Source organism: Eupeodes corollae, chromosome 1, assembly GCF_945859685.1.
Source record: "Eupeodes corollae chromosome 1, idEupCoro1.1, whole genome shotgun sequence".
In the NCBI taxonomy this organism is placed as follows: Eukaryota; Metazoa; Arthropoda; class Insecta; order Diptera; family Syrphidae; genus Eupeodes; species Eupeodes corollae.
In genome coordinates this window covers 6,727,029-6,796,557 of record NC_079147.1, presented here as the reverse complement: position 1 = coordinate 6,796,557, position 69,529 = coordinate 6,727,029, and the positions used below count along the sequence as shown (strand labels likewise).

At 33.0% G+C, this 69,529-nt stretch overlaps 2 protein-coding genes across 2 annotated transcripts; both read right to left on the bottom strand.

Moving 5' to 3' along the window:
- Window positions 1-1,797: 1,797 nt before the first annotated feature.
- On the bottom strand, window positions 1,798-11,187 carry LOC129939614 (ecdysteroid-regulated 16 kDa protein). Its single transcript, XM_056047688.1, has 3 exons — window positions 11,027-11,187; window positions 10,373-10,462; window positions 1,798-2,898 (listed from the first exon to the last, which is right to left on the bottom strand). Exons 2-3 carry the CDS (start codon window positions 10,452-10,454, stop codon window positions 2,507-2,509), a joined length of 474 nt encoding a protein of 157 aa, XP_055903663.1. The 5' UTR covers window positions 10,455-10,462; window positions 11,027-11,187; the 3' UTR covers window positions 1,798-2,506.
- Window positions 11,188-30,302: 19,115 nt separating this feature from the next.
- LOC129940555 (neuropeptide CCHamide-1) lies at window positions 30,303-66,830 on the bottom strand. The gene is made up of 4 exons (XM_056048933.1): window positions 66,581-66,830; window positions 40,845-40,880; window positions 40,617-40,759; window positions 30,303-30,937 (listed from the first exon to the last, which is right to left on the bottom strand). The coding sequence occupies exons 1-4, from the start codon at window positions 66,642-66,644 to the stop codon at window positions 30,620-30,622; spliced, it is 561 nt and encodes a 186-aa protein (XP_055904908.1). The 5' UTR covers window positions 66,645-66,830; the 3' UTR covers window positions 30,303-30,619.
- Between the last annotated feature and the right edge of the window lie 2,699 nt (window positions 66,831-69,529).

Sequence of the window (69,529 nt, the reverse complement as noted above, 5' to 3'; positions counted from 1 at the left end):
GTCATTAAATATTTTTGAGAAATAAATACATACTTTTTTATATATAAAGGGTGATTTTTTTGAGGTTAGGATTTTCATGCATTAGTATTTGACAGATCACGTGGGATTTCAGACATGGTGTCAAAAAGAAAGAAGCTCAGTATGCTTTGACATTTCATCATGAATAGACTTACTAACGAGCAACGCTTGCAAATCATTGAATTTTATTACCAAAATCAGTGTTCGGTTCGAAATGTGCTTCGCGCTTTTTTATCGACAAATTTTGTTCAGCGATGAGGCTCATTTCTGGTTGAATGGCTACGTTAATAAGCAAAATTGCCGCATTTGGACTGAAGAGCAACCAGAAGCCGTTCAAGAACTGCCCATGCATCCCGAAAAATGCACTGTTTGGTGTGGTTTGTACGCTGGTGGAATCATTGGACCGTATTTTTTCAAAGATGCTGTTGGACGCAACGTTACGGTGAATGGCGATCGCTATCGTTCAATGCTAACAAACTTTTTGTTGCCAAAAATGGAAGAACTGAACTTGGTTGACATGTAGTTTTAACAAGATGGCGCTACATGCCACACAGCTCGCGATTCTATGGCCATTTTGAGGGAAAACTTCGGAGAACAATTCATCTCAAGGAATGGACCGGTAAGTTGGCCACCAAGATCATGCGATTTGACGCCTTTAGACTATTTTTTGTGAGGCTACGTCAAGTCTAAAGTCTACAAAAATAAGCCAGCAACTATTCCAGCTTTGGAAGACAACATTTCCGAAGAAATTCGGGCTATTCCGGCCGAAATGCTCGAAAAAGTTACCCAAAATTGGACTTTGCGAATGGACCACCTAAGACGCAGCCGCGGTCAACATTTAAATGAAATTATCTTCAAAAAGTAAATGTCATGGACCAATCTGACGTTTCAAATAAAGAATCGATGAGATTTTGCAAATTTTATGCGTTTTTTTTAAAAAAAGTTCTCAAGCTCTTAAAAAATCACCGTCGGAATGTCGGAATCGCAACTTTGAAGGCACATATTTTTCGGAATATGGTACCTTGTTATCTCCTAAAATCCCGACATAAGTTTCCCAGGTTATTATTCCATCAATTAGAAACACTGGACCTATTCTACACCAAGAAAAACAACCTTATTCATCAGACTTCCACCCTCATGTTTCAAAGTCGGCTTGGTGTATCGTGGATTGTACGCTTCAACTTATGGGCGACGAGCAAAATGTTTTCCATCCATTCCAAAAAGATTGATTTTTGTTTCGTCACTCCACAACACATTTCGTCATTTTTTTCCTCTTCAAATGGATCATAGGGCATGAAACATTTCGACAATAGTCAATTCTTTTTTCATATGACCTGGTTTTGATAAGGGAACCTTTCTTGGCGATCGAGCTGGTAATTTTCTTACCAAGATCATTTTGTCTTTTTTTGACAGTTTTGATGGGCCACCCCTAGTTTCAAAAATTTTTTTTTGGTCCTAACGCTTGAAAAACTATTGTAGAGGAGCATTTGACTATTCTGGCAATGCTCCGAATTAACTCACCCAGCTCACTCAACACCGAAAGCGCTTGACGCTGAGACTCCAAGCAATGCTTATTTTTTCCTATAAAGTTCTTCAATGAAATAAAATTATGTTGATTTTAAGTGGTCAAATAATAGAACTTTATTATTGACCTATTTTCCTCCTGTGAAATCTTAATCGAAAAAATTTAAACATTTTCTTGGCTGTTCTTATTTTTTGCCAATTAATTCATCGCTTTCCAAAAAGTCTAATATTTCGAAATTCAAAAAATCCAAGAAATTATTGGACACATTTGTCATGCGGTTTTATTAAAACTTTTTTTTTCCTCTAAATCTTTCATTAACCATTAAAAACAGTATTTATTTGTTTAATAGGTACATAAATATTATTATAACAACAATTATAACTAACTTGATCAAGTTCGTGTGATCAAGTCGTGCATTTAATTATATTATTCTGTTTTTTTTTTTTGTTATTTTGTTCAACAAAAAGTTGAATTCTATTATAGGAAGTTGATAGTTGAGTTGACAAGGTGATTGAATGCATTGCTAAAACTTAACACGAAATAATTTGCTTATTCAACCGTATTTAAAATAAAATATACGAGTATCTTGTAAATTTCCGATCACCAATTAATTTTTGAAACAATTCAAAATAATCCTCGAATTGATCACATGAAAAAGAAATACATAATACTTTTTTTTTTAAAATTATATAACTCAAGAACATGGTCTTCATAACCGATTAAGATTATTTGCATAATAATTCAATTTCTAAACAATCCACGACTCATTTTGGACAAGTGGAATTGTTTGTTGTATAGATTCTTAAAAATATTTATAGTATAAATAACGTGATCCCAAAATAAGAAGGAGGTAACTTTTTTTTTCAAATTTAACTGACAAAAATTATTATCACAATATCTACGTACTTTGTATACTTAAACTTACAATAGAAACACAATCTTTTTGTGAGTAGGTTTGTTTGTTTACTTAATTCTAGCTGGAATCTGGAAACATGCGGCATCACCCTTGGTGTCTCCCAATCCACAATGAATCTCCAATGTTACAGTGGGATAAATTGGTAAAATATCGAAGCTGTTTTTGTAGGTGTATGTTTCGCCAGCTTTGAGCGGGCAACCGACAGCTTTTTTACCTTCTGCATCGTAAATATTAGGGCAAGCACTTGTACCATAGATGCCAGGGAAAGGAAGTGGCACATTTTGGAGAATTCCTGAAATGTCGTTGTTTAGTTCATTAAAATCTCTGGTGGGGACCACCTTCATTTCAATGTCCACTTTAGTGTTTCTTTTCAAGATGCACTTATTCTTTGGACAATTTGATATGGTAACTTCGGTTGGTTCCAATAGCCTTGCTGAACCTGGGAATAGAAAGAGAACATTTTTAGAGTTAATAGAATATAATTTTTGTTTTCCTTGAGCTTAACTGACAATTGGTTGTCACACCTTACAATATTTTTAGAACTATGAGTAAAAACATTTTCTGAAATGTTTTACAATATTGTAAACCTCAAATGGGTTTCAATTGTGTCAATGTTTTCAGAAACGCCATTGGCAGCCATTGGGCAGGTTCAAGGAACATAAAAGACTTAATTTGCAGTAAATTGCGTTCTTTGATAATTAAAGCATAATTTTTGTTTGTTCAAAAGTATTTCGCTATTGGTAGCTATTATTCAAGCACGGACATCATGTGGATTTAGCTAAACAATATGTGAGTCGCAATTGGAGTCGAGTGATTTTTTGACACTTGTAATATAAGAGAAATGACAAAATGATAATTACTTCGTTTTGTAAACTACTCATCGGATTCTTAAAAATATCAGTGTGATATTTTTTTAACATATGTTTTTTCGATAGCTTAAACAAATTAAATTCTTAAAAAAATGACTTAGCTACACTTCTAGTTTTTTTTTAATCTCATGCAGGATTTATATCAAACAAACCATTACATTAAAATAAGTGAAGTTTTGAAATAAATTTTCTATTAGAACCAATTGAAATTTTTGAAATTTTTCTATGTCACGATATTTTCACTGTCTTCCTCGGGAAGTTACTGTAATTTTTCACGATCAAAACAGATAAGTATTTCTCATAAGTAAGAAACTAGAAACTTATCGTAAATACGTATTTTGCAAGACATTCAAAACTACAACTTAAGTTCAACTTGAGAGAATCAGTTATTTTAATTCCTTATTTGGCTAAGGTGATAAGTGATGAAGGGCTGATCCAGATTTGTTATCAGAATGTGTATCTTAACCTAACATTTACACATTTCAAGGACTGAAGTTACAATTTTAGTTAATAGATTATTAACAATTTAGTTTGGACGACTCACTGAGTCCAACAGTTTTCTATATATGCCATATTTAAGAGTTAAAATAAAATTGTTTAGAGGGTTTTTGGTGCATTCCACCCAGAAATGTTAGAAATTGTGTTGAAACGTAGCTTTTTTCGTATGTTATTGTTGAACGCCACAAAGATAAAAAATGCAATACCCAGAAAATAAGAAATTTTTTCACAAAAATTTTAACTTTTTTTCTTAGAAAATAGAACAAAATGACGCGTATTCATAGAGAATTACTAAAGTCGTGATATCTTGATCTATAGTTTCAGGCTTGTTGATTGTTGATGTGTTTAGTTAAACCGCAGTTTAAGGTTGTATTTTACTACAATTATACTTCAAATGACAGGTCAAAGCAAAAAAATACTGTTGAATTTTCAAACTCGTTATTTTGTGCTGTCATTCCTCAAATTGGATGTCGAAAAAAGTAAGTAGGTAAAAAAAAACTATTCAATAGAAAATCAAAAAAAAAATATAAAACGCGAACGGCGGGAGAACTTATCGCAGTCAGGCAAAGAGCTACACCAGCAAGTTTACGTAGAATTTATTTTATATGATTGAACTTTTCAGCTTTCGGCTGTAATAATAATACTTAAACACAGCATTTCCTATGTTTGCCTAAGCTCTGGAAGCCTGGACTTGCTTAGTAACAACTTAGCAAGAGTTTAGCAAACATCTATGAATGTGTTATAAAGAATTTTCTGCCTTTCTTTCGACGTATTTTTTTCGGCCTCAATTTTCGGGATTCTATTATTATTATCATTATTAGTCTGGAGTTGATGCTAAAAAATAACTACTTTGCGTGAATCTTTTGAAAATATTTTGATTTTAAAGAAGTCAACAAAGCAAACACATTTTAGTGTGGCACTCACAAACTTCACGTTGCAAAATTTCTTTTCATTTCAGTTCAGAAGAGATTTAAAGCATTTATATTCAATTAATAGATATGAATAGTCCATAATATTTTTCAATCAGCCATTAGTTTAACAAAAAAAGTAAAAAAAACAATTGAAGACCAGTTTTAAGAATTTAAAGGCAACTTAATATCAAATTGGAAATCTCTTATTAAATGTTTCTTCTTAAGAACCTTAATACTGCTCTTTCTCTCAAAAAAGATCTAACGAAAATCATTTACAGCATTACCTAAGTTTATATTTTTTTTTGTTTCATACATAAAAAAAAATAATTAAAAATATATGGACCTTAAGGTTACAGAAACTAAAACAGGGTCTATGGACTTTATGCCTTTATTCGCACGTGCATGTTTGAGATTTGAAGTTATTTCTTGAAAAATAGTCCAAATTGTTGTTCTTTTGTTTTATTTTTTGTGTTTTAGTTGAAAAGGTTAACATTAAAGCCTATGTACGTATATTTATTTATACATACACATATTTTATTTTTATTTTTGTACACTAAAAGTTGGTGACTTCAAATTTAATAAAACAATATTACCTGATCATAGAATCGTACAAAGAATCAAAAAACATTGCTAAACTGAGTTCTAATATCCTAGACCCTAAAGTTTAAGAGTGTTATAAATTGAAGTTTTATCTAAGACTGACATCTAAATCAGAGTTCTAACGCTCAAAAAATTGTGAAGAAACCGGGTAAGAACTCAATCGATTTCCTATTTTTCAATAAACCGAGTATTAGACGCTAGAATTTTGTCAAGGCATTGGCCGTTACTACGTTTATTTTTGAATTTTAAATAAAATATAATAGTTTTCAGCTTACTATAGTTTAAAGATTACTTTAATATAAAATTGTAAACTTTGGAACTGAGAACTACAAATGTACTATGAAATTTGCACCTGTCTTGTTATGTAAACAACATTAATATAGAAATCGCATATTATTAAATCTTGTTGTAGTTGACAGACCTAAGCCCTATTGACAGATCTTATTCAATGGTTTGAAAAAGAAAACTAAATATGCAAAACAGAACTATTAAAAACATGGTCTAATAGTATGCCATCCGAGCTCAGCGTTGCCAATGTAAACAAAATAATTCAATATATTATTTGTACCGATTGCAGAATCTGACATTTAGGAGAGTAAGGAATGCAAGTCAATTGTTGATATTTGTAACGCAATTAAAATAGAAAATTACTTTGATTCACTTTTTTTTGCTCAAGTTTAATTTCTCAAAAATATCTAAGATTTTATTTCTAAGATTTTAGACATTTCTAATGTATACTCAAAAATGTAAACACAATTTCTCATACACATTTCTTAGTTTTTGTGTCATAAATCTGAGAATAAAATGTTTGTGATTGGGGTTTTTAATGTGAAACTTGGTCAAAGAAATAGATTTTAAAGACTCAATAAAGAATTTAATTCAATTCCATTACTCAAACATTCTCTATCACACAATTGAGAAGAGAGGAAATACAAAGCTAGGTAAGAAAAAACAATGAATTCTATTATACATATTCCATTCGGGTGCTTCAAATTAATCGGATTGTGAAAATTCTCAGAGATCTTTTAACTGGAAAAATGTTATTGTGATAGAAATAGTTCAAATTTAAAAAAAAAAAATTCTTGAAGATTAGAATTATCTTATGACATTTTGGACTGTTTTTTAAAAGGCATTATTTTTTGTAAATGATTTGAATCATTGCTTTGAAAAATTGAAAAAAGAGGCTTTAACACAATATTCAACACAGTATTTTTTTTAGATAAATAGTTCAAGGCCAATATCTTCCTTTGTTCGCCTAGTACTTGAGTCAAAAACTTTTTGTAAGTTTTCGTGTTTTTTTTATAAGTTGTCAAAGATTATCTAAATATTACCAGCAATATTTTGCATAATAATGAAATAGTTTGATTTCAAAATCTATTTTTGTTAACGAGATCTTTAGTCAAAACCCAATTTTTATCAATTTTAGTACCATTTCTTAAAAATTTGTATTTCTCCTGTAGACAAACATAGATTGTATTTTTTTGAGGCCATTACATTACGTTAGCAATAAAATTTGGCTCAGAATGAAATCATTTATTTACGAGATATTGAGAACCAATTTAGCGTAAGTATTTTTTGTAGATTTTATAAGATGACAATAGTTTGTATCCAATATTTTAAATTTTTAAAAAGATGTATAAGTCGGTAATAACAATTACGTTTAGTTTGTTTTTTTATTTTGCTTTTATTTTTTGTAAATAACTGTCAATTATTTTTTTCCTGTTTTTTGCTTAGTAAAAAAAACGTTAAGTATTTTCTTTTTCAAAATCATATCAGTTTGGTATAACGTCACAATATATCGTATACAATTTAATTGAAGTCGCTAGCTGTATCGGTTCGTGAGATGTTTTAGGTAAAAGATTTTTCAGCATTATATGCTGTATAAACAAAAAAATTGTTAGAAGTCGATATGTATACCGGTTCTTGAGATAGGGACTACAGCTTCCCGAACTTATGGACGTACGGACATTTGAACGTACGCACGCACAGACATCCCTCTAAAAATCTTTTATTAAGATTCTAGGGACTTTCAAACGTCGGGAAATGTCAAATTTTCAATTCGACAAATTAAACCGATTACAATAACTTCCTCAGGGAAGTTTATAAACCAGTTTTTAGTTTTATATAGTTTATAGATTGCTAAAATATAAACTTGTAAGCGTTGGAAAGGAGATCTACAAATTTAGTATGATTAATGTTCCTCTGTCTTGTGAACTGAACTGCTTACAAAAACTATTATAAACTTAAATCAGTCTACTAGGAACCACAAAGAAGTCTGGAGCCACAGCACACACTTTACGGCGTTCACTAACCATTTTGAGAGAGATGTTTCCACGGCATCTTCTTTCTTTACGAGGAGACATTACCTGGCCACCAAGGTCCCCTGATTTATCACCTTGTGATTTTTTTCTTTGGGGACATTTAAAGGCCCAAGCCTACACTCATCGCCCATTTCATTCATTGGAAGCACTTAAGGAGGCAATCACTCAGGAAGTGGCAGCCATTACACCACAAAGGACTCGACGAGCAATAGAAAACTTCCGGGAAAGGACAATATTTAACGGATATAATGTTTAAAACTAAGTAATTATTTTATTTAATGTAAAATGGCATAGTATTTAATTTAAAAAAATTCAATAAAATTTGTCTGGTAAATTGTTTATTTATTTGTCATTATTGTCATTTTAAAATATGGGAGATCTTTTTGCCGGACCATGTATTGCTTTTGAGTTCAGCGTTGCCAATGTAAACAAAATTGTTTAACATGTTATTTGTATCGATTGCAGAATCCGATATTAAGAGAGATAGGAAATAAGTTAAATGTTTGACATTTATACAAAATCAAACTAAATTGCTCTTATTTAAGTTCTTTAGCTTGAGTAATTGGAAAGCTTACATATCTTAGATCTCAGATCAAATTTTTGTATTCTTAGAAATTAAGACGTAAATGCTGAAACCTGGAAATCAAATTTGTATGATTAATTATATACACAGAATACAAAGCTGGGTGAGGATTAAATTCTTATTATATTTCATTCTCCAGCTTTAAGTCAATCCGACTGAAAAAGTCCTCAGAAACTTTGAAAATATAAACAGACCAAATGTAACTGTGTTAGAAATAGTTTCAATTGTAACAATATTTGAATATGGAAAACAATATTTTCTGTGAAATAAAATAAGTTTGAAGCCAATATTTTTAATTTTTGAAAAGCTAATTGAGCCGAAAATCAATTTTTACCAACTTTTATACATTTTTTTTTAGGTTTTTATTTTTTGTAAAAAAACTGTCAATTCGATTTTTCTCAAATTTTGTCCTTATGTTGAAAACAATATTTTTTTATAAGAAAAAATTAGTAAGAACCTATTATCTCAAAGTTTTTAAAAGATATTTGAGTCAAAAATCATTTTTTACGAACTTTTGTTAATATTTTTTCGGTTTTAAATTTTTATACAAAAACTGTCACTTCGATTTTTTTCGAACTTTAACTGAATGTTGAAAACAAGATTTTTTGAAAGATTAAAGTAAATTAAAGCCAAAATCTCAAAGTTTTGAAAAGATATTCGAGTCGAAAATCAATTTTTACCAACTTTTATACATTTTTTTTTAGGTTTTTATTTTTTTGTAATAAAAACTGTCAATTCCATTTTTCTCAAAATTTTATCAGATGTCAAAAACATTATTTTTCGTTGCACACAATTGATTTAGAGATGAAATCATATTTCAGTCGTAAAATTTTGGAGGTGACAAATTTTTTTTTTCAGTTTTATTGATTTATAAAAAAAACCGTTATATTGATTTTTTCAAAAAATATACCTGTTTGGTATCACGTTTGGTTCGTAAGATATTTAGGGTTAACCAAAATTTTCACCTTTTTTTCAAACTACTATGGTGAAAAAACCACCCACTCAATTTTCTTGAGAGCCCTATCTGCATCTTTCTGCCTTATTATCTGTATAATAAAATTTATTTGATTAGGGACCTTGAAACGTCGAGAAATGTCAAAATGTTCAATTTGACAAATCGAACCCATTACAATAACTTCCTATAAGAAGTTAAAAATTTGAGATTATGGCTTCCGACTAATTTCCACTTATAAAAAATATTGTTTTCAACATTCAGACACAATTTGAGAAAAATCAAATTGACAGTTTTTTTTACAAAAAATAGAACCTAACAAAAAAACAATACTAAAACTCTTGGTAAAAATTTACTTTAGACTCAAATAGCTTTTCAAAATTAAAAATATTGTTTACGAACTTTTATATTTCGCAGAAAATATTGTTTTCGGTATTCAGTACTTTTTTTTTTAATAAAAATTCAACAGTCCGTTATTTCATAAGAAAATAAAATCTACAAGAAATGGTACGCACATTTAGTAAAAATTGATGTTAGGTTTTTGATATCTCTCAAATTAATTTCATTCATCCAATTTGTAAAAATTTGAGAAATGCTACTAAAATTGGTAAAAATTTACTTTGAACTAAAAATGTATTTAACAGAACTCAATTTTCAAACTAAACTATGTCCTTATATGAAAAATAATGTTGGTAATTTTAAAATTTTTAATAATAATTCAAGCAACAACTTGTGGGTCGCATCCCAGCCTCTGTTTTGTACAAACTTTGAATCATTCATGAAAATAAATTGAAAAATGTAATTTTTTAAAAAGTTTCTCTAAAAATGTTTTGTATTTTTGGTTTGACGGCAACGCTGATTCAATGGCCTTGAGATTAATAAACAAAACTTTATTATATTTTTAAAATGTATATTACGTGTGAGTAAGTTGGTCTTCCTTAAAAAATAGACAACATTTTTAATATTCTAAGCAATAATTTTGAAACACATAATTATAACATTCAAATAGATTATTAGCTATGCCACTGTTTTGATTATAAGGTATTAATATACCTACATTATTTTTATTTGACCTTTATGTTGTTTCTAACAAGGAAATAAATAAAACAACATTTAATAAAATAAAACTATTTAATTGAATTAACGTGACAAACATAAATTAAAGTAAAAAAAACTTACTCTTTGGACATTTTTTTACTTGCGTTGATTGAACAGATGCAATAATTAGAGCTAAAAGACATAAGCTTTTCCAGAAATACATCTTTGATTCTGTAAACAAATAAACAACAAAAACAAAAAACATGAATATGGTTAAATTAGCATTTTTTTTAAATACCGGCGGCTTTTTTTTTAAATAATTCGATAAGGCATTATGTCAAAAAGTTTACTAGTTTAACTGGCTTTTTGAGCTTGCTTAATGACTTTTAAATGCAAAATATTATTTTTTATATGTCAAACACGCAACTTTAAGTTGAATTTGAAACAATCTTATCATTATTTTGTCAGTTACAATAAATTATTCACTCGTAAACAAACTTCTATAAACTACTAATTAGGTTGATGCACTTTAGAGTGTGTCTTGTCGTGGGATGACAGGCCATGTGTCATATGGCAGTAATCATGCAAGTTTACACCTTTAAAAAAAACTATTTGTAACTTCACACAATCTTTAGCAGCTAAACCAGTTTAGCACTGTCCGCATTGGCATTGTGTCAAAATAAGCTTGAAAAATTGAAGTTATGCAAGATATCCACAGAAATCAGTTAAAATTTGTAAGCCCACATTGACAGTTTAAATATTTTATATTTATTTTGTTAATAACTGTACACGTACCGAGGGTCAAATTATATTATGACGAAAATGTAACACAAGACTTCAAACAGAATTTGACTCAGAGTATAGAAAGAGTTGTAAATTAATTGGGTGTGTTCGGCTGGTAGATACTTCACGACTGAGCAACTATATCGAAAGTGGCAAGACGCTTGAATAGTGCCTCAACTTTATATAGGAAAGTACTATAGTTTGAATGTTAATGGTGGGAAAAAGAGTACATTCCAAATCTCTGTAGGGGAGAATGGGTATGATACCGTATGAAGTTTGTGACTATTTTCGATTTTGCTTTGTGTTTTTGTTTAAAATTATTTCTATTGTGTCCAAGAAAATAATACGTTATGTTAGCTTCGCTACCAAAATTGCCGATACGAGTACTTAAAACAATGAAGATGAAATTGAGTAAATTTTAAAGTTTTAGGAAGTAACATAAATGAACTTTCTTAAAATATTCTGATTTTTTAACAAATCGTGCTGACTTAAATATACTTGGCGCACACTAAAAAGAAAATGGCTTCCTTTAAAGCATTCATTAAGAAAATATTTCGCCCAACATTGGTCTTAATGTCTTGAAATTAGAAATGGGGTGAATATTAGGAGGTGGCTAAGCAGTTTTTGACTTGAAAGTAAATCCGAAATTGAACTCAAAACTTATATAATTGACGTTCTTCTAAGTGTGATTAGTTCAATTTTCAAGATTAAGTTCAAGTTCAATTGATTTTTATTTCTTAATTTATAACAACAATACCCGTGATTTGTTGGAAAATCTATCAATAGTATAGTAGGCTTTTACACTAATAACAAAAACAATATCCTTAGTATGGATACTACCGATAGAAGTTCAAGTAGGATCTTACTACGGATGGGTTTTTGAGATTTATACGAGTCTCGAATGGATCTTATGTGATTTCGTTCTCAAATGTTGGTACGATTGATATTGCATTTGTATCTCGACGGCTGTGTTCGATGATAAGTTGTGCATTTGGAATCATGTGTTTTCCATTGGGGGCAAAAATCAATCTATTACTGTTAATACAATTTAGTTTTGTTAATGAAAATGGACAAACTGGGCTTATTTTGCAAGAGAAAACAATGGAAAAGATAGTTAAGTTTTGTTATGTTTCCACCAAAGGTTTATCTCAGTTTAGATTAAATAAAACTTTTTTGTGTTTCCACCACACAAGAAGATTTAAAAATGATTTAGATTGACAGCATTTTCTAAAATGCAAATAAAATATATTTCTTAAAAAGTGCATGTCAGCAAGTTCGATTAATGTTAAACAATAAAGAACTAAATAGTTCAGCACCATATAAGAATGTGCTACCTACTCCATGTGCAGTTTTTTTTAATTTTATTAAAACAAAGCAATATTTTTTTGTGTTCAAACCAAGGGCGGATCCATCATCAGGGGGGGGGGGGGGGGAGGTCACAAACTTAGATGAGTTTTTACTCATGAACAAAATGTTCTTTCATGTTTTGTAAAGGATGATAACAAAATTTAATAATTCCTTAAATGCCAACTTCAGTTATCAAATTATTTAGAACACTGTTGTCCAGCAAGGTATGGTCTTACTATTTAATTTGGATGACTCATATGAAAGCATTCCAAGATTCCAACAGTTTTTAAATATGCCATATTTAAGAGCTAAAATACAATAGCTTAGAGGGTTTTTGGCGGATTTTAGCGCAGAAATGTAGGAAATTGTTTTGAAAAGAAGCTTTTTTCCAAAAAACAAAACACACTTTTCTTGTTTTCATTTCTATTAATGCGAAGAACGCTGCAAAAATTTAAAAATCCAGAAATCGAGAGAGGATCTGATATGTAAAAATGTCGGGCTTTTTTTTATGTAATTTTTTTTAAATCATTTTCCGGGAGTCTCTTATTACTATCGTTATCAATCTGATTGCTCGTATTTTGATCTAATAAAGGTGTCAAAAAAACTTAAAAATTGTAGAAACAAAAAGGTTTGATTGGAAGAAAAGTTTTGTAGTACTCACAAATAACACGTTTCAAAGCTTTTATATCAATAGATATGAAACGTTTATTATGTTTTTCACTTAGCCATTAATTAAACAAAAGTGTCACTTGATTTTTTTGGGACATTTGTATTATTGAAATTCGTGTTTGAATCTCAGTTCTAGAGCATCTAAAGCAAATTCACTTCAAAAGTAGATTTATTTAATTTTTTTAAATCTTTTGAACCAATTTTGAAAGAAATGAAACGCACGAATGGGTCGCTAGAACTTGATAATTTATTGCAAAAAGTCTGTTTAAAAATATTTTCTATATTTAAGATTTAAAAATGTACCTGCAAAATAAGCTTCTCTACTGTCGTAATGTCATATTTGATTAAAAACTCTTTGAAATTGTTTAAAATAATTTAAAGCATGACTAAAGTTTTTTCAAATTCTAAATTGAGCGAAAATCAAAATTTGAATTGTTTTTGACAGCAAATCACTTTTTGGTGAATGGCGTTAAGCTTTTTGGCTCATGTGACCCCCCCCCCCTGAATCGTCAATTGGTCAAAAGTCAATAAATTTGTGTTTTTTTTGGAATAAGGCTAAATATCCGATTCATATTATGTTCTTGCTCCAATGTTCAGTCAAAAGTAGTACTTTTAGTAACAAAGTTTAAGGAAGTAAAATATAAATGTTGTTTTCATATACAAAAAATAAATAATTCAAAATATAATGGGGGTCATATCCATTAACGCAATACGATTAGTTTTGAATTGAAGGGAAAAAGCAAACAAATTATCTCCCAGGGGGGTCATGACCCCTTATGACCCCCCCTCCCTGGATCCGCCATTGGCACATACATGCAAATAAACAGACCATAATTCTTCACAAATTTTGACTCGATTCCGGTCGGGGAATCAAGCTCATTTCAACTCGATTCAGGTATACAAAGAATTGAGGCTAGCTTCAATCTCGCTTCAACACCACATTTTAATGTAGTAGTCTACGAACAAACCCCCTTCTTGATGTTTTTATTTTATGTGAAATTGATTGATTAAAACTCTGAAATCAACTATCACCTTACACAGACGTATTTTCTTGATTTTGATAGTCAATTATTACAAATCAGCTTACCCGATATCAACCCTGGTCTGAATTTTTCTATTTTTTGTTTGATAAATTATTCTGGCAAATTTTCAATTGTATCAACTTTCAAATATAAAAACTGGACTACTGCGGTTCGTATTTTTGGCAATTTCTTACTGTATATGGAATACCAAAAAAACAAGGCTAATGTTTAAAACAAAATTGAATAAGCATGACATTGCCCTCTTCTCGATTGACAATCATTAAAAAAGGTTCAAAATTAGATTTTTAAATTTTGAAAACATACAAAAAAGAAGCACACATATAATAAAATATACTAAAAATCGTGTGTTCAAAAAGTGTTTCCAAAAAGTTTCATTATGTCTTTGGATTGGAGCTATAGCTTTTTTATAAAAAAAGGTATGGATTCATTATGTCTGGGTTGCAGTTAAGAAGCGTGTTTACATCACTATCATGGATCTTATTTCCGCCAAGAAATGTCCTTAATTCTACTAATGTTATACATTTTCCTATGAAATTCTTTATATCTTCTTTTACTGACATATTGCACATAATCGGCAGATCCTCACTATGCGGCATAAAGTTCAATCGGACGAGATGACCTCAGATATTATTTTTTGATTGAAATGAATCTTAAAATAATTTCTCTCTCAAAGATTATGTTTAAAAACTATGAACTGAAGAAGCTGCTTGTACAATACATTCGAGTCTTCATTTTTCATCAGTTTAAGCGATGAGATTATACAGGGAATCTTTGAAATCCTTTCCATTGCAGTCTTGAACGTTAAGAATGAAATCCATTCCACAGTAACCTGCTAATTCCTACATCGCGATCACTTTTGGTAATCTGTAATCACTCTGTAAACTCTTAGAAGAAAATCGATGTGAGGCCCAAGTGTTTTGATAAAAAGTGTTGATAACTCGGTTTCGAGTAGTTTGGTGAATTTTTTGTTAGTTGGAAGCATCCTTTTATTTAGAATCTGAATAGATTCATATTTTCTGTAGCCCCAAGCCTGTGCTACAAACATCGTTGTAGACCCTTCTTCTGTAGTAAACACTTTGTATTTTGCGCTATGTGAAATAGAGCGGTTAGTCGTTAGCTCGATAGGTTAAGAGTTGTAATACCATTTTGTATATTCTAGCTAATCTGCCAGATTCATTTTTAAATAACATTACCTTCAATTTGCTTAAGTTGACCGTTAGATTCCACAACTTGCAAGATACGAGATGGTTGATCATTAGTTGGATCGTTTCTGGAGAGTAAGCAAAAAGAACAACAACGTTTGCAAATAGAAATACTTTGATTGAAACACCAGCAAACACTATTCCTTAAATCATCAATAAACAAAAAAAAAACAAATGAGGACTGAAGGAGCATTCCTGTTTTACACCCATTGTTGTTTAAAAAAAAGTCACGCTTCCAGCATCATGGATGTCCGAACTTTCCGAAGAGCTATCATCGACTCGGACCATTACCTCGTTGTAGCCAAAGTAGCACTTCGGGTTTCCAGACCCAAGGCAAAACAGGGAGATGCTGGGAGAAGATATACAACGACGAACGGCTACAATCGCAAGAGATTGACAAATCCTTCCCTCGCTGCATAAAAGGACGAGAGCTGCTCATGAGCTCTATTAGCGGAAAGGGAGAGGAACACCGACTTCTCAGAAGGAAAAAACATGAGAAGCGTCGAAAATGTTGAGAGGTTTAAAAGCAGGAATGAAGTTCGAAAGTTTTATGAACAGGTAAAACGAAATTCACAAGTACATAAACCTAGAACCGAAGCCTGCAAAAATTAAAGTGGAAACATCATAGTGGAACCGCAGTCAATGCTGAGGATATGGGAGGACCACTTCTGCAGACTGTATAACGGCGACCACGAACCGTATTCCCCTGTCAGGCAGGATGATCCATTCAACATAGACGACGAAAGCCAACAAGCCGGTCCTCTCGACTAAGACGAAGTAAAGATTGGAATATCTAAGCTGAAGTCTAACAAAGCCGCCGAGGCAGATGGCTTAAAGACTGTGCTCTTTAAAACTGCTGGAGATAAGCATGCACCAACTTATCTCTAAGAAATGTCGGAAGAAAGCATGCCCGATGAATGGAACCTCAGTATAGTTTGCCCGATCCTGAAAAAGGAGGCCCTCTAAACTGCACCAACTATAGAGGTCTATAAAATCTTCTCTGCCGTAATATGTGAACGTCTAAAGCCCATCGTCCACAACCTGATAGGTCCTTATCAGTGTGGTTTTAGACCAGGAAAGTCCACAGTCGATCGAATATTCACATTGCGGCAGATCCAAGAAAAAACCGAAGAACACCAAATCGACACCTACCATTTTTTCATCGATTTCAAGGCCGCATATGACAGCATCTACAGGGACGAGCTGTATAGAGCCATGTCTAGTCTTGGCATCCCAGCCAAACTCGTCCGTTTGTGCAGGATGGCCATGGAGAATTCACACTGCTCCATAAAGGTTGCAAACAACTTAACAGAACCTTTCGATGTCAAAAAAGGTTTTAGACAAGGTGATGCGCTGTCATGTGATTTTTTTAACATCGTGCTTGAAAGAACAGTGCAGAGCTCACACGTCAACAGTAGAGGCACTATCTTTCAAAAGTTTGTCCAATTACTAGCATTTGCTGATGACATTGACATAATCGAAAGAACTCAGAGTGATGTCAATGGGGCTTTTGTGAGTTTTGAGGCAGGGGTGGCAAAATGGGTTTAAAGGTTTATGAGGGCAAAACAAAGTACATGCTGTAGTCAAGAAAGGACATACAACACCGACGTCTTGGTCAAAACGTCACTATGGATAGACGTAGTTTTGAGGTAGTCAAGGACTTCGTCTACTTAGGCTCCGCTGTAAACGCAGAAAATAACACCAGCGCTGAGATCAAAACGCAGAATAACTCTTGCTAACCACTGTTTCTTTGGGCTAAGAAAGCAATTGAGTGATAAAGTCCTCTCTCGAGGGACCAAAGTGTCACTATATAAGACCCTTATACGGTGCAGAAGCATGGACTATGAAAAAAGCGGAGGAAAACACCTTAGGTGTTTTCGGGAGAAAAGTTCTTCTTGCGATCTACGGTAACGTATGCATCCATCTCTCATCACCATTACACATCGTCGGTTTTTTCACATAATACATGTTTTCTATCACTCTTCTATATTTTTTGCTGTAGAGCTTTTAAATCAAGGCTTTTTCGATTGTATTAAATGCAGTCTTAAAATAGACAAACCCGAAATATTTGTCAAAGTTAACATTTTGTCGCTTGTAGAGTAACCGCTACAAAAGCCTACCTTTTTAATGTATTAAAGTATAATGGCTGAATTTTAATTTGAGGGGAATTTCAAGTGTTTATTGCGACAGAACATTGTGTATTCAAATATCTGTGAAAAAATGGGAAGCATAATAAACTGAGACGAAGTTTTCGTTGAAGGTTGTGAGTTGCGCACTAAAGTTTTCGACGAATTAAGTTAGATCAGAAAGGGTAACAGAATTATTGCATCTTTGGAAAAATCCTTAGCTTTTTTTCGTTAAATAGATTATTGAAACTTTACACGTTTGGTGCATCGAACTTCTCTTTTGTAGTACAGGTGGCGTGATGGTTTTGCCCTAGACTGTCATGCTAGAGGTCGTCGGTTCAGTCCCTGCCAACTAAAGTTTTTGTGTTGCAACGAATTGACAAATACTCCAAGAGTAATTCTTGTCATAAAGGTACTTTCTCAAATTAGCCGTTCGGATTCGGTTTAAAAACTGTATGTCCCTTCGTCACTGAAATGACTATTTTACAGGAATATTTGAGAGTTGTAACTCAATTATTTCTTATTTGAAACATTTTTTTTTAAAGTTTAAAGGTAATTTTTAGTTACTTAATTTTTGTTGGGAGGAAAATAAATCAACACGCAAATTGAGTTTCAAGTGTTGCTTTGGACCTAATTAGCCTTTGCGTATAAATCAGAGATATATAGTTTCGCAGTAACTTCTTATGAGTACCGGTGGCATGACAGTTAGTGCGATATACTGTCATGTCAGAGGTCTTGGGTTCCATCCCTGCCTATGCCACCTAAAGTTTTTTCACGGGTATACTGCCTCTTGCGAGGAATTGACAAATTCTCCAAGAGTAATTCTTGTCATCAAAAGTGCTTTCTAAAATTTTCCGTTCGGATTCGGCTTAAAACTGTAGGTTCCTTCCATCCCTGACAACAGTAATCGCACACAGGAATGGTTGAGAGTTGTCAGTCACTAGTCCCTAGTTCTCAAACGGACTGTTGCGTTACCCAATTTATTTATTTATTTAGTAACTTCTTATGTTATGAGCTTCAATTTTAAAAGAACAGAAGAATTACTTCACAAAATCAATACGTTTACCCTTGCAGAATTCGTCCTGAATTCACACTAATTAATTTTCTAAATGGTTTGCTAATTCGATTTTGCTAATTCGATGTCTGACAATGATGTTCTAAAAATGTTATCATACAAATATTTTTAAGTTCCAACTTTTTACAGACTAATTTGTCAAAAGAAGTAACAATCTTTTGTAATTATAAAATTTGTAACCTTTTTCCATTAGTTCATAATGCACTTACTAAAAAAGCTTAGCTTTTAAGGTATTACAACATTTCAAATATTTTCTGATTTAATGACAATACTCAAGTTGATTGTACAGCTATTTTTTTTTATTATTTCCGTATAATTGTTCTAATTTCTAAAGCAAATAACAGTTTATATAATAAACAACAAATGCACGTGAATAGATGCAACTCATTAACTTGACTGATGCTTTTTTCCTTATTAACACTTCAAGTTTGATCTTGGAATATTTCCAAGTTAGAAGTTACAAAGTTCCTACTCTAAACGAACAGATAAGTTATAATATAAATAAAAATAACCATTTTACTTTCTTTGTCGATTTGTTTGTTTTCTTTTAAATATTATGAAATAGACTTTAAATAATTGTATTAAGTTATTATTGAATTAAATTACACCGTATTTTTGCAAAACAGCTCTGCTTATTTATTGTTCATATTTTACGGATATGTCAATGCGATACAAATTGGAAGCTTAACTTACAATTTAATTCGTATTAACGATTGTCACTTCAAAAATTGTTGTTCAACATTAAACATAAAAATTAACAACTTTAACAAAATATGTTTAAAATAGTTACAACTTATAGTTTTACATTCTTAAATTCAAAACAATGAATATTTAATTAGGTCTCTGGTCTTCAGGTTTTAGGTTATCCTACAGATCTCAGAAAAGAAAGCCAACAGGTCCTAAAGTTATTTTAATATTTTCGTTTCTGATTCCTTTTCGAGTCATATAACAGTTAACTGTCAGAAAATATATGTGACAGTTAGTATAACTAACAATGAAATGTAACAAATGAGCCAATCATTTGATCCTAAACACCGTATTTTGTCCGATAACTGCCACTAGTAGGTTCAAATTAGGAGCAAAATTTTAACAGAAAGTGATCCTTTTTTGAATCTTTTGGACCCCAGAGAACCTGAATTTCGGAGAAGAAAATGGGGCCAACATTTCGACTCGGGATAACATAAGGGACTTCATATGCAGTCAATTTCATTTTTTGGAAGTAAATTTTGACCAAGGCAACTAGTTAGTTTTTCAAGTGTCATGAATTTCAAATTCAGAACTTTACTTCCCAAACCTCTATTTAAGTTCATTGTGCAAAGACTACCAAAAACAAACAAAAAACCCCGCAGGCAAGCACCAAGTTCATCACGATTTGTATTTTGTGTTGTAAATAAATATTACTTACATACCTATGTCTTTTCCAAATTTACAAGAAACACTTTTACAGAAAGCATTAAATGAACTTGTGCAGAAGATAAATAAGTCATAGAGTAATAAAGTTCAGCTTTCAGTTGAGCGGAAAAACATGATAAACTGTCATTTTGACAGAAGTAGACTTGACTTGATGTCTAGGCCCTTACTAACTTTCCAGTCAACTTTCCAATAAAGTTGTTTTTATTGGAAGTTAAGTTTTTGGCAGCTTGCCAATTAGAAACTATAATTATGCCTTACTTTCAAGTCGCATATGTTGGCTAAACCAGCCCAATGTATCTGACATTTCATCATCAAAGAATTGCAAGGCATTTGATGATCGTCTACCCGCACTATTTATTATAAGGCCTGTCAATTTACATCTCTGTCTGAAAGTCAAAATACTGCTTAGATGGTTGGTAGAAATTCTACTTATGTATATCTTACAATTTATAAGATCAGCCTAATACCTCCCAATAGTTTCCAGGATATTGCCAGAATTTTTATCAACCGTCTAAACACAGCTTAAGAAGAGTGCACCATTTTTATTTTTCCAGTCGTCTGTCAATAGTTCGTCCAATGAAGAAATGAATGCATTCAGTATTTGTGCATTCAGTTTAAAAAGGTGTATTAAAAACAGTTAAGTTTTAGTTTAAATCACACGATGAGAGATGTGCTTTATTCATTTTTAAGAACTCTAAATGTAAAGTCTTCAAGTTAACCGCGAAAATGTTTTCTGCATTCAAGCAAATTGATTAATCGATTTTTTCGCCGACACAATATTAGTTTCATGTTATCTTTTTCATTTTAATTTAAACTTGCTTTCATTGTTAATAATAAAATGTTGAAATATTAACTTACCTTTAAAAGAGCTCTTTGTTTTCATCTCTTCCCATCAATATTTCAACTGTGACGAGATGCGTATAGTAATCTTTTACGCATCACCGACGCATTAACTCCCACAAAATAAGACGTTAAATCACAAGAAAGACAATATTATAATTATTCTTTAATGAAATACCAAAAAACAATGGTATCTAACTTGTTTATTTGGTTGATTGCTTATGAAGTTGCTTAAGTATAGGCTAGGCACTCGCTTAGTGCAACTACTGATTAAACTATTTACTATTTAGTTGCGGCAGGATTTGCATGTGCGCACATAGCCTTAAGCTAAAATTATAATAATAGAGTTGTGAAAATGCAATGAATTGGTAAAAATAAGGAAGCTACAAGAAAATTATATATGTACGTATTGAATTGTAAATTGAATGATTCGAGTTCTGGGTATAAGTAAAAATTGCTGATTTCCGTTTTATTTACTTTTGCTTTTGAAAGGGATGAGATCTCTTAACAAAATTGAAAAAAGTTCGTTCGTGAAGCAGGGAACAACGAAAAACTGATGATCATTCACTGTCAGAAGTATGGATTGGACTTTTGACACAAAACCTATTTGCTCAATATTCCACTAAATATAAGCTGGTGTGTCCAAGGGCTTCGTTTTGTCTCTGAAACTCTTTCTTATTTTTATAAATGATCTTTTTTCTTAAACTTATTACCCACTAAATAGTTTCGCTGGTGACAGTACCCGCAGTATTTGGGATTCGTTTTTGGATTCTTATCCTTGTTCATCGGATGTGGACTACCAAAGGCAGCTTATGATCTTGACAGCATTGTCCAATGAAGTATCAACAACCGTGTAGAATTTATCTCAAAAGCGTAACCCTAACTTAATGCCATTATGGTACATGCATCAAGGAGATTGGACAGCGTTCAGTTCTAGGAATGTGTATCACAAACCACGTGTGAGATGCTGCTAAGTGTTTAGGTTTTCTTAGATGATGCGAGAAGTTTCTTACCCCTTCTGATCTTTCTTCAATTTATAAAGCCTATACTTTTCCTAAACTCGATTATAACATATTTAAGCTGGTGCAGCAATGTTTTACTCGAGTCCTGGATAGAATTAAAAAAAGCGCTTTGAAAGTTATAGCCGATTGTCCTATTACTGAGACATTTGCTTCTCTTGAACACCGCCACTGCACCGGCCGCAAGGTTTCATGCCTATCATTGTCTCATGGATATTTTTAAAAACAATGCTTTGGTAAAATAGCCAGTTGTTAATTTCCTCAAGCAATTCAACCGTAATACCCGTGTTTCTATGAATTAAGTAGATATATTGCTTCTTACTTTAGCAGCACAACACAATTGTGGAACGCTTAACCAGGCTCAATATTACCCATTAAATCATTATGAGGGTATTCATTAGCCCAATGTAAAAAAAACTGTAAAGTAATTCAAATTCATAATTAACTTAATGAAATTGAAGTACAAATGGAATTAACAAGGAATTGGAAGGCACACATCTCAGTACGGAAGGTTTTAGTTATAGCTTTCATTAGATAGATAGATAGATAGATAAATATATTTTATTTTCTTAAAAAAGTGGTTATAAAAACAAGATAAAGCTGGTGTTCAAAATTAGTTAGAACAATATCAATCATTGGATGCGTGATTTCGTGAAATTAAAAACATTCTTTGATGAATTTCAATCAAACCACTTTATTCTTATGGGAGATCTTAACGTCAGAACTGGAATCAAAGGAGCAGTCGATTCACGGATATTACAGCTTATCACTGAAGTGAGAATTTCAAAAGATACTGTAAGTGACAGCAACAGCAATATGTTTTGTGAGCTCTTGGAAGACATCGGTGCATTTATCCTTAATGGGAGAGGCTTTGGCGATAAAACTGTAGAATTTACTTTTGTGGCAATTAGAGGGTCCTCAGTTATTGACTACTGCTGCCCTTCATACAGTGCAATGGAAATAGTTAAAAATTTCTCAATTGAAAGTACAACATTTTCGGAGCACATGCCGCTAGTTTTAGGTCTTAAAGCTTTTGAAGATACGCATAAGTTCCCCCAGTTCATTGTTGCTTCCAAGACTTAAATGGTTTAGTAATAGACGCGCTCAATACATGAACAGAATTGATGAAGTAGCTGTGCAAAAACTCTTGCCTTTGGATAGTATTGAAACAGGATGCAACCCTATTAATACCAATATCAAATTTGAGCGTAAGAAACCCTGGTTTGATATGGATTGTCATAAAGCTCAAAAATCTTCACTTAAGCTACTTAACTTTTACAGAAAATATAATCTCGATGCAAGCAGAAAAAACTATTGTGAAGAAAATAGGAAGTACAAAGCCCTATGTAAAGAAAAACAAAGATCGTACTACCAATGCATTTCCAGTCAACTTACAAGTATTAACACAGCAAAAGATTGGTGGAAACTGGCTAAAGAGATACACGATAATCCTACGAATACTGGAACCCAAATTACAGTTTTTGAATTCATGTCATATTTCTTCTCCTTAAATTCAGATCGATTAAGCAGCGGAGAATATTCCTGTGAAAAAAATCTAGTGAAAATACCTGAACTTGGTCACACAATTGATTTGAATAAAGTAAAGATTGCCATCGGATCTTCAAAAAAAAAAACAAAGCTCCGGGTATAGACGGCATACTACGAAACATCCTTCAAAAAATCAATTATCTTTCCGCTCTTAAAAAAAGGTGACGGTAGCCTTGTATATAACTATCGTGGGCTTTCATTTTTAGATACCCTCTACAAATTATTCACTACTTGGATGGAAAACAACAATGTACTCCACGAATTCCAGGCTGCATATCGACAAAATTATAGCACCATTGATCAGATTTTCAATCTTTCATGCCTTATTCAGCTGCAACTAAGCCTGAAAAAGAAACATTATGCTTCGTTCGTAGACTTAAAAGCTGCGTTCGACAATATTAACAGAGTAGCTCTTATTCACAAACTTATAACATTAGGCATCTTGACGAAAATGATTAAAATTATCAAACTATTATACCAAGATACAGTTGTCGCCGTATGGGATGAAAGCAGTACCTCCAATTTATTTAGAATGAGCAAAGACGTTAAACAAGGTTGCGTTCTGAGCTCACTGCTTTTTGTGTTGTTCTTAAATGACCTACATTCTGAACTTCTAATCGGGATACATGTGGAAAGAATCGGTATAAGTATTCTTTTGTATGCTGATGATATTGTAATTTTAGCTGAGAGTCCATATTTACTTCAAACAATTATAAACAAGTTCAACAGCTATTGCGATTAATGGAACCTTGAAGTTAATCTTGAGAAATCTGAAATTGTTATTTTTAGGAAGGGAGGCCGAAGAGCATTAAGTGAAAATGGAATTTGAAAAGAGTAGTAGTAAAAATAACAAAACAGTATAAATATCTTGGCGCCCCGTCTTTAAATATAATAATATTTTAATAAATATGATTTAAAATCATAAAAAATTAATATAAAATAAACCAGCATGGTGATCAAATATGCGTTTTGCCCCGATGTAATGGTTGGGCTCATCAGAAGATGACCATTACACCTTGTCTTGACGCATATTTTCTCGAATAAATCGAGAATCCATATAATATGAGCTACATAGAGCTACTGTGAATTATATTATATGAATTATATAATAATATGTCTTGGTCTGAACATCTGACAAAGAGGCTTGCAATATCAAAAAATGCAATCAACACAACCTGGTCTAAGTTCCTGAAAAATAAGTTAGTGCCACATTCAGCAAAGTTTAAAGTCCATGACTCAGCCGCCAGATCAATTATGTATTATTGTACTTTAATAGAGTACATACAATATGAAAAGCTTCAAAGGTTTATCGTCAAAAGATGGTTCAACCTACCAGGTAAAACACTAAACTACGTTATAAACATCAAAACCTGCCTTCCAAAAGCGTTTCTTACTACCCTTGAATTTGAGAAAAGTTTCAGTCTACCCAGCTCTATATTACATCCGCAGTACTTCGCAAAAATATTTGTTGGGCCCAGAAATAGTCAGGCCTTATCTGCGCGACTGCCACTGTTGTCAACTATGAATCAACTTATTTTGATTGGAAACATGCGCACAACATGCTTTTGATAAAACTGAAAGAACAACAGTGGAAAGATTCTACCGAACGTGCTTTAAATCACAATTTCACGACGAATATAGCAATTTATCATAAACAGAGAAACATAACTATTTTACTCAACATGAATGCTAGGGCATTCCAGCATGACACTGTTGGCTTATGCGCAACGTGTAATCTTGATGCAGCTGAAAACACCTACCACTTCGTCAGCTTCTGTCCTATTTTCAATTTATATCGGAGATTATTTTTAGGAGCTGAAACAATAAATTGCACCGTTTTTTTTCAAATACTGAACGGCAAATGTTATTTAAATCTATACAAATTCTTAAAATATGCTCTTAATTATCGCAAATTAATTGTTAATGAATATAATATTAAAAATAAATTCAAGCTAAGCTAAAATATAAATAGTAAAACCTTAACCTGACAGACAACTTTAACAAGTTATTGTCCTAACTAATTTTGAACACCAGCATTATCTTGTTTTTATAACCACTTTTTTAAGAAAATAAAATGTATTTATCTATTTATAGCTTTTATTATCTGTCATCATTGAAACTAATCATTTGAATTTTTTGACATTTCGGTTATAGCTGTTATTGGAAATGTCTGTCTTTGGACACAAATTACCTGATTGGAATCAAACATTTCTTGATTACAATCAAGCATTGAAAGTTTAAATGACAGATGTTCTGAAATGTGAAACAAACATTCAGCTGTTCATTGAAAACGATTTCATTAATGAAAACTTAAAAAACTTAAAAAAGAACTAAGTAGAAAACATCTGATGTTCAAATGGTAGACATGTGCATTCAAGAGGACACAAACGTCCACAGGTTTTTCTCAAAACCCACCTCTGTCTATCAACTCCTACTCTCACCTCCCCGCGGTGAACATCGGGTGCCTAGTACCTCAACTGGAGATTGGGTTCCAACCCCAGTGGAAAGTTGTTGGGGGCAGCAAACGAGAGAGGGGGGTAGAGGTGTTTCCACTAAGGCACCTCTCCTTATCCAGGCGGCAGCGGACGAATTCTCGAGATAGAATCAACGGTGGCGTCTACAGTTCCAGTAAGGTTGAACTACTTAGTGAACACCTTATAGGGCTTCTTCGACATATTCGGAGCCCAGGCCCATAAGGAGCGGTTTATCCGGCTCCCCTTCCTTGGAGTTATACTAAGGATCTGGCCCTCCAGGTTGGGGGTTGTGCCGTCGGGGTGACTTCCTGGCCACGTAAAAACATCATAGTTTCGAAGCAACAACAAGCCTCGGATACGGACGGATTCACTGTTGACAACCCACGCAAACGAAATAAGGACAACGAACTTCGGATATGTACGTAGAATGTTAGGTCCCTTAACAGACCACGTGCAGCCGAACAATTAGCGGAAGCCCTAAACTGCTGCAAGGCAGATATTACAGCCATCCAAGAAGTGCGATGGGATGGACCGGGCAAACGCAAACTAAAAGACTGCGATATCTACTACGGCGACTGCTACCGAGAACAAAGACAGCGTCTATTTGGATGTGGATTTGTTGTTGGAACTAGGCTCAGGCAAAAAGTCTTGAGTTTCAACAGTGTGAGCGAGCGCATCACGACAATCCGCATCAAGGCTAAATTCGCCAACATAAGCCTAATATGCGCGCATGCCCCAACAGAGGAGAAAGATGAAGACACCAAAGATATATTCTTCGAGCTCTTGGACAAGACATATGAGCAGTGCCCTGGCTATGACATTAAAATTGTCTTAGGAGATTTTAATGCCAAGCTAGGAAGAGAAGACATCTTTGATGGCATAATCGGTAGATACAGCCTGCACGACACTACCTCCGACAACGGATTTAGGCTGGTCGATTTCGCTGCCGGGCGAGACGTTCTGGTAGCTAGTACGCAGTTCACGCATCTTAATATCCACAAGGGGACATGGAAATCTCCTGATCAATCAACCGTCAACCAGATTGACCACATTGCGATCGACGCACGACACTTCTCCAGTATCCAGGATATCCGAACATTCCGAGAGGCCAACATTGACTCGGACCACTACCTCGTTGTAGCCAAGGTACGACTACGGATATCCCGATCCAAGCCAAAACAAGGAAGTACTGTGAGAAGATTCGACGTTAGACGGCTACAATCGCAAGAGACTGCCATGTCCTTTTCCGATCGAGTCTCTAATAACCTCCTAAGGAGTCCTATGCTTCCTGCATTAAGCATTGAAAACCAGTGACAACATTGCCTTGCAGCCATCAGAGATGCCGCCTCTGAAGTGCTAGGTTTCACACGGCCACCACAGCGAAACCCCTGGTTTGACGACGAATGCCGGCAAGCTCACGCAGCGAAACAAGAGGCATACAAAACGGCGCTGCACAAAAGGACGAGAGCTGCTCGCGAGCTCTACGAGCAGAAGAGGAGAAAGGAACACCGGCTTCTTAGACGGAAAAAAAGAGAGCATGAGAAGCGCGCGATCGAGGAGATAGAGGGATGTCACAACAGGAATGAGGTTCGTAAATTTTACCAAAAGGTAAAAAAAACCTCCCAATGGCACCAGCCACGAACCGAAGCCTGTAAAGACGATCAAGGGAACATCGTAGTAGAACCACAGTCGATGCTGAGAATATGGAAAGATCACTTCTCCAAATTATATAACGGCGATGACGAACCGAATTCCGCTGTAAGGGAGATAGAACCACTCAACCTCGGCGACGCAGATCAACAATTCCGCCTACCCGATCTTGACGAAGTGAAGATAGCTATATCTAAACTTAAGTCAAACAAAGCTGCTGGAGCTGACGGCATCACCGCCGAACTATTCAAAGCAGCAGGCGATGACTTGGTAGGGAGCATGCACCAACTCATCTGCAAAATTTGGTCAGAAGAAAGCATGCCCGATGAGTGGAATCTCAGCATAGTGTGCCCGATACATAAAAAAGGAGACCCTCTAAACTGCGCCAACTACAGAGGCATCAGTCTCCTTAACATTGCGTATAAGATCCTCTCTGCCGTATTATGTGAACGCCTGAAGCCGTTCGTCAACAACTTGATAGGTCCTTATCAGTGTGGCTTCAGACCAGGAAAGTCCACTATCGAACAAATATTCACACTACGGCAGATCTTGGAAAAAACCCAGGAGCTTCAAATCGATACCCACCATCTCTTTATCGATTTTAAAGCCGCGTATGACAGCATCTATAGGGAAAAGCTCTACCGAGCAATGTCTAGTTTTGGCATCCCTGTCAAACTTATCCGTTTGTGCAGAATGACGATGGAGAATGCACGCTGCTCTATCAAGGTCGGAAAAGATCTTACCGATGCATTTGATGTCAAAAAAGGTTTTAGACAAGGCGATGCACTGTCATGCGACTTCTTCAACATCGTTCTGGAAAGAATTGTGCAAAACTCAACCGTCAACACTAGAGGCACAATCTTCCAAAGTTCCATCCAATTACTCGGATACGCAGATGATATTGACATAATTGGAAGATCAAAGCGTGATGTCAGTGGAGCGTTTTTGAGCATTGCGACGAAAGCGAAGAAGATGGGTTTAGTGGTCAATGAGGGCAAGACCAAGTATATGCTGTCATCAAAAAAGGACACTGAACGACGACGTCTTGGACAAAACGTCACCATGGGCAGCTATAACTTTGAGGTAGTTAAGGACTTTGTCTACCTAGGCACCGCTATTAATGCAGACAACGACACCAGCGCTGAAATCAAACGAAGAATAACTCTTGCAAATCGCTGCTTCTTTGGACTTAGAAGGCAATTGAGAAGTAAAGTCCGCTCTCGAGCATGTAAAATCACCATCTATAAGACACTCATCATCCCGGTTCTCATTTATGGCGCTGAGGCCTGGACCCTGTCAAAGAAAGATGAGAGCGTCTTAGGATGCTTCGAGAGAAAAATTCTCCGGGCGATTTTTGGTCCCGTACGCATAGATGGAGAATGGAGGAGAAGATATAACGACGAGCTGTACGGGCTATACAGCGACACTGACCTAGTTAGCAGAATCAAAGTCCAACGGCTTAGATGGCTAGGTCATGTAGAGCGGATGGACATCAACGCTCCAGCCCGGAAGGTCTTCGAATCCAATCCCGAGGGACGGCGCAGTAGAGGAAGACCGCGACTCAGGTGGCGCACCCAGGTGGGAGAGGACCTCAACCAACTTGGCGTGCGAAACTGGAGACAGCTAGCTAGGGACCGAGCTGGCTGGAGACGCTTGTTCGTTGAGGCCCAGGTCCGCCCCGGACTGTAGCGCCACCTTAAGTAAGTAAGTAAGAAAACATCTACAACTACACCGAAGACACACTGTCATTAAAATTGCACTTTTCCAACGCGTTATTATGGTCTTAATTCTTTTGGACATCACACATCATTATTTAAAATTCGAAACAAAAATGATATAAGGCTTTTTGAGGCTATCAAAAAGCTATTCAAAAAAAAAAGCAAAACCTTATAAAAGTTAGTTTTGTTATTGTAACGAATTTATTGTCTAAACAATTATCTTATATCAAGTTGCAAAAATATAAAACCAATGCTGAAAATGTTTTTTTTTTTTTCTATAACTGGCCTTATTTTCCTTGGGAGTAGTAACGCCTTTTGAGTACCCGTATCACAATGGTTATTGCGAAGGACTGTAATGCCAGATGTCTTGGGTTCAACGTTGCCTTGGCTTAAAAATGTAGGTCCCCTCCATCCCTAACAACAGTATTGGTATACAAGAAAATTTGAGATTTGTAAGTCACTTGTTTCTAAATCTCAACGGACTGTTGAGACACCTAATTCATTTATTTATCACCTTTATACTTTTCGACTTTACCAGAATTCCGAAAATTTGTTTGCCTTCATAAAATGTTAACCCCTATTTCTCCTATTTCAAAAATTTGCCAGGTGGAAGTACATACAGCACATGGCCAATAGATCCACTTTACCTAATTGTTGTATAATAAATCTCACCTTTTTCTTTAAATTTCTCTTAAAAGTTTTTTGTTTTTATTTTAAACGTTAAAATTCGTGGCCCTCTCGACATGTGCGTTCAAAGTACGTCACAGGGCATATTATGGTTAATAGACTTTCATTTTTATTTATTTTCTAGCTTGAAATTGTTTTTGTAGTTTGTTTCTATAACGACGTCGCACCGCCCACCGGCCGGTCGTAAACTTTAGCTAATGAGTATATACATGTTTTGAATTATAAAAACAATATCTCAAATAAGCTACGCTCAATAAAACAATATACTAATCACGTTTACTTCTCATACATTTAATGAATACAAATAAGCGTAGAAATAAAGCTTAACTTTTAAAATTTTGTTTAGAACCCCTCAGCAAAAATCTCACAACCTTTATGGTCTAGTAATTTCAACAGCTTTAGTCTTTTAAATACGAGTAACGTAAAGCTTAAAGTCTCAAAAATATATATAAAATAAGAACACAATTTAACTTACTTCGTTTTGTTTTATATTGATTTGTTTCTATAGCAAAAAAGCATTTATAGTTTATAATAGTACATCCAGCCTTGTACTAATAAATAATTTAAAAAAAATTAAAAATACAATATATTCATCTCTCACAATTTAACAAAACAAAACTATTATAATTTTTAAAATAATTGTATCATGATAAAAATATAATCCTTCTGCTCAGTGTTTATCTTGTGATAAAATTTAAGTGCGTGTTATTCTTGACTTTAATTATAATATTTGGTTTAGCTTTTATATGTTGAGGGTCGTTTGGTTGGGATTTATTTTAAGCTTAGTTTTGGGTTCATTTCAAGTCCAGATATTCCATGTCCAGGTTTAGTATTGGGTAGTTTTCAATCTGATTATCTTCTTCATTTGTGGCATCAAGATCAGGCCTCAGATGTCTTGTCAGTTTGCTTGATGATTCCTTTGGATTTTTCTGAATGTTTTCTCCCTCCTGATCTGATGGTGAATAGTGGAAAATAATACCTTTTCGGAAAGCATTTCTTAGCCTTCTTTTGAGTCGCTGTTCTGAATCATCAAACATTTTTAGTTCTTCAAGGTTTCTTCTATTATTGAAGTCGTGTGAATTTGTAGTTTCATCCGGGTTTATTCTCACGTTCTAAAAATAGTTAAATAACAAGTTAGAATAAACTTCAATATAATGTACAGTAAATTGTTGTTCATGGAAGTTTTAATTAAGCGTGATATTTAAAGTATTAGAAACCCTTCTTATTTCAAGTTACCTTTAAATTATTAATAATATGATTAATTGATGTAGTAAATTTAATATTATTTTATTTTTCCGTTGTTTTTATGGTTGCTTTTATTTTAAATAGTGCAAGTGAAGAAAAAAAATAAATATTTCTTAATCTCAAGAACAGGCATATTTCAAAGACCAAAGACTGCTTAAGCGCTATCTTCAACAGCTTCACACAACTTGTCATCCCAAGGTAAAGGGGAAGAAAGTTCCACTGACGAAAAGAGAAAAGAGAAAGATGCCAAATACTTGCGTTGAATTGGCTTAAGAACAAGATTGCACGTTGAACTCGGCACCTGAATCCCAAGGTTCATCGGTGGATGTTTTTACATTATAACGGGTTATCTGTTTCAAACGTATAGGATTGGAAATCAACACCTGTTAGTTGTTAAACAAATTTTTGTTTGTCAGTTACAAATGTGACATTTACAAAAATGGATCGCTTAATTATGGCACAACGCATACAAATTGTTAAAACCCACTTCAGAAATAGTGATTCTGCCACAGCCACATATCGTGCCTTAAGAGAAGATCATGGTTTACGTAATCGTCCAATTACACAAGCAATTAGTAAAATTGTGAAGAAATTTGAATAGACTGGATTGGTTACAGATATTGTAAGGCATGTGCATTATCGTTTCACTCGTACCATTGAAAATATCGCTGCTGTAAGTGAAAGTGCTGATGAAGACCAGAATGTGTGGATTCCTCGTCGTTGACAGGAATTAGGACTGTCTTACGGCACATTATGGGGTATTTTGTACTGAAGCCGGCTCACTTTTAACAACGTCTTAAATATGTCAAATGGATGCATGAAAAACAATCGGGGGAAGGCAATTTTTCGAACTAAATTTTCTTCAGCGACAAAGCACATTTCTCACTAGGTGGGTATGTTAATTAACAAAATTGTCGTATTCGGGGTTCTGAGACTTGTAGAAACGCAATTACACCCACAAAAAGTGTTTATTGCGCTCTTTGTTCCGGAAATGTGATTAGAACATACTTCTTAGAAAAGACAGTCAATGTCAATTAGGAGTGTTATGGTCATATGATAACCGATATTCTTTTGCCTGCTATTAAATAATACGATTTGATGATGAATGAATATTTGACATGTTTCTTATTTACGTTTACTTTTGAAACCACAAAACGGATAACCCTCTACTATGCAGAAACACTGTTGTTCTATACTTGAAAAGATTTACTATTTTCGTACCATTTATTGGTATCAATAAGTGAGAAATATGGTCCTTAGATCCTTTGATAGTTACTTTATTTTTCATAGATAAGGCTTTAGAAAAATTTTAGTAGTACGCACAGAGATTTGATATTTGAAATATATCTTGCAACTGAAAAATGTTATAAATATATATGAATTAAGAAAAAACACATTTAAAGGAAAACTTCATTCGATATATTTTATAATAAAAAAAAATATGACCTGATTAAACTTACAAATTAAAGGATATGCCAACTTAGTATATAGGTATTTTATAATTGAATAATACAACAATAATATTTAAGAAAAAATGATCAAACAAAAACAAGTTAACTATTTATTATAATTGATATTAATTTAAAAAATAAATAAATAATGAAATAAAAAGAAAGAAATAAATGAATGAATAAATTAATGAAGAAATAAATAAATTAATAAATTGATGAATAAATAAATAAATAAACAAATAAATAAATAAATAATCAAATAAATAAATAAATAAAAGAATAAGTACATAAATAAATAAATAAACAAATAAATAATTATCGTTTCAATTTTACAAGCATTGATATTACTGACTTACTAAATTTTGTATTAACATATTATTTGAATCACTACATCTTAGATAAGAACTTTGGTTGAGAGTTTCAATTTTTCTTGCAACTAGACGAACTCCAGTTTCATAGTGTAAAAGTTGGGTGGACAAATGCCAAGGTAAATTTGCCATCATTTTGAATGTTTTATTCTGAGAACCTTCTAATTTTTTTAAGTGCGTTTTTGCACAAGTTCCCCATACTGGGAATGCATACACAATAAAAGCTTGGAAAATTACTTTGCAGATAATAATCTTATTGAACTTGCTCAGTGGTGATGTCCTACATAGCATTTTGGTGGCAATACTTATTTTGCTAAGGGTATTATTACCCGAAAAAGTTCATGTCTTGTCTAAATATACACCAAAATATTTAACAGAATCAACCCACGGGATATAACAGCTATTTATGTTTAGCTGATTAAGTGGTAAAGCACAGGCTTTTCTTTTCCTGGTGATAAAGATTGCCTGTGTTTTTTCAGCATTTAGACTTACTTTCCATGTTATGAAATAATCATGAATTTTATTTAGAGCATGTTGCAAGTCAGTTTTAATTTCATACTCAATTTTTCTTGAACTGTAAATGATGGTATCATCGGCAAACATTGCTATTTCACAGTTCCATATTTCTGGAAAATCAGCAACATACGTAATGTATAATAATGGACCTAGTACTGACCCTTGAGGTACCCCCGATGTTATAATTTTAACGGAAGAGTGTATTCTATTTAAATTAACTTAAAATTGCCTGTTTCTAAGGAAGGTTTGTATTAGTTTTATTATATATAAAGGGCAACCGAATAATTTTTGTTTAAAAAGTAGATCATCATGCCATATGCTATCAAAAGCCTTTTCAACATCTAGAAGGACAAGACCCGTTGATTCTTTTGCATTCATTTTGTCTGTAACATGTTTGCAAATTCTGAGAACTTGATGTGTCGTACTATGACCTTGCCTGAATCCAAACTGTTGGTTTTTGCACAATATTGGAAGACTCTAGAAAATCAAGAAGTTTACTTTTAATATTTTTTTCGGTCGATAACTATTAGGTATATTTAGTATGGGTATGATTTTCGCAGTTTTCCATTTGCTACCATCCTGTCTATTAACGATGTATCATCATGTCTAGGGTCAAGTGAACTTCTCATTTTTGCTGACGACATGAAGATTTTCAAAATCGTAAAGTCTACCCATGATCGTATTCTTTTACAAGCCGACATTGATAGTTTCACATTTTGGTGTGGGAAAAATAGCCTTTTACTAAACCCTTTAAAATGCCAGACTATAACTTTCACTAAAAAACTAATCAATAATGTATTTGACTACTGTATATCGCAGCAAAAACTCGTTCGTGTCTCCATATTTAAAGATTTAGGTGTACATTTCTGTTCCAACTTAGAGTTTACACATCACATTAATTTTATTGTTAATAAGGCAAGTTCTATGCTTGGTTTTATAAAACGCTGGGCAAAGGAGTTCAATGATCCCTATGTTACCTTTTCTTTGTATAATTGCCATGTTCGTCCTCATCTTGAATATGCTTCGCAGGTATGGACTCCTTATTACGAAATTCATAGAAAACGTATTGAATCAATTCAACATAATTTCATTCGCTTTGCTCTAAAAGGTCTTCCTTGGGAAGATCCCTATGATCTGCCTCCCTATGAACATCGTATTCTACTTCTCCAAATGCAATCTCTCCATCAAAGGCGTGTTAATAATGACTTAGTATTTTTTCATGAACTCGTTAATGGTGAAATTGATGCACCTTATTTGCTATCTTGTGTACATTTGAATTACCGGCGCGGAACTCATCACCTGCGCACATTTGATTTTATACATATTGACTTCCATAGAACTAACTATGGGAAGAATGAAGCTTTAAGTCGAATGAACATTTTATATAACTTAAACTGTTCATCGATAGATTCGAATTTAAATAAGGTGGGATTAAAATCATTGTTTAGAACCAGTGCTCCACTATCGTAAACGTTCTCATTTTATTTTTTGTTTTGTAATATTTAAATGCTAATTTTGTTTTGTATTTTGTGCGTGTGTTATTATTTTTTACTAACAACTAACACATGCCCTTATGATGAGCCTCTGATCGTAGTTTGACGCTTGCCATAAGCTTACTACTTTCTGAAATTCTGAAGTGTAAGAAAATATTTTATCTTTAGACAAGCGTTAACAATAAAAAATAGGAAGGATACACCAATTATTGGTAGCTCCTTTAAGTAGGAATTTTTTCAGAGTATCTACTCCTGGAGCTTTATTTGTGACAAAAACATCGACTGGCGGCAAAGGTTCATCATTACTGTTGATGAAGTTAATTGACTCACTTACTAGACCGTTAACTGAGCTGGTTTCATTTATTAACGGATTGTTAAAATTTTTTTCAAACAATCCCGCAAAAATGTCAGCTTTTTCTTCACAAGTTATCAACAAGGAATCATTGTGTTCTAAGTGAGGACCAAATTTGTTTTTTAATTTAAGAACCATGGCTATTTTCCAAAACGGTTTGGAATTCGGTTCAAGAGGGTTAAGTTTATCACTCTATGTTTTGTTTCTGAATTTTGAAATTTCAAAAGCTATTTGTCTTGTGTATGCATTCATTTCATTGAGGTCTTATACGAGTACCTGTCTATATCTTTGCCACTGGCTTCTTAATCTATTTCTTTGCTTGATTAAATTCAAGATATAATGTGGAAGAATAGTTGTTCTTTTCGTTTTTGGTTTTTTGGAAGCAAACTCATCAACACTTTCCAATAATGAATTGGTAAAATAAACAATTTTTTCATCAATTTGATGAGAACTACTTATAAAGGGTGATTTTTTTGAGGTTAGGATTTTCATGCATTACAGATCATGCGGGATTTCAGACATGGTGTCAAAGAGAAAGATGCTCAGTATGCTTTGACATTTCATCATGAATAGACTTACTAACGAGCAACGCTTGCAAATCATTGAATTTTATTACCAAAATCAGTGTTCGGTTCGAAATGTGTTTCGCGCTTTACGTCCGATTTATGGTCTACATAATCGACCAAGTGAGCAAACAATTAATGCGATTGTGAACAAGTTTCGCACTCAGTTTACTTTATTGGACATTAAACCAACCACACGAATGCGTACAGTGCGTACAGAAGAGAATATTGCGTCTGTTTCTGAGAGTGTTGCTGAAGACCGTGAAATGTCGATTCGTCGCCGTTCGCAGCAATTGGGTTTGTGTTATTCGACCACATGGAAGATTTTACGCAAAGATCTTGGTGTAAAACCGTATAAAATACAGCTCGTGCAAGAACTGAAGCCGAACGATCTGCCACAACGTCGAATTTTCAGTGAATGGGCCCTAGAAAAGTTGGCAGAAAATCCGCTTTTTTATCGACAAATTTTGTTCAGCGATGAGGCTCATTTCTGGTTGAATGGCTACGTAAATAAGCAAAATTGCCGCATTTGGAGTGAAGAGCAACCAGAAGCCGTTCAAGAACTGCCCATGCATCCCGAAAAATGCACTGTTTGGTGTGGTTTGTACGCTGGTGGAATCATTGGACCGTATTTTTTCAAAGATGCTGTTGGACGCAACGTTACGGTGAATGGCGATCGCTATCGTTCAATGCTAACAAACTTTTTGTTGCCAAAAATGGAAGAACTGAACTTGGTTGACATGTGGTTTCAACAAGATGGCGCTGCATGCCACACAGCTCGCGATTCTATGGCCATTTTGAGGAAAAACTTCGGAGAACAATTCATCTCAAGGAATGGACCGGTAAGTTGGCCACCAAGATCATGCGATTTGACGCCTTTAGACTATTTTTTGTGGGGCTACGTCAAGTCTAAAGTCTTCACAAATAAGCCAGCAACTATTCCAGCTTTAGAAGACAACATTTCCGAAGAAATTCGGGCTATTCCGGCCGAAATGCTCGAAAAAGTTACCCAAAATTGGACTTTCCGAATGGACCACCTAAGACGCAGCCGCGGTCAACATTTAAATGAAATTATCTTCAAAAAGTAAATGTCATGGACCAATCTAACGTTTCAAATAAAGAATCGATGAGATTTTGCAAATTTTATGCGTTTTTTTTTTTTTAAAGTTCTCAAGCTCTTAAAAAATCACCGTTTACCTTCTATATCACAGGTTGTATTTCTAAGGCGTTGATTCATTGATGTTCTAACTTTATGCCAATTCGCTCTTTTAATATCTAAGTATTGCACATCTTTAATTCTACCATTAAGAATAATATCACAGTTTATTGGATTATGACCTGAAGCGTTGGCAGCTATAGGTTGGGTAACTATTTCTGGTGAGTTCGTTATAATCAGATCTAAGGTTGATGGCGAAGATTTTTTGTTGGTTGGAAAATATGGTCATATTTCATAAATCCAATATCGAGTAATATTGTTATAAGCAATGTTTAATTTTCTTTTATGAACAGAATCGCAGTTACTGAAAATTTTGAATCCAAATAAGAATACTGGTAATACTAGCGTTTTTGCGAAAAATTTTCTTGTTCGAATCGGTGTAATTGGTTGTCTTGTATTTTGGGCTACAACATAAACCTTACCTACACTCAACCTAATGTTTTCAAGAAAGTGTTGTAATTAAATACTGAACCGATATATTTTGCGGATTTATAATCCATTGGTGAGTTGCTTAGTTGTAATAAAGAAAAATATGATGTTCTGAAAATGACTAAGCACTTTGATTTAGTTGGATTTAAACATAAGCTATTAGTGGCGGACCAGTTCAAAATTATATTTAAATCTTCATTGGATTTGCTGCATTTTCTATGAGAAAAACTTTTTAAAACTTGAACTTAAGCAGTTTTAAATACTTGAGGGAAATCATTTATACAGAACATTATGATTTACAGTGTCAAAAGCTTTATAGCTCTTATAAAACAAGGAAGCTTATATTGTCGTCATCTATTGAATGTCTCATATCTTTAACGACATTTATAAGAGCAGTTGTGCGCTTAAGATGTTCTTGTAACGGGGAATTTAGAACTCTTTCAAGTCAATTGGTTGAAATTTAGTTTCATTCTTGGGCATTGGGATAATTTTTTCACTTCTCCATGTAAGAGGGAACACTCCAGTCATGATAATGGTATTGAGGAGGTATAGCTAAGACCGTTACCACCAGTTTTTTTTTATAGTATGTTAACACTGGTTGCCTTATTACGCAACGATCGATAGGAGTTGTGGAAAACGTCTGAACGGAACCGTTTCCATTGCTTATAAGCTTGGTGGCGTTCCATAATAAGACGTTAAAAGTCACTAGTGAACCATAATAGACAATTTTTTAAGTGGAACACGTGTGTAAAAAACGATTTAAATGTTTCCTTCGATAAAAAATAACTGTTCATCTACTAATTGCATTCCATGTACACTATACCACTTGATAGACCTAAAAATTATCTTTAAAGAGTTTTGGTCACTATTTTTAAAATCTCTAAAAGTGAAGACAAATTTCTAGATTGGCAGGTATACATTCAAGCGTTAGGTGTATAAGATCTTGATGTGGAAAGCATTTTAAAGGCTGTTATAAGAATTCGTTAAGTGAGTGGGTAAATTTGTATTTACTGGGTTTAACATTCTTACAGAGTCCACCAAACTTGAATCTAGAAGAACATTACAGTTAAATTGACTACCATAACCACAGGAGCAGCGTTACCACTTATCAAAAAAATGGAAGGAAATTGAGAAAAATGGAAGTAGATGTCAAAAATTAACTTTTTCACATTATTCTACATACATATGTATTATAAAATTAAAGTATTTGAATGAAAGAATTCAAAAAAACTGGACATATTTAGGCCTTCATATCATATTATTCAATATGTTAATTTGACATTTCTGAAATTAATCGAAATAGCAAAGATTGGGCTCGTGCTGATCAGGTGAAATGACTTCAGAATGTTTTGATTGCAAAGGACGAGTTCTACAAGAAATAGTTATTGTAATCGTAATATACTTTCATCACATAAACACTTCCTTTATCTCTTTTTTTGGACAACTTGAAAATAAAAAAAAATCATATTAAAAATAAAAAAATAACAACCGAATGCAAAAAACAAAACAAATTTTGACGAAAATTTAAAAAGAAATATATCGGTTTGTTTTGGAAAAATTCGAATTATCGATTTTTTACCGTAAAAATTTTTACTGGGACAGAAAAAATCAGGGACCAGACTTCTTTACCATAGTAGTGTCATGTTTGATTAAAATTTCGGGATCGAAAATGTTTTACAAATGCAAAACTTGCTATATAATATTCTTATGTCGCAAGTTAAAATGACAAAAGGGTCAAAATGCAAAGACTCAATCGATTTTTAATACTCTTGTATTTTTTATGAAAATTTTAAGACTACATAAAAGAGTGATTAAGAGCAAAAAAAAGCAGATTCAGTATATTTTTATTAGAATCGAAGTAAATAGAATCACAGACCTCAAAAATGAAATAGATTTCAATATTTTGGTGATGGTGCGAAGTAGGAAGTAGATTTGATTTTTTTATAGGAGTGGATCTACTTCAATTGAAGTAAAGTGGTAACTCTGGATGAGAAACATAAGATAATTCATTTAAAACATTAATAATAGGTGAGTCATCAAAATTCCTGATAGACCTATACAACGAGCAAGAAGAATTTTATCAAACCTACAGAAACAGAAACATAATCAATTTCACAGCTTTTTGAATTAGGTAATACCGTAAACATTACTAACGAAAATTGCAGCATCTGACTAAAAAGGCTTATAAAAACCATTTAATCTGCAGAGGTTATCACTTATTTCTTTATGAAGCCATGATTCCGAAATACAAATTACATCAACTTTTGAACCTTCAGAAAAGACTCGAAAGTTATCCATCTTAGAAATTAAGCTCTGGTTTTTATGTGACGAATTTGCTGAACAGGGTGCAAATTATGTCTACCATTGTTCGCGTAGCAATCAATCAATATACAATCTGTATAGTTAGGATTAGTGACACCAACCATAGATGGAATTTAAAAATGGATGATGTCCAATATTGTCTATTACTGACGAAACAAATTGCAGATATCATCAAAGGTGAAAGAACAGCAACACGCTGGGAACACGATGATTAAAGTAGAAGTGAAACTGATCTGAATTGACGTCATATTTCCATATCTTTTTTTAGGATTTCTTGAAATGGCAAAATTTATATCGGCATCCTCATTCGCATAAGAAATACTATGCCTTTGGGTCATATTTGTATTGAAAATATTATTTGTCAAAATCCTATATTAGTATAAGCGTATAAAGTTTATTCTCAGCTTCCAATAACGTTACTAATTTTAGAATGACAAGAGTATAGTAGTTTCAAAAACATTTGAACTACAAACAAAGAATTAATACAAAACTTTTTGTATGAACCTTAATAATTTTAATATATTATTTCCTTTTTCTTAATTATATATACTTCTTGTTTCAATTGATTTATATAAAATGAATGTTATCCTTGCTTGTATTTCCAAAATATACAGTTGATTAGGGAATTTCAACCTACTTCGATGTTGAGAACTTTAACCATCCGAAGGGCTTTGTTTGGAAACTATGTTGTTGAAAGTTTCCTTAAAAATAACTTAGCCTTTAAATTTAATATCTCCCCGCTTCGATTGAAAAGAGTTTTACATTGTAAAATTCCAAGTCTTATGTTTTTCTTCTCGTATAAGCTAAACATCCCACGACTACACCCCCTAACTTACCCTTTCTAATAACATATTAAGAAGTTGACTTGGTTTAACCTCGTCCTGTTGTGTTAAATGTACATCTCGTTTTCCTTCTGATTGTTGACTTTCACTGCCATCTATTGAGCGATATATTTTCCCAGTAGATCTTTTGCCATGTGCTATATATTAATAGAGAGATACAAAAATTAATATTCCCAATGGAACAGTAAAAAACAAAACTTTAGTGATTTACTGATTACATACCTCCCCAACAGGAATGACCATATTCTAGGCAGGAACCTAAAGAAAATATAAAAGAATGCAAATTGCAATTAATTACATTTTTCTTCTTCACTATTGGTTTTGTGGAAATTAATATATAAGTTACTAGAAGGCTTCGTGAACATAAATACTAATAAAGGCGGTTGAAAACAGAAAGGTCTTTATAAATATCTTTGCATAGAAAAAAGTATAAACTAAATTGACTCACTGTGTGAAGACTTGCACTTAATTCAATTCACTTTTTTAAGGAATTTTTAGATGACTCTGCATACAAAAATTCTCATTTACAAAAAGAACATTCAAATACAAAATTGAAAAATAATGTGAGTTCCTGCAGTTGTTTCTTTGGAACAACCGAATATAATTTTATTTTTCTTTCTCTGAAACACTGAACGGAATTCGATGAAATTTCTCAGTTTAAAATAAGATGTAAGATAAATCATCACACTAAATTTCCTTAAGTTATTTAGAAGATATAATTTAGACCACTTTAAGTCTGCAGGTCTGCAAGACTTAAAAGTTTTCATAATTTCATACTAAATTTAGCGACCAGCTTAGAAAGGCGTTTGGTATAATGTAAGGGAGTTGGGTGGAAACAATCGTATGTCTTCAAGTGTACAAGCTGAAGTTCTGGCATCCCATTTCCGATTCTTGTTGACATGTCAAGATGACTTGCACTCGCATCATTATGCTTGCCTAAACACAGCTGATGATTTGATTGATTCTGTAATAGTCCTTGATGAACTGGAACTTGCTCTTTTTAACATGAAAAACAATAAGTCCCCAGGAATTGTTGGCATTTCCGTTGAATTTCTAAAAAACTCATCTTTAAAATACAAGCAATATCTTCTTTGTTTTTATAACAACTTGTGCGATTCCAATTGCGTTCCCACGAGTTTTAATAAAGCTGTTATATTTTCAATATTTGAGATAGGCGATGCTAGCTCACCTAAGAATTACAGAGGTATTTCAATATTAAAGGAAAGTATTTCCTAGAATCCTATACAAGAGACTTATCAGTTGGGTAGAATCAAACATTCGCTTGGGTATGTTTTAAGCTGGTTTTTGTAAGGGCTTTGCAACGGTCGACCATATTTTTGCTTGATCGAGTATTGCTAACAAATTTATCCAAAAGAAAAAGAAGATGTATGCTTGCTTTATCGACTTAAAAGCTGCATTTGATATCGTCAATCGACAAGTTCTCATTTACAAAGTGGCCTCAATTGGTATATCTAGAAAACTTCTAAATATCTACGAAAATTTGGTATGTAAAACTTATACTACAGTTTGGGATTTGGCCGAGATTTCAAATTTGTTTCAAATGACTGCAGGTGTTCCCCAAGGTGTATCCTTAGCCCAATTTTGTTTGCACTTTACATTGATGATATTTCAGATATTCGTATAAAAGTACTTCTTTACGCGGATGACTTGGTTATGCTAGCGGATAACTCATCTTTTCTCCAGCTACAAATCAATAAGGTCCAAACATACTGTGGGACTTTAAAATAAACTCAGAGAAAACAAAGCTAATGGTATTTGAGTCACGGAGTTGTAGAAGGTTGAGAGAAAAAAGGTGGTTTCTTAACAACAAACCTATTGAAGTAGTACAGGAATTCAAATATCTGGGAGTGTTGATGTTCAGCATAAGAGTTAAGAAGCTAAAGTAGCTCTCAACATAATGTGGCCAACTTTCTTCTTAAACAAAAACAAAGATTTAGGATCTAAATACCGAGTTTTTCAAGCAACCATTAACACTTGCTTGTCTAATGGCATTCAAGTTTTTAGTCACACCTATTTTGAAGAACTTGAGTTGATACAAAGTCTTTTTTCAAAAGATTAATTCGGTTACCAAGTTCGACTCCAACCTATGCAATTCATGTTGAGTCTGGAATTGCACCGATTTATGTTAAAAATTTGAAATTTAATGCAGATTTTCTAACAAGAGTGATAAGTAGGGCAACCAGAAATATGTTCGAATATATTTTTTGTTAACATCACTATTAACACGAGACTGTAATAGAAATGCGTTTCATTGAAATCTTCCTCTTTTAAACATCATCAGTTAGGGCATATTTTGCATATTTCAATGAAAATGCATATTTTGCATTTTCCCTTTCAAAAGGCATATTATTGCATATTTTTCTTTTCTTTGTAAAGGCAAGCAATAAAAACAAAGCATTAATAAGAACGAAGAATGAAACGCAACAGCTTTTTGGAGAATCTTCGAGTAATTTAAAACATACAGAGTTTGAAAGAGATTTGTGTGGTGCTTTTGTGGGGGCAGATAAACCCTTGTTCGAAATTAGCAATAAAAGTATTCGTTCTTTTTTGGAAAAATATACCAGGCACAAAATGCCTTCTGAAACAACCCTTCGCTGAAAATCTGTACACGATCTGTACAAAAAAAACAATCAATGCAATTAAAAACAAAATATAAAATCGATTTTTATGGGTTTCAATAGAGGAGACAACAGACGCATCAAACACATATGTTGCAAAAGTTATCATTGGAATTTTGGATCCAGATGAGACGTTCGCTTAAGAAACATTTGTATTAAATGTAGCTCAACTATAAATAACAAATCACTCAACCATCATCGCCCGGCTCTTCGATGATTCGTATTTTTAAAAATTTCATCCATAGTGAAAACTCTTAGAGGCATAGAACCTGGACTAGAACTTCCTCCACATAACGCGATGGGGGATATGGCTGGCTCAAAGCGGTGAACTACTACGCCAAGCATTTTTAAAAGATTGTTCGGATTTTGTATGTTTCTTTTTGGCATCAAGCTATGGGTTTCTAGTAACATCAATTTCAAAAATTGAATCACGTGGTTTATCGTTCAATACCAGCACACAAGTTATAAGTGATGCGGTGAAGACAATCTACAGCATTAACAGCAAGGTACGAGTAATTCGAACTTTAACGCTGAAATGAGAAGGTAATCAATTAAAATGGAAGTGAATTCTTCCAAAATAGTGCAGGTCGGCCCACAAGACGAGAAAATTGAAGATATGATGGAGTAGTATTGGAAGTAGTCAAGGATTATGTTTATATGGGAATGACTTTCACGTTTAATTTGAATATGGGCTAACACCTCAAAGCCAAGGCTGATGCTGCTAGAACTGCTATTTGCTCGAACTGGAAGAAAATTTTCAATAATAACAACATATCAACAAACGCCAAATATGAAGTTTTTAACGCAACTGCAAAAGCAATTCCGCACAGATTTGGGGTGTTCGGAAATACGAAAATTTGCTACGATTCTTCCTTACAAAAAGTATTTGTACATGTATCATTTGGAAACAGGGCTTTCGACATTCTTTGTATCAAAATTGAAGCTAAGTGCAGACTATTTGATTAATATGGACCGAAACCGATTGCCAAATATTATTTTGGGAAGTGTTTAGGTTCCATTGTGAGTAATCACGGCACCCATCTTGCGCACAGCTTTGTCATGTCCAAATTTTCAGTTAATATGCGATGTACAGGTCTTGGGTTCGATCCGTGCCTGTGCCATCTAAAGTTTTTTTTCACGGGTATTGCGTCTTGCGAGGAATTGACAATTTCTCCAAATTAGCCGTTCGGATTTAAAACTGTAGGTCACCTCCTTCGCCGAAAACATTAGTCGCACAAAGGAATAGTTGAAAATTGTAAGTAACCACAGTCGACCAATACGATGTTCATTTTGGCAGCTAGTACCAACTTGTTTAAACTCCGCCGCCCTATATTATACTCTTGTAAACGAAGGAGCAGACTGCCCTAGAGTAGAACTTAGCTCCGCTTTGATATTGGTTGTACTGAGGCCTTTTAAATGAAAGTATTGTATCACAAAACGATGAACAAATTTGTCTATGTTTACAAATTCACTGATAGCGTTACTTTTGCGTAATCAAACCTCGAACTTAATTTTTATAAAGTTGGTACTATTTACCATAGTCGGTCTTTCAAACAACAACCGCCATCTATAACCAGGTTGGGTACTTCTGGCTCTGGGACTACACGTACAGCTTAATTTACTGATATACCATGAATACTACTTTTGTTTTCCAAATCGGGAAACTTCTTAAGCCTTTAATGGGAAATTAGGAGGTGCCTATAACTTCTAGACAGCTTCATTCTAAAAACATTACTCGTCTTTTTATAGTTATAGTAACGTCTTTTTATTTCCTTAACATATTTAACTTCAATTATGTGCAAACTTTTTTAAAATGATGCATCTATTTTATTGTCGAAAGTCTTCTAAAATCAACTCGTGTCCTAGTTACTCGTATAAGTGAAACCTACATTAAATCTTATGAAAATAACTCCATACAAACTTTATTATTTGATGGCTTTCCAGATCCTGTTAAAAAAAAAGCATTTGGTCGTCCTCCTCACAAAATAAAATATGAAGAAAAGAAAAGCTTTACAACGCAGTCATTCATAAGAAAGAATAATGTTCCTGTGTATTCAGTCTTCTTAAGGTTGTTTTGAACTTATACCTACGTTCCTGCTCTTTGTGTCCTTTGGTTACCGTCAAAGCTATGTGAGCGAAAATTATGATAAATTGTACTTTTAGGATAATCACAGGAGTAGTTTCACACCTTTTTACAGAACAACAACAAATATTATATACTGTTCGTAAAGGAATTTATGATTTCAATTTCATTTACCCAGAAATGGGGACAAGACAACGGGAAGGAATTTCGGTTTAAAGTGCAATAATAATGTGTCTTTGTTTGGTTGTTCCTTGTGCCAAAGATAATGCCAAGCCAATACTCGTCATAGAAAGGAAAAGTGTAGAAAAGGAAGCTGGTTCTATTTCGTCTAAATTGGATGGGCCAAGGTTTGTATTTTTATTTTTAACAATGAAGGACTTACACCTGCGTTATCTTTTATATCCTTGAGTTGGAATTTTATAGAGAGTGGGTTTGTAAAAGGTTAAGGGTCACATTTTACCATTAATGGAAATGAGTAAGTGGCCATAATCATTACACGACAGACATATGTATGTATAATTATATTAAATATAAATATTCTTCCTTAAAAGGATCTTTATCGATTTTCACATTTTTCAAAACGTTTTTTTTAAGCACGTTTTTCTGTACACCTATTCCTATTTTGAAGTTTGTTTCTTTTATTATTGATACAAAGATAATAGGAAATAAATATTATTTAACCTTTTCTATTGTGGTATGTTCGTTAAGAATGGGATAATTGATTAAAGGACGCAGGGCCATTGTTCTGAGTGACATATTTTTTAAATAAAATTTCTGGAAATCAATCTAATAATGGAATGTGAGCAAAAATGAAGAATGCGAAGGAATCGTTCTAAGAAAATAAAGATCTGAAACACCTTCATTGGAACTAATTTACATACTTAACTACAATTAACAAAATTAAGACATTTTGGACCGTTTAATACATATAACATCGGATTGGTTAACGCCTGAAAACCCGTGCCCCGGGGCCCTGTTGTGTATCCGACACTCTTTGTTATTTTAACTAATGATCTCCTATCTATAACTTTTATTCAAATTAATTGTTTCGTTGTCTGATTTATATCCCTCTTCTTGTAGCATTGTACAATGGGTAATAAGAAACCAAATGGTTTTCAAATGCAATGCTGTCTTTTATCGCTAAAGCGAGATACACTTGCCATTATCCGAGCGGCACTTGCATCAATAAGACTGAATATCTCGATCTCGGTAGGCGCGTCAGCAACTAATGATGATGTTTGGGTTTTCTGAGACGATGTTAGAAATGTTGCTCTCCTTTGGATCTGACTACAATCTATAAGACATATATACGTAGAAAGCTTTAGAATAACTCCCATCTCCTTACTGGTGCTCCAGTAATTTACTTAAGATCTTAGACAGTATTCAATGAAAAGCTTTTAAAATTATTATTATTAACTCAATTTTTACTGTTAATTAAACGAATTATGCTGTAGTGATATAGCCAGTTGCATTCTTTCCTTTGAACAGTGCAACCGTAATCGCTCTTCTAGGAATGAGTTCCGTCATACTGTGAAGTACAGATATTCGTTCTTTAGCCGTACTAAGCGAATGTTGAATGCTTTACTACTCTTTGTCTCTTCCTGTCAATGCAATGTTCAAGAACTCAAAACCAATGTACAACGACATCCCTTTTCCAACCCCCCCTTCAATGCTTACACTGTGTCTCTGACACATTAAAGGTATTCAAAACTCTTAAAGAGTGAATGAAACGAATTCTACAAGGTTTGTGGTGGTAGATCTATTTTGTAGGAAGCCGTGCTATGCTGGGGTTATTAGAGATCTGCAACAGAAGCTAATGAGTTCATATAGTATACCTTCAAAAATATTTGTGTAATGCGAAAGTTTAGCAACTGGTTTATAATTTATAACATCTCCTCTCAGTCTCTTCTTGTGAATTGGAGTTATAAAAGATGTTTTCCATATTTTAGAAAATGTTCCTTGAGAAAAGAATAAATTAGCAATTTTAGATACAGTAGTTGAAAGAGAAAAGGAACTATTCTTGAATTTGGCGGGAGGCCATCAGAGAAAATTTGTTTTTGATGACTGTTGGAAAAATGCAATTGGTTAAAAAGGACCCAACGAAAAATTTGATCAAATCAAATGGGGTGGCGCAACAGTCCGTTGTGAACCAGGGCCTAGTGACTTACAACTCTGAACCATTCCTGTGTGCGAGTACTGTTGTCAGGAATGGAAGGGACCTACAGTTTAATGCCGAATCCGAACGGCTAGTTTGAGAAAGCACTTTTTCATGACCAGAATTACTCTTGAAGGATTTGTCAATTCCTCGCAAGAGGCAGTACCCGCGAAATTTTTTATTTTTTTTTTTAAATTGAGGTGGCACAGGCAGGGATTGAACCCAAGACCCCTTGCATGACAGTCCAACGCAGTAACCATCATGCCACGGGTACTACGAAAAATTTGATAAATACTCAAAATAGGTCTGATCTGGTGTAAAAGGATCTTGTGAGAATGAATTTTTGAAATATGTAGCTATTGTATACGTGGCTATAGCTATAGCTATTGGCAACCCTGGCTATACAAGTGAAAGTTGTGTTTATTTTGAACTCCTTAATTTAAAAGTTTTTTTTCTACATTAATATAATAAATAATTCAAAAGAAATCATCACAAACGTGTTAAAATAGCTATCCAAAAATTTCAAACATCACAAAAAAAAGAACACTAGGTGAGTCTCCCTATTTGTATTAAACAATAAAACAGGCCATTAATATGCAAAGAACACCGATAAAAGACAATGACAACTATATGGAACAACAAAGTAACCGAAAACTAATTGATCTGTCTCGGGAGGATCGGCACAAAAATGCATGGCCTTCGAACCAAGGAGTAGCTGTAGGAAATATGTCTGTTTTAGATCTTGAACATATCATTCAAAGAGCCATGTCACCTATATTGGATGAGAAACTGAAGGATCTACCTAAGAAAGCAGAAATAGAGGGAATAAGTACTAGGCTTCATTCGCTGCAAGAAAACAACCAAGAACTTAAGGCGCAATTAAAGACAGTTGAAAAACGATGTAATGCTTTGGAATGACAAGTTGAATTCTTGGAGATGAAAGCTAATGAACAAAATATTACGATTCAAATGCCGACGGTAGAAGGAGAAAATGCTACAGAGCAAGCTAGAGCCTTTGTATGGATCTGCTGCAAACATCAGATACAGGCACAATATCATCAGTGCGTGCACTTCGTTCAAACAACAACCAAAGAACCAACTTAATTGTGAAGCTAACAAAAAGGGAGCGAACTCTAAGCTAAAAGGCACTGGAATTTCCATACGTCGAGACTACCCAGCTGCAATTTAAATGGTACTAAATATATTATTGACATCAGCTTAAGCCCGCAAGTTTTGCAGAACCATTTTCAGCAACTTTTAAACCCAACATCAAACGAGATATCCAAGTACCACTACGCCCCACCTAACTTTCAAGAGCCTATTTTAGATTCACCTATCACTATGCAAGAGGTTTCTTCTATCGTCAATGGACTCAAGGATGGCAAAGCAGCTAGATCGGATAGGATACCTGTAGAATTTTACAAGTACGGATCGAATAATCTCATTCAGACGCTAACCGGCGTCATGGAAAATGGTGTAATACCTGAACAGTTTAAGGAAGCTTTAGTGCTCCCCATTTACAAGAAAGGTTGTGCAATGAATCCTGCGAACTACAAAGGTATTTCCTTTTTAAATGCCTCCTATAAAATTTTCACCTCAGTACTTCAGAATCGGCTCAAAATGTGGATTTCATCAAAAAATCTCTTAAGTGTATTTCAGGCGGGCTTCAGATCGGACTACTCTACTATTGATCACATTTTCGTGTTCAAAAGTATTGCTGACACATACCTTGCAAGAAGTAAAAAGTTGTATGTCATCTTCGTGGATTTTAGAGCAGCGTTCGACACGGTCGACCGGGAAGCTCTAATAAACAAGTTGTACGGGCTTGGAATGTCCTTAAAATTTGGTCGACTCATTCAAAATATCTATCGAGATACGAAATCGTCAGTTTGAAATGGTTCTAGTCGATCAGAGTGGTTTGCAACCAAAACAGGAGTCAGACAAGGCTGTCCTCTTAGCCCCGATCTATTTGCACTTTTTATAAACGACTTGGTCTATTGTCTACCTGATGGCATAGAATTTGCGGGACTGCAAATTAAAGCCCTTTTTTTTGCAGATGATGTAGTGATGATGGCAAACTCACCTGAAACTCTACAGTTAATGTTAAATAAGCTCCAAGAATTCTGTAAGTTGTGGAATCTTATGGTTAATCCGGATAAGTCCAAAGTTATGGTAATTCGAAAGGGAGGAGGCAGAACTAGCGCAAACGAGAAATGGTTTTACGAAGGGAATGCTGTTGAGGTTGTAAAAGAATACAAATATCTTGGTGTACTATTCACACAAAATATGAAAATGGATAAGCATTTAAAAGATAAATTATCTAAGGCGAAAACTGTTATAAACGCTACTTGGAAAAATTGCTTCAACAACAAATTCATAAGGCACAGTAGTAAATATCGGGTCTTTGAAACTGTAGCGGAATCAATCATCTTTTATGCTGCACAGGTATGGGGAGGTTCAGAATATTAATCGGTTGAGAAACTTTTAAGGTACTACCTGAAACGAGCATTTCATCTACCCCCCAACGCACCGAACTATATGCTTATAATTGAGACTGGATTGCCTCCGTTACTAATTAAAACACTCAAACTACAAGTTGACTATGTTCTCCGTGTCAAGCAATTGCCTGACCTCCGGCTCCCTAAGATGGTCGCCATTCATGTGGTGCTAAACAAAAGAGGATTTTTTAAAGAATGGGAATGTTTAGCTGAAGAGTGTGGATTTGTACTTGATATAAATATAGATGATCCAACTACTGCGAGACCCTTATTGTACGATCTTATAAATAAAGAAGACCTTAGATATAGGAAAAAACACGAGGAAGAAGCAGCAGGATCTCTTCACCGAACTATATATAATCGCCTGGATTACACTTTCAACGAAAACAACTACTTCAAAGATGAAAATAATACAAGCACAATTTCAATGATGTTCCGATTACGCGGCCAATCGCTGCAACTCAAATACATACCACATAGAAGTGAAGTACCGATTTTTTGCGATTTATGCAACCGACAAGAACGTGAAGACATCATTCATTTCTGGGGAATGTGTCCAGTTTTGCGTGAAATAAGAAGAAACTTATTTGGAAATGATACCTTAACCGAAGAATATTGTATATTCTTATTAAATCAAATGAATGTTGATTTATTGTATGATTTCCTAAAAACTGCTCTTAGATATAGGAACAGAATTAAAAACGGTGATTTTTGAAATTAGAACTTACCTACAGTTAAAAAAAAAATATTCAAACGGAATCTTAATCCTTAATTAAAATAGAGACTGAACTATTAAATTAAAAATGTAATTTTATCAAACACATACATATATAGAGTTTACATTGTATTGTCAATCTGGCGGTCGGCAAATGCCATGCTCAAACGATTTTATGTATCTTAAATATTGTATTCTATAGCTATTGTTATATTATGATTAAATGTTGCATTATTGAAGGACAAGAAGGAGTTACATTTAAATTGATACTCCGTCCCCTGTTTAAAATAATGCCGTATGTAAAATAATGAGCTCTAGCAATTTAAAGAGATTCTTAAAATAAATTTTAACATCCAAAATATTTGCAATTTGTATTTGTTGATCAACAATATTTTATCTGGGTAACGATAGTACGTGCCGCACAAGCAACGAAACAATTCCGGTTTTGCGAGAAAATTTTCCTGACCTGAAAAATTTTATATTGTTTTTGGGACCAAGTGGAAGACAAGTTCTATACACGTATGTTTCAAAATCGAAAACATTTAATTAATTTCAAAAATAAGTTTCAAAAACTTTCTATATCGTGTGATTTAGCCTAGTAAATTTCAAAATATAAGTTAAAAATAACACGATTTTTTTGAATTAAAGATTTTTTAAGTTTTTGGTGCCGTGAATAAGGCCAAATTTCAAGAATTGTCCTTTTTTCACATTTGTATAGAGAAATAAGGCCAATTTGCAACAGTTGGTCTAACAACACTTTAACAAAGTGAAATAAAGCAAAACTGGTAGTATTTTACTTTCAAAGAAATGAGCATACATTTAACTACACTCCTAACCCGTAATCTATTGGGTGCTCAAGCAGGGAGGTTGTAGCGGAACAGCATTCTCAGAATAGTTTGGCCTTATTATAATACAGACATCTTTAGCTTATATAATAATGGAACAAGTCGACATAAGCCAATATGAATAATAGAAAATTGAAAAATGTTCTTGATGAGCCTCCTTCTTTAAGCTTAAACAAAACCTTCATTTGATCCTCAAACTCAAATCTAATGTAGCAAAAGCAACCGTATGGATTCAGTTGTTTAATAAGATTACATTGCTTAAAGATTTTATTCACGCTTAGCGGTCTAACGATTGGAATGCCTATATTAACTGTGTGAAGAATATGATTTCATATATCCATGCCGCTGGACACCCATCGTACGCCAAAGCATGTCAACTGTATTTGCAGGACATGATAAAATTGCCTTCTGTGATGACCCCAGAAGGTTACTTTACTATGAGAAGAATTGACCGGTTTTGGTAACTTGCACACAATGCTTATTCCATAAAGCCATAAAGTGGGCAACGAGCATCAGAAGTAAGAAAGGACATACAAATTGAATACCACAATTTTTTGTGGACAATTACAGACATTACAAAATGTATACCATATTTTTTTAAGGACATTTAATAAGCTTTCTTTTCGTGTGAATAAAACACATGGTTTTCTTAAATGCCTATACTATAGAGTTGTTTTAAAAAAAAAAAGTAATATCATATTTCTTTAGGAAGCTTAAAAAGTATCAATTTTGTAGAAGATTATTTTTCGATATGACAAATAGTTTTCAAGTTAAATTCGAAAAACCGAAAAAACCGAATGTTCCTCTTACCTGCCGCTAGAGTTATTTTATAAACTATAAGAGATACAAAAAAAAAATCAGCACCTTTTTTTATTAGATTTAATGATCTTTAATTTTATAGAACAAAATTTTTCGATACGACAAATATTTTTGGAGATAAACGTGAAAAACTGAAACAAACTCCATGTTTTTCTTAACTTCCGCTAGAGATCACGTCGGATTCTTGGGGACTTTTTTTTGGGTCATCACTAGACATCCCTTAGTTAGTGTGCCAAGTTTCGAAACTGTTGGATTTTGTCGATGTGAAGGCAATTTTTTTGTTCATTGACTGGACTAACAGTCAAAACCGTTCAAATAGAAATAAAATCTTTTGTCTTCAACATCTTTAATTAAATTAAAAATAAACTATAATTTATGATTTATTTCTTTATGTATTCAAATACGAGGTTATTCTGAACTGTTCGAATAATTATTCTGAGCTTGGGTCGTGAGGTATGTATGTAAGTCTCAAATATTTGCCTTCAAACTTTCTATGGTTGAATAAGAATTATTCCAATAATTTGATAAAGACATAAGTTTATGCAGTAAAGAACTATTTTATAATTAAAACATAACGATAAGAATAAATAAATTAACATACCTACGAAATAATTCCACTGCTTTTCGCGTTGCATTTCAAAAACCTTTATGCAATGATAAACGTATATAATTGCAATCTTATTTCAGCTGTGATGTATGTATCACTCTTTGGGGAAATAATAAATCATATCAAAAGCCAATCTATACCCAATACATCTAATGACACTGATAGAAAGCCAACATCGCGCATTACTGCACTTAAGTAATATCTAATTTGTACTGTCTTTTTATTGACCCTAAATCATCAACACATAGATGGATGTTTCATTGGAAAAGGTATTGTATGCAGGACTCTATGTAATAAAATAGATAGACAGATCGTATACTTAATCGAAAGCTACATAAAATACCTATCTCAAATCCCAAAAGAAGTTATGAAATTCACTTGTTGCCGTTGCTGATTATAATGTGATAAGTAGCTATGACACAACAAACAACCTTTTGCCGCGGATGATTATGGCAAAGTTCAAATAAACTAAGCGTAAAATTTATAGGGTCTTTTATATTGTATACATACATATGTATGTATGAAGATAATTATATTATGTGATGAACATTTATATGTCATGTCAATTTTACTTAAGTGTTGTCATAAATTTATTCTTTCTAGAAAATATTCATTAAATCTTTGTATGATTATATATGAATAGAGCCGTATCTATAAAGTCTTTAGGGCCGTCTTTTTTGTAAATATTTCATATTTTAAGAATTTAGTTCTGAGGACATCGATTGATAGTTTGTTAGTATTGCAGTTATTTGATTGACGTCGAAACATTAGTCCTTAGACCATAAATAAAAAGAAGTTTTAAGGTGATTTTTAATGATTACTTACTGCCTGTTTTGTTTATAAAGTGAAAATTGAAATGTTTAGGAGCTGAATAAAAATTGTAAATAAATAAAAATAATTTGAATGCGCTGCTAAATTGTTTTCTCGTACAAATTTATACTTTTACAAAGAATTTATTATATTATGACGACATTAAAGCTTAAGATTGATGATGAATTTGAATCAAACGCTCTCAAAATATGTCTGTGAACTTTTAGGCCTCTTTGCTGAAACTATTTAAAACTATTTAAATTCTATATAAGTAACTATGTACTACTAAATGGTTTGCACGGAATTTGAAGTTTGTCATAGAAGGCACAAAGTGCAACTTATTTTATAGGGAAAAAATAGTAGAGCATAAATCCTCTAAGTTGCACTTATAAAACTTATAAGGTTATGTTCTTTGTTGATATTTCAATAAATTTGTATCACAACATTTATTTTTGATTGACATTAAAGTGAAACTAAAAACTATGAATTTGGAGTTAATAGATGTTGAAGTTCTCAAATTGATTGGAGTTAAAGTTTCTCCTCAAATTTACGATAGGAATGAACATTTTTATTGGATTTGATTAACTTGCCTTTTACTAAAGATTTCGCCTTACCAAAAATATGATAAATCAATTACAAGCTGGAACGGCCGTCTAACGGGCTTCATACAATATTCTTGCAACGGAAATTGCAAAGTTTTACAGAAAATATATATTAAGTTTTCAAGTACACAAAAGGGTTGTAAGTTAAACGAGATGTTTTTGATATAGCATCTTTTTCTTAAGAGGACTCGAATCGATAAATGTGCAGGGTACTGCAAAAATAGAGTATTTATTGACGTGATTGGAAGGTGGTCTGGTTCAGCTTATGATGCATGAATTACAATGCTAGTTGAATATAAGCGAAGATAGAAAGTCGAGATTTTTTTAGTTAAGAACTTAAGAACTTGTCCCAGCTGAGTAATGTACTATCGTTTAGTTGTTGTTTTCAATTAAAGACAACTTTTTTTAATATTGCGCCCACATGCATCTTGCACCACATATAAAGAAAAATTTAGTGTTCCCGAAGGCGAACATTTTGATGCAGACCTTCATAATGCAATTGACTTAGGTCATCAATTTCAAAGCCAATCTTGATCAAATAGTCATAGTGGAATACAAAAACGCAAAGAATCAATAAATAACTATTTTGGTAAGCTGAGATGGAAACAAAATACTTAATTTTAAACTTTATTAAAAAACTATAACAATAGCAAAAAATGTAAAAATAGAACATAACTATATACACATGTATGTGGATACTAATACGTTTTTAGAATTGCAAATAAAATTAAACACGTTCCCACAATTTGAGAATGAATACATGTTTTTGAAAATTGTGAAGGTATTTTATAACTTTACGGTTCGATTTCAATCATCTTTTTCTTAATTCATATTCAATAAAGTTTGAATATTTTTTTTTGAAAAACTTCATGTTTTTTGGTCTCGTATTGAAGCTTGCAGATAGCTACGAAGATTGATCCGTAATTTCAGAGCTAGGCAACGTTGAAGCAACCAGTCTGCACATTCTAAAAGCGTCCGTTTTTCATTTGATAGTAGATTTGGGTAACATACTCTTTTTTTGTGAGCCATATCGTTAAATAATATTGAAAAACTATTTTGTATTCTTTCCACAAATTAAAACATAACATTCAATTGAAATTTCATGCAGGTATATACTGACGCCTGTTTGGCATTTTGTAATGAAACGAAGTTGGATGCGTTTCCATCTGTAAGGAACATAAGTCCCAGTTAAGTGTATCTTAAATATATTCTGACAGCAAAAAATAAATTATGTTGCACTTTAAATCTAAGTCTTGCGACACACATTTAAGAACAGTATCAAGAAACGAGCCTTAATATTCGAAAAAAACGTATGCAAATCTTTTTGACGATATGCACATTTGTAAAGTAGTTTTATTTTTAGTATTTTCATTATTTTCTAAAATTTCTCATAACTTGTAAGTCTTCACCTGAGCAACATAAACCTCAAAGGATAGTGTAACCATTCATACAAAAACGGTTTTTCACATTTATTTGACATTATTTATAACGAATCAGTTGGCTGAAAAATGTTAACACATCAAATTTTTCTACCATCAGGGCCATGGATCGTATTAAAAATTACGGAAAGATCGCCCTTTAGAAGCATTAATTACTATTTTGTGTACTTCTGAGAGTTAAATAAGAAATTTTGGTTTCGATTGTTGTCATCGTCTCCTGTTTTGAGGCAGACGTCAGGTAAACTTCTTAAGTTAATTAGCACTTTGGTTTTATGTTTTCAAATGAAAATATTTTAAACTTAACAAATTTCAATTTTAAATTGTATCTGTTTTTCTTTTTACTTCAGATATTTAGATTTTAATTTGAAAGTAAAACTTACATATATTTTACAAGTTTTACGGCGGTATTGTTGAAATGGCTGAATTGGTGGATAGATATGTACGAACAAGCTATTGAGTGAGTTCCACATTTTAGAACAGGATTCCCAATCATGTATTACATCTTTGTACTCAGGAATTTTGCTTAATCATTCCCGTCCAAAAATAAAAAAGCTGTACACTTTCTTGTCGGTTTAAAAGCAGCAATTGATGCTTCGGACCCAAATGTACTGATATTTAAATTATTTGGATCTGGAATGTCATTGAAGTTCGGACGAGTTGTGGAAAATATTTTTATAGAAACCAGATCAGCTGTTTGGAATAATTAATATTTATCGGAATGGTTCCCGACAAAAACGGGTGTCCATACAGAGATGTGTCCTTAGTCTAAGCTTTATCGCGCTTCTCTTTAAAGACATAAAAGGTGCATTACAAGAAGGTGTGAAAAACACGGTTACTTTGATCAAAGCCGATGATATCGTCATCCTAGCATATCCATCCCCGGAATCATTTAATCTAATAATTAGCAAGTTGTCCAAATACTGTTTACGATGGAATTTTGTGTAATGATATCCTGAAGAGGGGGAGAATTAAGAACTGATACAAGTGAACAGGGATATTACAACAACCAAAGAATATAAATGCCTAGGAGTTTATTTTTATTAAAATCTAATAATTGAGAAACATCTCATGGAAAAACTGACGAAGGCGTTAACCACCTTTAAAGTAGGATAGAGACAGTGTTTCAACAATAACTACATCTACCACAGCATTAAGAATAAAGTGTTTGAATCAGTATCTCAATCAGTTATGTTCTACGTGGCGTAACAGGTAGATTACTTTATGAAAGTTTAGAAAATGGCAAATGATTAATAACCAAGGTAAAGGCTCTACAAAACATACGATGTAAAACAGAAAGGATGTTCCACTTAACATCAACGAATGTAAAGCGTGGAAATTTACAATTACAATTTAACAATTTATTATCGTTTGCTTAACACAGTAAGATACAATATCTTATAAGCTAATGAAAAGCTATTATTACAAGTAAGTATTTTTATTAGTAGTATAAAAGATAATTCAAAGTAGTTTCAATTTATTCTATAACAAAGACAAACAAAGAAAAATAAGAAGAAAACTAATTACATTAATTCTAATCATAATTAATGCTCAAACATTTAAAGACGATAGATGATTTCTAATTTCTATCTCCATCCTTCGCGGATCTTCAATACTCCTAATATCGCGTGGAAGACTATTCCAAAGACGAATACTATTTATAAAAAATTGGCGCTCCGATGTTAAGGATGAGTACCGCGTATTCTTTCAAACAAATAGCGGGGTTCATGCGTTAGTAAAATGTCAGAAAACAAAAGTAGAGTACGAAGCTCCAGGAAACTGTTAAATGTCATGTTGAAAAGCTTAACTGAAAACGCTGAAACATGCTCATATCTTCGTAAACCATAGATATAACGAACTGCGCTGTTGAAAGCTATATTTCACACCCATAAATAAGAATTGGCACTATTAATGTTTTCACCAGCATAATTCGAGTTTTGATAGGGGTAAAAGATTGAGAGGCTTTAAGGGAACGTAAAGCACCATACGTTTTTCCTACGACTGAGTTTATATGATTATTCCACGTCAAGCAGCGATTAAAAACAATACCCAGATTTCTAGCTGTCTCAGAGTATATAATTGGAGTATTGTTAAGGAATACCAATGGAAAGTAGGATAAGTCTAATGGTTTCCGTGAAATAACGAGACAGTTTGATTTCAAAGGGTTTAATAGAAGGCCATGAGATTCAGACCAACGTGAAATACTCTCCAAATCTTCGTTTATACAAGCTACATGATGTTCAATGAGACCGACTCTGCAACTTAGGTACAACTGCACATCGTCGGCGTACATACAGATTTTACAGTACTTTACAATACTAGGAAGTGCGTTAATGTACAATGAAAACAAGAGTGGACCCAAAATTGACCCTTGTGGAACTCCCCTAGTAGATGACAAAAACTCAGATAAATTGTTATTTATATCAACTGCTTGTTTTCTTCTACTCAAGTAAGATTTGATTAAATCTACAGCATTGGATGAGAAACTAAACTCATTATGAAGTTTGTTGCACAGAACAAAGAAGTCTACGGAATCGAATGCCTTGGAAAAGTCTAGTAAAACTAGAAACGAGATTTTGTCTTCATCCATCGATTGTCGCAAATCTTTTGTCACATTTATGAGCGAGGTAATACAGCTATGCCTCTTACGGAAACCAGATTGGTTTGGGGTTAATAGATTCGTACGACTTAAATACGCGTTCTTTTGTCTTTTTACCAATTTTTCAAAAACTTTTGAGATGTAAGGCAAAATTGAAATCGACAGTGTACCAGAGGAGAACTGTTGCGCCCAAACTTTGTTCTAGGTCGGGAAGATTTGGCAATACTTTTTGAGATGTGCAATCTGCAGAACCTGAAAATTTGTATAAAGGGAAACTATACTAAAAAAATAACTAACAAGGTCTCAAGAATGGGACAATAAGACAAATTTTGCTGGCCTAAATTTTACGATAAAATAATATAAAAGGAACTGCGTTTTCAGGTAGACGTTTTTTTTAAGCTCTTCCAAATATGCTGCATGACGATGAGATAGGACTGCTCGATAGCCACGGAAAAACTAAAGTGTCAAATTCATTACGGTATTTCGTAGTAGAATTTGGGGTATGGCAGTTTTCAAAAAAATTCAATACAAATATTAAACTTAAAAATAGTTTCTTTCGTCTAAAATATCAACACAAAAAACTGCACAAGTTCAAATTTATTTCAACCTTCTGAAGTTTTTTGAGGCACTTAATAGCCAAGAGGAGGTACTATTCAATGAAGTACCAGACATTAAAGTTGGAAAAGATGAATTGTAAAGAATGATTTCAGCAAACTGTGCACTTTAGTATCCATCAGCTTACAAACCTATCTATGTACATATCTCAACAGTACCTACGTAGACGTGGAATTCATGTATATGGCCACAAGATGACCAAACAGTCATACACAACTTCAGCAGTCCATTAGTGACGGTGGAGTAAGTCTTTCATTGTTGGTTTTTCATAAATCCGCGACTTCTAGTATCCTTCTTCCTTCTATCTGTGGTTTAAAATTAATTGAATGTTGAAGTGATGGAACACCTCGTTCTGAATAGATTTCTACTTCATAGTGTCATCCAATTACATGCTCTGAACAATCAAATTTACATTTTTAGATGCAGTTTTAGAAATAAAAATACCAGAGATTTATTTTCTACAGACAAAATCTATAACAAGTTCAGTTGATTTGATGGTCCAAAGTTAAAAAAATAATTATTGAGTCATTACTTATAAAACATAACACTTTTACTGTAGAGGCATTACTTTCTTTATCTTATGTTACAAATTAATCAAAGGGGGCTTATAACCTCGTGTTTTTGTTATATACATACATACATACATACATATATGATTTGATATTATAGAACTCTTTGAGATATTATCTTCTAATTGGCATACAAAATGCCCTGATACTAATAAAATCGTATATTATTTTGATAGAGCCTTCAATGTACATAATTCTTTTTTCGTTGATAAGAACAAAACATCAAATCATTGATTTATTGATGGGCATAGACTCATCAACTCATGCGGGTTGCAAATTTATATACGTATTTTTTTGACAAGAATTTCAACGTAATACTTGATGAAACAACATTAAAAACATATTATTTTTTTCTTCATTCAGAAACACGCGCAAGCTCACAAAATATTATTTTAATATTAAAATTGGGTGAAAGTATAAACCAACAAATTACTTAAAAAATCTAACATCCACCCAACATAAAAACCCACATGAGAATTATTTTTGTATTACTCGTAAATCTACGAAGTACAAAAACTGCATCAACGAAACTTTAAAAAATGTAGCCTTGGTAGTTTCTTCGGAAACATGTGTTCGAGTTAATAAAGTTTGGATGCATAAGTCTTCTTATTCTGTGGAATTAAATGCAAATACATAAATGTTCATAAAAGAGATAATAATTATAGTATTCTCTGATATTTTTTGTTAAAGAAGGGAATAGGGTCAAAAGGAGTAATTGCGAAAGTATAGTTGATATTTGAATATTCCGTATTTTTAGTAGTTAGCATTTTGTAGGACATGTGCCTTCAACGTAGGACTCTTATGCTGGCATCTCAAATTTGTGTTACCTTTATTCTCGTAAAATTTGATTCTATTTGGCATTTCTCGCACACAGGAATGGTTCAAAGTTGTTAGTCACTAGGTCCTAGTTCTATACAAGTTGTTGCACTATATATTTTGTACTTATATTTAACTTTTCCAAAAGGCTCAAATTATCCACGACAATATTTGTAGAGAATTTTATTTATTTATTTAAATGTTGAAGGGTGTATTGTTTTATTTTCAATAATGGCGTTGTAGTAGTCAAATATCAATTAGATGATAGCTCCAAATGTGACAGCTGTCCAAATTGAAGGTTATTACAAATGAAAGCTCTTATTACAAAACCATTTATAAGAGGCTGTTATTCGTGAAGATCATAATTAATTTTCTACACAACTTGATAACTAAGGAATCGATTCTAATACTCAACAAATTTAGTTGGATTTACTAACGCAGAGAGTCAAAGACAAATAATTTGAGGACAAGCAAAAGCAAACTAATTCCGTATGAAGATATCTTGAGAGAAGTTTCTGCGCAGCAATTGAACTTGGACTTTATATGTTTTTGTATTGAGTGCCTTTCTTAATTAAGAAAAGAGGCTGGGATGTTGATTTGTCTTGTCTAAACGTTTGTTGTTTTTTTTATGACGGACTGTTAGATTTTTATTAAAAACTATTAAAATCGAAAACAATATTTTCTGTGAAATAAAAAATAATTGAAGACAATATTTTAAATTGTTTGAAAAGCTATTTGAGTCGAAAGTAATTTTTACCAAGTTTAAGTATTGTTTTTTTTTTTAGGTTTTTATTTTTTGTAAAAAAAAGTGTCAATTCAATTTGTCTCAAAATTCTACTATATGTTGACAACAATTTTTTTTTATAGATAAAAGTAGTTTAAGGCCAATATCTCAAAGTTTTGAACATTGAAAATCAATTTTTACCAAATTTTGTTAAATTTATTTTTAGATTTTTAATTTTTTGTAATATAACCCTCAATTAGATGTTTTTCAAAATGTTAGTGAATGCTGAAAACAATATTGTTTCAAAAATAAAAGTAGTTTAAAGCCAATATCTCAAATATTTGAAAAGATAATTGAGTCAAAAATCAATTTTCACCATCTTTTATTAATTTTTTTTGTTTAGGTTTTTATTTTTTGTACAAAAACTGTCAATTATATTTTTCTCAAAATCTTACTGAATGTTGAAAACAATATTTTTAATAGATGAAAGTAGTTTAAAGTTAATATCTCAAAGTTTTAAAAAGATATTTTAGTCGATTTTTACCAACTTTGAGTAATGTTTTTTTAAGTTTTTATTTTTTATAAAAAATCTGTCAATTCGATTTTCGCAAAATTTGATTTTTGTTAAAAACTTTATTTTTTATTGCACAAAATTGTTTTGGAGATGAAATCATTTTGTATTTCAGTTTTTTTTTGATTTATAAAAAAACGTTAATTGGATATTTTTCAAAAAATATAGTTGTTTGATATCATGTTACAGTTTATTATATAAAATTTAATTCAAGTCTCTAGCGTTTTTGGTTCGTAAGATATTTAGGGTTAACCAAAATCTTCATCTTTTTTAAACTGCTATGGTAAAAAAAATCGCCACACAATTTTCTTGAGAGCCCTTTCTGCATCTTTCTGCCTTTTTATTTATATAACAAAATTTATTTGAAGTCGATATCTCTTCTGGTTCTTGAGCTATGGATAACGAAAAAAACGTCGCGAACGTACGGGCGTACGAACGTACGTACACACGCACACACAGACATCTTTCTAAAAATCTTTTATTTCGACTTTAGGGACCTTGAAACGTTGAGAAATGTCAAAATTTTCAATTTGACAAAACGGACCCATTACAATAACTTCCTATGGGAAGTTAATAATGTATTAAATTTTGAATTTTTAAACTAAACAAACAATTATTCAGATTTTTTTGAGTTGAGTTTTAGAAATAGCCTTTCTTAACACTGCACATAAAAAAAACTATATTTTGAAACTTTACAAGTTCAAAAAGATGTAACAAGTGTGTTTAAAGCGAAACTAAAGGCAAACCTCACAAGTAACTTAAATATATATTAAAATGTGATGAATACGTTTTTTGATAGGAATTGCCGACTGATACATATATGAAGCTAACAAAAACTAATTAATCTGATTGATTGACATTTGATCTGTCAAAGTGGTAATTTGTTTGAGAAAAAGCTCCTAAAAAAATCCTTAAAACTAAAGAAAAAGTGCACAAAAAAATTTACAAATTTGACCAAAAAGTTGCAAATTCAAATATAACTTCAAATAAACTAATCTTTCTCGTAAGTCTTAGAAATTAAGAAAAATTGAAGTGGCTTAGTTTTAATATTAAAATCATAACCTCAACTAATGAATAAGAGGAGTATATTTGAAATCTCACCTGAACAATATAGAGAAGAAAAGCGTAGATTATTTATTTCAAATCCACCTCTATCAGCAACTGAACCTCCAAAGTCGAAAATGAGTACCACAGCAATAACAATCGATACATTAAAGCAAATCCTTAGCGAAAGCAACAAACAGCTAATCAACGAACTCCCATCCAAGGCTGATTTTCAAGTTTTGCACGCTGAACTCTCTGGCTTGAAAACAAAATATGACGATATTTCAGCCAAAGTCATTTGCCTGGAGCAGCGAAACAACGAATTGGAGGATCGTATTGATGATTTGCTGCAAAAAAGTCTGAAGTCAAACGTTGTAGTTCACATGCCTTTGGAAGCCAACACAGTACAAAAAGGTACTGCAAGGACTCTCCAAAAAAAAATAGTAAGCGAAATTGGTTAAAATTCTTGTCAATAAATAAAGGTATTGACTTCAAAATGATTTCATTCTGTGCTAAATTTTGTTAGAAAAATCCAATTTGTACTTGTTTATAAATAAGAAATAAAAACTTTCAAAAAAGCTGTCGACAGACAGGATCGGTGTGGGTCGAACCCCAGCCTTTTTTCCCATTTAAGAACTGTCAAAGTTTATACTTAGTTTTCCTATTTCGAAGATGACACAAGCATTAACTGAAGGTACACAATCTACCTCGTAACAAATATTGTGTCAGTGACTCCAATAAGCAATAAAGGAAACGGCTCGGAGAGTCTTTTGTAAATACTTTGACTAAAGAGACCCAACGTCTAAGGTAGCTGGTACTGGATAACTTCAGTTCACAATCGAGTTACATAGTTGGAAAACTTGTTTAAGGAAGCCAAGACCGCAAGCCGTTGTTGATAAAATGCCTGAGTTGCCAGATAATTCTTACATTAAGAGAAAAATCAAGAACAATAACTAAACATAAACATTTAATTTCTACTACTCCTATTTGCAGTGTTAATTGAGTTGTGAGTCATATGTCTTATATTAAGTAAATCTTTAATATTTAAAGTTATTTTTTAAAATTAATTTATTTTGTATTGCATCAAATGATCTGTCGTAAAATAGAGTTTCAAAGTTGTTTGTTCTTTTTAAGATGTAAATCACTAGATTCTATTTGAGCTGTATGTATACACACAGCCATACATTTTTTTATTTTTATCAAGAGCTCAAATTTTCAGGACTATGTTTGTTGTGAGTTTCAACAATTTAAATGCTAAAGGGTGTATTAAACTATTTTTTAATAATGGTATTGTAGCAGTCAAATGTCAATTAGATGACAACTACCCAAATAGAGGGTTATTAGAAATGAAAAAAAAAGCCCTTTATCCCTACACAATTTAAGAAGTAAGGAATCAATTCTAATACTCACCAATTTTGTTTGAATTTGCTAGGGCAGGGAGTATACGAGTCAAAAGAAATAATTGAAAGACGATTATGAGCTGATTCCATATAGATATCTTGAAAGGAGTTTGATTGTTTGCACTTGGACTTGACAATTTTTTTTACAAAAAATTAAAATCTTACAAGAAAAACATTACAACAATTTGATAAAATTGATTTTCCACTCAAATATCTTTTTAAAAAATTAAAATTTTTTGACATTCAATAACTTGTTATAAAAATCTAGCAGTCAATTTTTCATAAAAAAATAAAATCTACAGAAACAGTACGCAAAATCGGTATAAATTCTAGTGAATAAATGATGGTATTGAATTCAAAACGATTTAATTCTATGCTAAGTTTTCTTAGAAAAATCCAATCTGTAAATAAGAAACAAGAAACGCTCCTAAAATTTTTAAAAACAAAACACAAATGTATTTTGAAATCAAACTATTTCCAAAAACAACAAAAAAAATTATAAGAAATTGTTTTCGACTCAAGTATTAGAAATATATTGACTTTAAATTATTTATCACACACAAAATATTGTTATAAAAATTTTGTTAAAGGGTTATGCAAGACAATTCGACAGAAGTGATGGGAAGTTATCAGTGTGACTCACATTTTTTTTTTAATTTTTTGAGCTTATTTTTATTATTAAGAAACTGTAATTTTTTTAAATTTTTTGAGCTTATTTTTATTATTAAGAAACTGTCAAAGTTTATACTCATCCCTCCGATTCCGAAAATGCCACAATCGTCGTAAAAAACATTGTGTGAATCTAGTGGGCACAGGGCAGGCCAACTTTAGCTCGTGCGAGCAAAAAGGAATCGTACGCAAAATCCTTTGTATGTATAACTTCTACTAGAGGTAACGATTTTGTGAATTCGGTACAATCTTTTGAAAACTTTTTGAAGTAGGCCACAATTTCACTCCGTTGGTCGAGCTGTTGTTAATGAAATTTTGTATCCAAACTAAATAACAACTAATTATAATGTTTTCATCTACACTCTTAAATGTTAACTTTGTTGAATAATAAGATTGAGAAAAGTTTAGAGATGTGTTCCTTTATAAATAAAAATTTGATTTCCACGTTTGACATATCCTTTATAAGTGTCTATTAAATTGTAAGTCATATATCTTATATTAAGTAAATCTTTAGTATCTAAAGCGAATTAAGCTTGGTTTTTTAACTTAAAATTAATTTATTTTGCATCAAATAATCCGTCGTAAAATAGATTGTATTTTACATGGATACTAATTTTCTTAATTTTTGTCGACAAAAATAAACTCTGTTAAGAAAACGAAATTTTCGCAGCTAATATCGCAAAGGGATGCTTTTGACCCCGACTTGATTGCATTGCCTTTGAAAAAAGTATATTATTTCTTTTAAAATAGCGTAGTAGAAACAACTCTTTGTGTTATTTTCGACAGACGTTCATCTATTGTCTTTTTAAAAGAAAAAAATATTGATACGAAATTGGAAAAAAAAAACTCAAAAAGTGTTTGTGAATCAGAGACGTGTTATGCCCTCCATTTAGTTCGATAGGCATAACTAGGGTGAGGTTTAATCTCAGTCAGTCCATTTATATGTATTGAAACAGTTGCTTTTGAAATTGGCACAAAAGGGAACAATCTCGGAGTGTTTTGTGAATAGATTAGTATTTGGCCATCGGCATATTTTTATCAAAAAAGTAAATATTAGTTAAGTTCTAATAAAACCAGATTTCTAAATGTTGAAGGAAGGTTAAAAAAAGTCTTGAAAAGGGTATATTTCTAAAAACCTCTTCTGGAATGCATTTAAATAAATATATTAGGTGGTCCAACAGTCCGTAGAGAACAAGGACCTAATGACTTAGATCTTTCATTTCTGTGTTCTAGTCAGTTCAGGACCAATAGTTTGTATGCCGAATACGAACGCTTTATTTGAGAATAACTTTTCATGACAAATATAAGTAATTTTGGAATATTTGCCAATTGTTCGCAAGAGGCAGTACCCATGAAAAAACTTTTAGCAGGCATAGGCAGGTATTGAACCCAAGACCTCTGGTATGACAGTCACAAACGCCACGGCTCCCACTTAAATATATTTAACTTTTTTTTTAAAAAACCATGTTTTGATTGAATTTTTTCTTATTTTGTTCGAGAATATTGTGAAAATACAAACAAAAGTTCATTTTTCAAATAAATATTTTTATTTCCATTTCATTACCTGGAAAACACATTCTTTCAACAGGTGTTAGGTGTATAACTATGGCTGAGCTAACTATTGTCAAACTTAGAACCTAAACAAAATATTAGAATTAACTTAAAGGAATTTAGTTTTTCCTTATTTTTTTATTTCAACCGCTTATGAATTTATTTTTGTGATAAGACAAATAAATCATTACCTTGAACGAATCCTGATACAGCCAAAAGCAGAATCACACTTAAATAAATAATTTTACTGCACATTTTGACAAAAAAAGAAGTGAATCAATATTTTTTCATAAAGAAAAAGTAAACTAAAATGTTCACGATCGGAATTTTCTGCACTTCAGTTAACACTCTCAACAGTTCCTTTTTATGTTTTTCTTTTACAACCACCTTTATAAAAATCACTGTATTCGGTTGGTTTCTTACTTGTTGAATGAATCACGCGTAACTGTTAACTGGTTATCCTCGGCAATACACCGGATGTCTTATATAGCCGAACAACATAGATACTAAGCCAGCTTCTATCCAAAATAAGGTAAAAAATCTACACGCGGACGAAGAATGGGCTACCAAACTCAAACTCCTACGAAAAACTAATATTTGATGATATGTGTAAGATGTAAACATTGTGTAGGGTTGCCATGTCCTTAAACAGCTCTATAGCCCAATTTAAATATATTAAGAAAAATATCTATTTCAATCCAATAAAGCTTGAATAAGAATTTATCTAAAAAATAAAATGCTCGACTGGGTCGCACAAACTTGATCATATATCCAAAGAGTCTTTTTTAAAATATGTTCTGTATTATTAAAAATTAAAAAATGAACCTGCTAAAAAGTTTGTTCCATTCAAATTCTCAAAAAAACTCAATTTTTCAAAATTTTTTAGAGCGGTTTTCTTAAAATTATTTTTTATATTTATAAAAAAATTTGTCAGTTTAAAAATATTTTAGTATGCAGTTATTTATAGCTTATCAATACACTTTGTGTCACATGAATAGGGACAAGTTTTTTTGGTTTTGTATTTGAGGATATTTCACGAAACTTTAGGTTTTTGGAAAAACCCAAATGTGGAATGAATGAAGAGGGACAAGATCTAAATTTACCTGTAAGACCATTTAAAGTAAAGAAAATAACAACAAATCCTTTGGTTTAGTTCAATACTCGTTTTATTGAATGGATTGAAATAAAATTTTAGTAATATGTGTAAAACCCGTGGCATGATGGTTAGTGCGTTGCACTTAATCACTTTTACCTTCGAAATGAAATGACACAAAGGCGATCTGAGAACCGCGGTTTTATGCGGTTCAATGACGATTCCTTGGCAAATGCCATAATCGCCGAGCAAACGGGACCAAGTCAATTGTTAGTGACGAAGGTTGAGCTTCAGCTCATCTTTAACTCAATAAAAAACAAAAAGTCATGATATTTACGCCACATTCTTCAATAATGCACTGAATATTGCATAGAAGACCGTTGTGGTTCATCCTATCCTAAAAAAAGGGAAAGAACAACTCCAACCCGTCAAACCTTCGATCGATAAGTCTTCTTCCGAGCATCAGCAAAGTTTTCGAAAAAATCATCAACAGGGCTCTGACTAAATGGGCTGCGGACAACAAAATAATTCCGGATAAACAGTTCGGGTTCAAGGCGGGTCATGGCACAATTTACGCTGCGTCTCTGATATCCTATGGAATAAATCAAAACAACAATGCACAGGTGCTGTTCTTGTTGATTTGGAAAAGGCCTTTGACAACGTATAGTTAGAGGGTCTTTACCTAAAACTGAGCAGGCTTGGCACAAGTAAGCCATTGTTGTATATACTTTATGATATGCTGAACGGTAGAAAGTTTGTTGTCAAAAGTGGCAATGTAACTTCTACCACAACATTCACAATTAAAAATGGTCTTCAACAGGGAGCGGTTAATTCGCCGATTCTCTTCAGCATTTACACCAGCGATCTGATTGGTAATCTTACAAAGGCAATTGCGTACGCCGACGATCTAATTGCGTACAGAACGGCCCGAAAGGTTGAGGTATTAGAATTCTCTTGCAGCGTGATTTCGACAAGATTCAGCGATATTGCGACGACTGGAAACTGAAAATAAATGTCTAAAAAGTCGGAGACAATTCTGTTCCGGACTCCGTTGGCTGGAGTCACGAGGGATACGTGTAAGAATTGGCGCAAGATGGTCATCGTTGATCTTCACGGGCAGCCATTAGCGAGCAAAAGTGTAGTGAAGTACCTCGGTATCTGGTTAGACCAGTATTTATATTTCGACAGACATATAAATGCTTCTCTGACCAGGTCCAGAGGAGCCTTCGCTCTTACAGCAGTCAGCGCTCATACGGCCGATGATCGTTTATGGTTTTCCTGTGTGGTTCAAGATGGAGAAGTTTCGGGTGTTCGAGAGGCAGTGTTTACGACGCTACGCTGTATCGAACAGCCGCATCTTCTTATGTACGTGCATTCTATTCCAACGAGGTCCTATACAACGGGGCTCGAATCAACAGAATTGACAATTTCGTGATAAAACTCGTTCGAGGTCACATTGCTTTATTCCACCAGAGGCATTCCTCTTTCTAGACAAATGCGGTCTGATACAGGATAGATTGGCAGATCCGCTAATCTACCACGTCAAACGACGAACCGAAGAAAGGCGGTTCCTGTACAATCGGGACGTCATGGCACAAGGCGGAGCAGAGCTCTTTCGGTTCAGTAGGGCTGTGCCCAAACTGCACCGAACTAATAGGTTGAAGCAGGAAGCTTCAATCGGCACTTGATAGTGGGTAGTCTGGATGGGGTTTTAAGCCTTGTCCGGCTTACATACTTGTTATATAGTTTTAAGGTTAAGTTTTAAGTACAAAAGGCATGATGACACAAACAAAAAAAATACAAACAAAAAATTATAAAAAATATATTGAAAAAAAGTTAGATATCTAGATTGGCTGCTGTGGTTGTTCTAGTTTTAAGTTTATAGGTAGAATACGTAGTTTGAGTTAGTTCTAAGTTTTATTTAAGGACCTTATTTTAAGCAGTTTTTAAGTAAAAATAAAAAAGGATATTAATATTTTTTTTAAATTTTCTAATGAATATAAAATAAATAAAATTGAATTGATGTTAAAAAGATCTTAGGTCCGAA

Coding starts and splice junctions, on each gene's coding strand:
- LOC129939614 (XM_056047688.1), bottom strand. CDS start 10,454: ATGTATTTCTGGAAAAGCTTATGTCTTTTAGCTCTAATTATTGCATCT. Junction 2,899..10,372: donor AGTAAAAAAATGTCCAAAGA/GTAAGTTTTTTT, acceptor TTCTATTCCCAG/GTTCAGCAAGGCTATTGGAA.
- LOC129940555 (XM_056048933.1), bottom strand. CDS start 66,644: ATGTGCAGTAAAATTATTTATTTAAGTGTGATTCTGCTTTTGGCTGTA. Junction 40,760..40,844: donor TGGTCATTCCTGTTGGGGAG/GTATGTAATCAG, acceptor ATTAATATATAG/CACATGGCAAAAGATCTACT. Junction 30,938..40,616: donor TTAATATGTTATTAGAAAGG/GTAAGTTAGGGG, acceptor AACTATTTTTAG/AACGTGAGAATAAACCCGGA.